The 72,089-nt window shown below is 37.2% G+C and overlaps 1 protein-coding gene across 1 annotated transcript; it reads right to left on the reverse strand.

Annotated features, from left to right (window-relative positions):
- Nucleotides 1-7,153: 7,153 nt before the first annotated feature.
- Nucleotides 7,154-55,328, reverse strand: DNAJC10 (DnaJ heat shock protein family (Hsp40) member C10). The gene is made up of 24 exons (XM_068967625.1): nucleotides 55,008-55,328; nucleotides 54,272-54,326; nucleotides 52,751-53,100; nucleotides 51,046-51,208; nucleotides 49,488-49,538; nucleotides 42,890-42,972; nucleotides 42,526-42,657; nucleotides 41,878-41,971; nucleotides 40,740-40,817; nucleotides 35,637-35,680; nucleotides 34,845-34,982; nucleotides 30,602-30,691; nucleotides 29,707-29,820; nucleotides 28,166-28,280; nucleotides 22,348-22,475; nucleotides 21,927-22,043; nucleotides 18,007-18,108; nucleotides 16,330-16,485; nucleotides 15,256-15,389; nucleotides 14,230-14,283; nucleotides 13,796-13,943; nucleotides 10,378-10,497; nucleotides 8,577-8,681; nucleotides 7,154-7,471 (listed from the first exon to the last, which is right to left on the reverse strand). Exons 3-24 carry the CDS (start codon nucleotides 52,952-52,954, stop codon nucleotides 7,460-7,462), a joined length of 2,382 nt encoding a protein of 793 aa, XP_068823726.1. The 5' UTR covers nucleotides 52,955-53,100; nucleotides 54,272-54,326; nucleotides 55,008-55,328; the 3' UTR covers nucleotides 7,154-7,459.
- Between the last annotated feature and the right edge of the window lie 16,761 nt (nucleotides 55,329-72,089).

Here is a 72,089-nt window from a genome sequence, read left to right on the forward strand (position 1 = left end):
ATAACTTTTCTTCCAAGGAGTAAGCATCTTTTAATTTCATGGCTGCAGTCACCATCTGCAGTGATTTTGGAGCCCCCAAAATAAAGTCTGACATTGTTTCTACTGCTTCCCCATCTATTTCCCATGAAGTGATGGGACCGGATGCCATGATCTTCGTTTTCTGAATGTTGAGCTATAAGCCAACTTTTTCAGTCTCCTCTTTCACTTTCATCAAGAGGCTTTTTAGCTCCTCTTCACTTTCTGCCATAAGGGTGGTGTCATCTGCTATCTGAGGTTATTGATTTCTCCCGGCAATCTTGATTCCAGCTTGTGTTTCTTCCAGTCCAGCGTTTCTCATGATGTACTCTGCATAGAAGTTAAATAAGCAGGGTGACAATATACAGCCTTGACGTACTCCTTTTCCTATTTGGAATCAGTCTGTTGTTCCATGTCCAGTTCTAATTGTTGCTTCCTGACCTGCATACAGATTTCTCAAGAGGCAGGTTAGGTGGTCTGGTATTCCCATCTCTTTCAGAATTTTCCACAGTTTATTGTGATCCACACAGTCAAAGGCTTTGGCATAGTCATTAAAGCAGAAATAGATGTTTTTCTGGAACTCTCTTGGGTTTTCCATGATCCAGCGGCTGTTGGCAATTTGATCTCTGGTTCCTCTGCCTTTTCTAAAATCAGCTTGAACATCAGGGAGTTCACGGTTCATGTATTGCTGAAGCCTGGCTTGGAGAATTTTAAGCATTACTTTACTAGCATGTGAGATGAGTGCAACTGGGGGGTAGTTTGAGCATTCTTTTGCATCGCCTCTTTGGAATTGGAATGAAAACTGACCTTTTCCAGTCCTGTGGCCACTGCTGAGTTTTCCAAATTTGCTGGCATATTGAGTGCAGCACTTTCACAGCATCATCTTTCAGGATTTGAAACAGCTCAATTGGAATTCCATCACCTCCACTAGCTTTGTTCATAGTGATGCTTTCTAAGGCCCACTTGACTTCACATTCCAGGATGTCTGGCTCTAGATTAGTGATCACATCATCATGATTATCAGGGTCGTGAAGATCTTTTTTGTACAGTTCTTCCATCTATTCTTGCCACCTCTTCTTAATATCTTCTGCTTCTGTTAGGTCCATACCATTTCTGTCCTTTATCGAGCCCATCTTTGCATGAAATGTTCCCTTGGTATCTCTAATAATCTTGAAGAGATCTCTAGTCTTTCCCATTCTGTTCTTTTCCTCTATTTCTTTGCATTGATCGCTGAAGAAGACTTTCTTATCTCTTCTTGCTATTCTTTGGAACTCTGCATTCAGATGCTTATCTTTCCTTTTCTCTTCGCTTTTCGCCTCTCTTCTTTTCACAGCTATTTCTAAGGCCTCCCTAGACAGCCATTTTGCCTTTTTGCATTTCTTTTCCATGGGGATGGTCTTGATCCCTGTCTCCTGAACTATGTCACGAACCTCAGTCCATAGTTCATCAGGCACTCTATCAGATCTAGGCCCTTAAATCTATTTCTCACTTCCACTGTATAATCATAAAGGATTTGATTTAGGTCATACCTGAATGGTCTAGTGGTTTTCCCTACTTTCTTTCATTTCAGTCTGAATTTGGTAATAAGGAGTTCATGATCTGAGCCACAGTCAGCTCCTAGTCTTGTTTTTGTTGAATGTATAGAGCTTCTCCATTTTTGCCTCAAAGAATATAATCAATCTGATTTCGGTGTTGACCATCCAGTGATGTCCATGTGTAGAGTCTTCTCGTGTTGTTGGAAGAGGGTGTTTGCTATGACCAGTGCATTTTCTTGGCAAAACTCTTATTAGTCTTTGCCCTGCTTCATTCAGCATTCCAAGGTCAAATTTGCCTATTACTCCAGGTGTTTCTTGACTTCCTACTTCTGCATTCCAGTCCCCTATAACGAAAAGGACATCTTTTTTGGATGTTAGTTCTAAAAGGTCTTGTAGGTCTTCATAAAACCATTCAACTTCAGTTTCTTCAGCGTTACTGGTTGGGGCATAGACTTGGATTATGGTGATATTGAATGGTTTGCATTGGAGATGAACAGAGATCATTCTGTCATTTTTGAGATTGCATCTGCATTTCGGACTCTTTTGTTGACCATGATGGCTACTCCATTTCTTGTGAGAGATTCCTGCCCGCAGTAGTAGATATAATGGTCATCTGAGTTAAATTCACCCATTCCAGTCCATTTTAGTTCGCTGATTCCTAGAATGTCAACGTTCACTCTTGCCATCTCGTTTGACCACTTCCAATTTGCCTTTATTCATGGACCTGACATTCCAGGTTCCTATGCCATATTGCTCTTTACAGCATCAGATCTTGCATCTATCACCAGTCACATCCACAACTGGGTATTGTTTTTGCTTTGGCTCCATCCCTTCATTCTTTCTACAGTTATTTCTCCACTGATCTCCAGTTGCATATTGGGCACCTAATGACCTGGGGAGTTCCTCTTTTGGTATCCTATCATCTTGCCTTTTCATACTGTTCATGGGGTTCTCAAGGCAAGAATACGGAAGTGGTTTGCCATTCCCTTCTCCAGTGGACCACATTCTGTCAGACCTCTTCACCATGACCCGTCCGTCTTGGGTTGCCCTGCAGGCATGGCTTGGTTTCATTGAGTAAGACAAGGCTGTGGTCCTAGTGTGATTAGAATGACTAGTTTCCTGTGAGTATGGTTTCAGTGTGTCTGCCCTTTGATGCCCTCTTGCAACACCTACCATCTTACTTGGGTTTCTCTTACCTTGGGCGTGGGGTATCTCTTCACTACTGCTCCAGCAAAGCACAGCCGCTGCTCCTTACCTTGGACGAGGGGTATCTCCTTACCGCCGCTGTTCCTGACCTTCAACGTGGGATAGCTGCTCTAGGCCCTCCTGCGCCTGCGCAGCCACCGCTCCTGGGGTGGCTCCTCTCAGCTGCCGCCCCTGGCCTCGGGCTCGGGGTGGCTCCTCAGGGTCATCACCCCTGGCCTCGGACGCGGGGTAGTGTCAGGGAGTACCTTTATGGTAATAGTTAGCATTCATTTCATCAAGATCTCTTTCTAAAGTTTTCTTGTGTCCTTTTGTTTGGAACATAGTCCTTTGTTTCATTTTCCTTGACTCTTTTGTTGGTTTCTATAAGGAGTACTTTTGTGTAGATTAATCTTATCGTTTAACCATGCCCTAGCCCTTGGCTCTAATACCTTTGTGATCAAGCAGACTTTTTTTTCTCAGAGGCTCTCAGTAGTGGAAGTGTACCAAGACGTGTCAGTGTCCCAAAGAGGAGGATATTATTCAGCACTTGGATGCAGGCTGATTGGAAACTGTATTCTCAGGCAGTGGACTGTAGAGTACACGAACAGACCACTTTTAGGGGGAGACTGGGAGATCGTCTTTGCTCTTTGCACTGAGGCTTGCAGGGACAGTGCATTATGGACTATTTGCTACTTGCTCTCTTTGCACTGAGGCTTGCAGGGACAGTGCGCTATGGCCTATTTACTACTTGCTCTCTTTGCACTGAGGCTTGCAGGGACAGCGCATTATGGACTATTTGCTACAGTCCTACAGGATCCACAAGCACTGCTGCCACCAGAGCCAGGTGATCAGTCCCACGGGTGGCAACCATAATAGCTGGGGCACCAGACGTTTGCACAAGCTCCTTCCCAGGAAGTTCTGGTGATCTGGAGTGAGGTAGAGGGACAGCACACGCCTGCACACCTCCAGGGTCTCTGGAGAGTAAGGAAGTCTGTTCTTCAGGTTAAAGCATTTAAGATAAGCAAACAGGCCTGTTTTACATTAAGACTGGGCAGCTTCAGGATATTCCCTTTGGGCTAAGCCTTGGGGGATTAGCCACAGTGAGTCCATACAAGCTTGTGAGGAACTGCTTCTCAGATTGCACTAGCTTGCAGGTCTGAGAGATGCAAGCCCTTGCTGGCTTTCAAAGCTACGTTTTAGGGGTCCATCTCTCCGAGTCTTAAAAGCTGCAGCACAAGCTGTGGGGTCCAAACCTTTTGATCCTTAGGAGAAACTTGTAGTCTGAGATTCCCCCCTGGTTGGGTCATTTTGTCAGGTGGGGTTTATGGGGAGACTGTGTCTTCAGCCTCTCCTACCCATTCCAATGTGGGCTTTTTCTCATCCACCTGATGTGTAAAAAGTTACTCAGCTAGATTCTGGATTTCTTTCAGAGAGCACTGTTCTGTATGCAGCTGTTATTTAATTTGTCCATGGGAGGAGGTGAATTTGGGAGTCATCTTGTACTGGAACCTACTATTTTTCCTACTGAGCTATTTTACTTATCCAGTTTTGAATTTTAGGCAAACAAACTAATTTAGAGCAGAATAGAACTTTTCAAATATGATTACAAATTTTCAGAGCAGGCTGCTAAATCATCCACTCCAGTGACAAGATAATGCAACCAAATGATCAAGACACCACATTTTGGGATTTATTATTGAAATGGCCCTGTTTGACATCAGCCTCCATCCATTATTCTGATGAGTTACTGCTCATAAAATATACCCATCAAGGAGACAGCTGTCCCTTGAATAATGTGGGGGTGAGGGGTGCCAACCTCCAGCAGTCAAAAACTCATGTATAACTTCATAGAGTTGGCACTATGTATCTGAAATTCTGCATTTCTGGATTCAGCCAACCATGGATTACGTACTGTAGAACCTATTTATTGAAAAAGATCTGTATGTGACTGAACCTGTGGTTTTGAAAGGTCAATTGTTGTTGAGTCACCCAGTCATGTCTGACTCTTGTGACCTAAATGCAAGTCGAATGTTAAATATATATATAAAAAAGACTCAAGTCAGTAAATCACTAACATTTTTTACATATGATCAATAATTTATACTCAGCATGGTAGCTCACCTACAAGTGTTGTACTGATGTACAAGCACTGAAGTGACTTCGTGCTAAGTCACTTCAGTGGTGCTCGTGTGACCCTACGGACTGTAACAGCCCGCCAGGTTCCTCTTCCACGGGATTCTCCAAGCAAGAATACTGGAGTGGGTTATCATTTCCTTCTCCAGGGGACCTTCCCAACCCGGGCATCGGACCTGTCTCTCTTACATCTCCTGCACTGGCAGGTGGGTTCGTTACCACTAGCGCCACCTGGGAAGCCTGAAAATATGGAACACTTAATGAATTTGCATGTCATTGTTGTGCAGTTGCCATTAAAACCTTTAATTCTCCCTGCTGTCTTTTAATACCCAATGATACTGATATGATTGCAGAAAGTTCTGATGTATGTTACTTTTATGATACATATTACTTAGTATGTCTCCCAAGTAGCCCTGGTTTTTGAGCTAATTCCACAGGCACTTACTTAGACCTAATTATAAGATAGATAATATTTACTATTTCATTTACTCCAGTACTCTTGCCTGGAAAATCCCATGGACAGAGGAGCCAGGTAGGCTGCAGTCCATGGGGTCGCTAAGAGTTGGACACGACTGAGCGTCTTCACTTTCACTTTTCACTTTCATGCATTGGAGAGGGAAATGGCAACCCACTCCAGTATTCTTGCCTGGAGAATCCCAGGGACGGGGGAGCCTGGTGGGCTGCCGTCTACGGGGCCGCACAGAGTTGGACATGACTGAAGCGACTTAGCAGTAGCAGTTACTGCCTGTAAGATGTTTCTCAACAAGTAAGTCTGTAATTCTTTATACAGATAATGGTATAGGTGCCTATAAGCTTGTTTATGGATTCTGTCAGAACTGTGAACGGACAGACAGTAAGGAGACACGGCTAAGTCTTGTGTTTAGTTTACTTTTGCACACTCCTCAGTGTCCAGCATGGTACTTGTACAAGTTCAGTAAATATTAACAAAACCTCTCTAGGCATTCCACTTTGGAATTCTTGTAGAAACAAGTCAATTTTGGAAAATCTTCTAGTGTTTGTAAATTTAATAAATGAAATGCACTTGCCATTACTAATCATAAGTTAAAAAAAAAAAGCTAAGATTAAGGTTAGAAGTGGTGACTGTCTGGTATGTGCTTACATGTATGAAGTGGAATTCAAAGGGAGTTAAAAGATACACAAGAAATAATATGGGAGAGTATATGAAGAATAAGGTTAGACTTGACAATGAAAAAAAAAAACTGATCACTTTTTGGATAAGTTGCAGTTGTACATTAAACCTTTATGAGGACATTTTGGGGAATGGGGTAAAGTGCTATTAAAAAAAACACCAAAAACTCTCCCAATATAATAAAGCATAATTCAAATAGGTTTATGGGGAAATTTTCAGTTTTTAAATAATTTGTTGACCTCTTGATTAACTGGGATTTTTACCATTTCATATACTCTGCAATATAACTAAATAATTACATGTTACAATGTTTTGTTAACGTGTAAGGAAAAAGTAATTGGATTCTTTGAGTATGAACAACCAAGAAATGAAAAGATCTCATTCTTAGATGTTTATACTTGATGTTCTTATAGAAATAACTTCAGTTATTATGCCAATATTTACCTGAAAATGGCAGCCTCCAACAGTAAATAACTGAAATAACCACAGTATCATTATGAGTTATAGTGAAACAAACAAAATGTTTCCTTCTTGACTAATAAAGTTTGGAAGAGTGAAAAACCACAACTATGAAGGATGTAAATGAAGGACGCACATCAAAGCCCCGGAGCTAAAAATGAATTATTAGAAAGATGCTTCAAAAAATCAGTTACCATCACAAGGAAAAACTATTATGAAAGCAGCTCAAAAAATAAATGGAACACTTATCTTTAAAACATAGAAATACTTAAGATAGTTTACAATGCCCAGTTTATATATATATATATATATATATATATATATATATATTCCCCCTGTCAGGTACTTATGAATACTGTGTAAGTCAATAGGATTTGTTGACTTACTGTTAGAAAACTTTCTCATATGTGAAAAATTACAACCAATTTTATTCAACCTTTAGAAAGATGGTTTCCCCACATTTAGAATGTTTTTTTAAATGAAGTAATACATGGTCAGGGCATCAATATTTTTTAGAACAGGTGACTGAAAACCGAGTTCTCTTTATAGGCCAGCTCCAAAATGTTAAGTGATAAAATACACTTTTAGCACTCAGGCCAGCCAGCCTAAACACCTTTCTGGGAGTCAGCAATCTGTGGCCCACAGGCTGAATGTGGCTTGTGGCCTATTTGTACACAGCCCTGAGCTGAGAATGGTTTTTACATTTTTTAAGGGGTTGTAAACAAAACCAAACCAGAGAATAGGTAACAAAAAACCATAGATGGTCTACAGAGCCTAAAATATTTATATTTATGATCTGGCCATTTATAGAAAAGTCTGCAGACCTTTCATTTACACCAATGTTGTACAGAATTCAGGCAGTGCAATTACAAGTCCAAGATAAGGTTCATTTATTCCCATCATGAATATAAGTAACTTTCTGAAAAGGTATCTTCTGATGTCATCTGTCGATTTCTCTTCAATTTTTTCTCCATTTCCAACATTACAGTTCGTCCTACAATAATAATGTAAAAGTGACTGAATGCCTCTCTCTTAAACATCTAATGTTAAAAGGTAAAAATAATTGACCTAAATTTTACTTTTTCAAAAATAATTACTTAATATTCTTATTTTATAGATCACGTGGAAGTATACCTTGTCTAACAGTGGGAAAAGAGTATCTCACAATTCTCACTTGCCCATGGCATGTAATACAATTATTGTAACTTACCACACTTTCAAAGTCATCCTTTGGCATGCTCTTTAACTTAATTTCAGTTATTCTACTTTTGACTAATAATGTTTGATTTCAAATGTCTAACTTGAGCTAAAAGTCAGAATTCTAAAGATAAAACATTGTGAGAAAACTAACAGCCAAAATGTCAGAAAAAATTTTTGTTCATGAAAATGGAAAAAAATACTTTCATTTCTATCTTTTAGATAGAAAAGATAGAAAAATTTTAGATAAAATAGAATTCTTGAAGTAGGCTGTAAAGCTTCATATGTGAGGGTCTATCATTCTGATATGGCTTTATAAAGGCAGATTCTCTAGCCTTCTAGCAGCCGTGTTATTCTTTTGTCCTTTCACCTTATAGGGGAAAGAATCCAAGAAACCTAATATGTGAATGTATTAAATTCTACTCAGAAAGCATTCTAACATTTGTAAACTTGCTGGTCTGTTTCTAAGTGTGTTTTACAATGATACTGATTTTAAAAAAGAAAAACATGAATAGCCCTCTTTAGAAGAGCAAGAAAGAGGCTGACAGATTAGTAATTCAAGGGGGTGGGGCAGGTCAAGATGAATATGGATTCTAATATATTCTGACTATACCAAGAACAAAACAAAACTTGCTCTCCAAAAGGTGTTTTAAGGCTCAAATCAATGCTTTTACATTTGAACAAAATTTATGACCACAGTTACTGTTTTTCTGTTAAATGGTTTTACTTGTCCAAATTTCTAAGCATTTCAGAAGCTACATTCTGATTGTCATAGTTTCCGAAGAAAAAGTTTCTAACCTTACTGTTTTTTGAAACTTCATTTTACTGTTTGATACACATAATGTACAGTAAGAACACATTTAAATAATGTTGTCAAAGTCGGTTCTAGATTTAGTCCTTACCTTATCTCTTTTTTCATGATTTTGGAGCTTTTCCAATTTTTCATATATTAAGGTAGCAATCTCTTTTGCATCTCTGGAATCTATTTGCTCTCCCCAAGTATTTCTCTAAAATTGAAAATACTCTTCTTATAACCTTTTAAGTATCTAATCAAAACATGACATTTCCACCTAAGAGACTTGATTAAATGTTTAAAACTTAAACTTCTTCAAGGAAATGCTGCTGGCAAAAGCAATCAACCAATAACTTACCAGAAATAAACACTAACAATACTGTTATGGAAACATGTAAATTAACTAATTGGTTAAAATGCATTGCTAACTCCAAATGCCTCAAAACATCTAAACTGTGTAAGAAAAGATGTCCCCAGAGGACTCAAAACATTCTAAAGTCACTGGTTGGCAGACCAAACTTTAACCAACTACAATAATGCAAAGCCATGTATTTCCTGGGTCTCCTTCACCTATGGCAGGAAGGTGGCTGAAAAGCAGGGCAAAGGGTCAGGTCAATACATCCAGGTCTGTTTATTTTGGATCCGGAGCCACAAGTTTCCTTCTTCCTGGTCGAACTTCAAACTGTATGCTAGCATTCTGTTTCTGTGAATAGCTGCTCACCTGGTTGGTACTTTTCACTTTGATCTTTATTCTGCTGTGGCCTTGTCTGCTAGACTTCTGGATTCTACCCCTGCCTTTCCATTTGGACATATGGTGACATCATGTTTTCAAACAGTTCCCTGTATGGCCTGGTTAATTCTGTGACTTCTCATTAATAAGATTCCTATTCACGTATCTAATTCTCAAGGTGTTCTGAGAACTCAGAAGCCAGAGGAATGAAGATTCAGGCTCTGGTGTAAAGTTCCTTTATTCTGAGTTCTGCTTACCCCAGACTGTTGTTAAGAGTCCTTCCTCATAAATCAGAATCCTTTATTGAAACATGTAGGTGTCTGACAAGTCTAGAATTCTGAAATTTATCATCTAGTTTCTTTAGCTCTATTTCAAAATGTATTATAATCACAAATAAATTACACAAGATCTTAATCTTATATACTTTCTCAAAAGGTATGTATCAAAACATTTGAAATTATTTATCTCAATGTTTTACCAGAAAATGTATGCATAACAAATACTTGTCTATCACAGCTTTATTGTCAAAAATGTCTTAGTCTTTTACTTGGGAAGATAGCACAGGTCATGAATCCTTTCGGTTAGCAGTTATACTGGCTGAAAGGTATATACTTTTGTATCAATGACCATAAAGACCCAGGTCTAATGGGTTAAACTGTCTTTAAAAAGAAAGCTAAAAAAACCACAGTATCAGTGGCCCAAAAAAGGAAATTAAGAATGAATCACAAAATCCTAACTTTAATAGTCTAAACCATTAATGCATATTCCTCAAGATAAATTTTCAGGTACTAAGGCTATTTCAGTTAGGACATCACTCTCTTTTTTTTTCTTTCCTGGAAGAACTAATCATAAAGGTAATATATGCTAATTCTATAAAAATAGGAAACACAAAACTTCACAGAAAACAATTACCTTGAATTCTACCACCCACACAAAACCACTATTAGTGTTTTGGTATGTCTATTTAGTAGTTTCCTATTCATGAGTACAGAAACTGTAAGGCACTGGAGACCATCATCTCAATGGTGAGGCAGAAAAAAATTTTAAAATCACTTCGTGTGTATGTGAAAAGCAGCTGTTTCAGTGGCACGCAACACAGTGGGAAACGACAAAAGGAAAGAAACTAGAAAAAAAGTGTTACCTGCTAAAGAAAAGGGACACAGAGGAAGCGTGTACATACCTTTGCCCTTTCATAAGGATACAATCTCACAGTCGGATAGGCTCTGATACCAGCTTTCTGGCAGGTTTGAGCGTAAGCCTGACAGTCTACTTTTCCAGCTTTCACTTTTCCTTTAATCGTCTGAAAAAAGAATAATATGCTTTGCTATTATTCTCTTTGGTATCTACTACTCTGGCAACCACAGAGCAATATGATACTAAAAATTCTAAATATTTATAAATGCAAGGATTTGTTACTTTAAAAACCCAAAACCAAAACAACATAGTTTTAATCTTTTCAATTTAAACAAGACTGCTTCCAAATTCTTACTAGCTCTGAACTCTTATTTACCTAGTATGGCCCCTCCAATAGTAAATAAACTCTCTTTTGCCTTATCAAGAAAATTGAGAAGCTTTACGCTGAAGAACCTCACCTTCTTCCTGTCACCCACAAACGTTTGAGATTCTGTCTTTCTGTTCCTCCTATCTCTGGTCTCATCTGCTGAGGCGGGCAACTTCCTCCCATGGAAGGCTGACTATCTCAACGTTCTCCCTCCCCGTCAGAGCTCTTACTCACTCGTGAGCATATACTGTTGTTGTTCAGCATATATACATATGATTAAAGAATCCCTTCCTTAATGGCACTGATTCCTCTAACTGCCACCGTGCTTTTTTTTTTTTAAATGTATTCCTTGACCACTTCCCCATCATTTACTTATTATCAACACATTTTAGCTAGCTTCTGTTCTCACTGCTCCCTCTGCTGAAACTGCTGTCAGTTCACCAATGACTTCTACTTGACCAAACTCAATGAACACTGTCAGTCTTCTTAGTGAGTGTCTGACACGACTGACCACTCCTTTCTCTCCTCTTTTCTTTCCTGGCACTTATCACTAGTCTCCTGGCTACCCGATTCCTCTGGTTACTGTTCTCCATTTCTAGCAAGGAGCACTCCTCCTACACCTGCCCCTCGAAATGTCCAACCACAGTTCCGTATTTCATCAGCAATTTTTTCCACTGTGAACAATCTCCCAGGGAGATTTTTATATGTCTATATGCTGCTGAACCCCAACGTTCCCTTGACTGCAGTCAACTATGTACTGGCCTGTCTCACCTAAAGCACCTTAAAGATACCGTTTCTAAAATGACTCCTTTCCCCCTTAACCTCCTATCCCTTCTGTCCTACTATTCACTTAATTCAGGCCAGAAACTAGGGCCACGCTAGACTCCTTTTTCTCCTACACTTATCACAAATAAACACTAACTAAATCCTAGTCATTCTTATCTCTCACATTTGTTCCATTCTTTGTATGACCACTGCCATAATCCTGGTTCAGGTTATCACCTCTCACTTCAGGACAATTAAAATATCCCGGCTACCTCTAATTTTGCCCCCAAGGCTGGGGTACTAAAGGCACACTAACTTGTGCTAGGGCACCAGCAAGGTTGCGTGCAGAAGCACGCGTGTGTGCGCACACACACACAGACACACTCAGTGAAGGTCAGAGAAATCTAGCTGGCTTGTACTCAGGTACAGAAGGACACTATACTGTTTTTGGTGCTCTGATCTTTCTCTCGTCTTGACGGCCCAGGTTCAGTCCGTTCAATGTGATCTTTCTACAACATAAAATGGATCCTGACATATCCAACAGTTCTCCTCCCTTGCTGAACAGTATGAGAGCAGTGAGGAAAAGTGTACAGTGTGAAGAGTGCAGGCAAGCTGACCAAACCATCTTCTCCTTGCCTAAGAACCTCAGTTCTGGCCACGCCCCTTTTGTCTTTATTCTCTGGTGACACTGGACCAATAGAAGAAAAGCCTGAACTCGCTCCGCTGTCTGTGTGTCCTGCATCTCTGCAAATTCTGTCTTCTCTGTTTAGAGTACCCTTGAGTCAACCCTTCCAAGTGCCACGGTCCTAGCCATATTGCAATTCTCATCTCAAATACTACCTTTTCTGTGGAGCCTTCTGTCTCCTGGCGTGACTCTGATCTGCTCCCCACACTCTTGTTTTGCTCTAATTTCACTACAGTAAAGATCCTACTGATTTACATACATTTGCATTTTACCTTCCCACTAGATTAAAATCTCATTTAAAAAACATGCAATGTTCATCTTTCCATTTTTTCAGCCCTAATGTTTCACATAGTGTTTTTTACTTGGTGCTCAGGATTTGCTGAATGACCGTTTAAATAATTTTCTGCTATATTCAAGATACATCTGGCATTACAAAATAGCTAAATTAAGTTTCTCAGTACTTAAGAGATAAGGGAATAAAACATTTTTGTTAGGATTATCGGAGAAAAAGAAGCATAAGAGGAAAAAAAGATATGATAAGTAGGAAAAAAAAAAAGAACCTTTTATTTCAAAAACCAGTCAATAACTAAAACAATCTCTTATGATTCCAAAGGATTTTTGAAATCTCTTTGGATGCTCAGCTTTTGTTTCAGACTGGTGGAACTAGTGCTGGCTTTCTTATTCTAATGAACGTTTTGTAGCCAAAGGCAAAATTCCTTGAGAATTCCAAAATTCCCCTTGACTTGGGGAAGCTAACCATTTAGGACTTATGACAGAAACACCAAAATAAACTGCATTTACTTTCATTTTGCAAGTGTTTATCGAGTTTAGACACGGGGGATATACAGATAGGTAAGGCATATACTGCTTTCAAGAAGCTCACAGTTTATGGAGGAGACAGATATAGTTAACATACAATGTATAAGCATACTGAAGGGGATACTAGGAAGGGGAGAGGATACAGAAATCCCACTGGAGCTGGGTTTTGTAGATTAGGAACAAAAAACAATCTTAGAGAGGAAAACGCATCTTAGAGAGGGAATAGCATGTCCGTAAAAGCGCTTGTTCAGAGAACGTGGAGTGCCTTGTTCTGCCTGGAGTATACGGTCAGGGAGAGGGAAAAAGCTAAAGAGGTCAGAAGGGTCAGATTACAGAGCTGTAATCAAGAACGCATGTCAAGAAATGTGGTTAACAGAAAGCTAGAGAAGGCAATATTTCAGAAAGGTCATTAGGGTGGAACTGAAGAAGGAAGACTGGCACTATGAGACTAGTTAAGAGGCGCATATAACAAAGTCTAGATGATGAAGGCATGACCAAAAGGCCAGCAGAGGGATGACAGATTTCAAAGAAGTTTAGGAGACTGAACTAACAGGATCTAGTGACTGCCTTGAGGGCAGCAGGAAGGAAATAAAGAACAAGGGAAGAAGCGAGGTTTCTGGCTAGTTTGGTTGAGCAGATGTTTTCAATCAAGATAGGTAGGTAGTTACAAGCTTGAGTGAAGAAGCAATCTACTGCAAAGATTAAAATCACAGAAATGGAACAGTTTTTAAATTCAGAGGAAACTCTTAAGGAAAAATTATTATTTACAAATTATTATTAAAGCATGAGTGTGACTACAACTTATTTAAGTAGAAAGATAAGACTTACCCTAGCCAAGAGCTCAAACTCTGGAGCAAAGTTCTGGCAAGGTCCACACCAAGGAGCATAGAAATCAACCACCCAATGGTTTTTCCCTTGTAAAACCTTTTCATTGAAAGTCTGAGGTGTTAGATCTATAGATGCTTGAGGTAAAAATCTGTGACAAGGGATCAAAATTATTTATTATACAAGTCAAAGCAAACATCTAGAACAGACTATTGCAAATCTTTATAAGTTAAAAATAGACTTCAAAGAATGACAATATAATAAAGCATAACCTTATCTTGGTAAATTACAGTCTTTCCTAAGTGCTAGAACTTTCCTAAGTAAGTGTTACTTTAAAGTGCTAGAACCTTAACTGAGTAAATTTAGCCACAAACATAAGAGGAAGGTAAAGAGCATTGAATATAATTTATACAATTATACATAATTTAATTACTCACCCTAGACCCCAGATTCTTAGGGAATAAGCATCTCTATTCCAACCATTGTAACTACTGAAAGAAGAAAAATATGTAAGTTGTAAACAGTTATTTCTATTGTTGGGTATGTTCAGAAAACCATCCTTTTGTAGCGATTTAAAAGTTTAGTTGACTGACTTAATCTGGCACCTCTTTTCTCAGATATACCTTAGCCGCAAATACTAAGCTTACAAGGCGTACATGGCTCTCCAAATGTATTTTTCTCTAGTCTCGACGTTTTTGTGTGTGTGCGTGTGCTCAAAACAGACCTAAATGTTTAGATGTCTGCTGGACATCTCCCACAGACCTACAGTAATGGCAAAACTCAAAACCTCCAAGGCTTTGGTTCTGAAACCTTACCTCGGTTACTACAGTCCGTCAAATTCCTATCCACTTTTTAAGACACATGTCGAAAGGGACAGCATAAATGCAGCCTCATGATTTCCTCATGGTTGTAATACCTTTCTCTGAAATCCATGGTTCATTTTTACTTTTTAATAATATTTATTATATTCTGTCTTGTATTTGAGTTTCCTACTTGAAATGTCATATGGTGCTGTCGAAACAGCATGGGTGACACCCATCTGAGCTCAAAGCCCAACCTCAAACCTTCGCAGCTGTGTGACTGGGGAAAGTTATCCCAGGTCTGTGAAACAGTTTACTTTTCTGTAATAGTAGGAAGGGTAATAATTCTTACTTCTCAAGAGTATGCGTGAAGACAAGTGGAAATAATGTGAGCAGAAAGTCTCTAGTACAGTACCTGAAATCCAAACAGGGGCTTAATAAATGTTCCTGCCCTCATCTTCTTTACTAGACTGTCAGCCTCACAATCGGTGGGCCCATTCAGTTAGTTCACTTTGTGCTTTGTAAATTCCTCATTCCCACACTATTTTAAATAAGGTGTGGGCTCTCCTAAAACACTGGGTAGTTTAAAGGATAACTTTAAAATTTTAACTGTATAAAAATAAATGATTATATAAATGCCTTCAAATTTTAGAGAATACTTACTGATATTCATAAGCTTTATTTGATTTTGGGGGAAAAAATCTTATCTCAGGGTATCTCCGAACATTTTCTTGGGCACAAAAAGAATGGTACTGTTGGCAGTCTATACTGCCCACATTGATCAGTCCAATTAATGTCTATAAAAGAAAAAAAATATGACTAGATAAAGTAATTAAATTACTTCATAACAATTTTTTATGTTTACAATAGAGAAGTAGTTACTGTGAGATGGTTATTATATTATTTATCAGTGATTTTTGCCAAATACAAATGGTTAAGGGCTTAAAACATAATAGAACATTTACATTAATGAATTGGAAATCTAATTTTGTAGTCAAAAACTTACTAAAATTATTGTAGACTAAATAATTGATTTCATTCATCTATTACATGGGGAAAATTATGTATATCTAAAATTTGATGTGTCAGAAACCAAGAACTAATGAATTTCTTTGCAACAGTACTTCAAAATTACTTTTTAAAATGGAAATGTGGATTGCAGATAGCATACTGAGTCATGCCCGAATTTGAAAATTTTATTGAAAAGAGCGGAAAATTAGTATGAATTTAAATACTAGAAAGAATGTTAACTCTTAGGTTTATTCATTTTTTACCTTATAGATAAATAAAATAATAATTGCATTTTCCATTCTGGTATTTAAATAATTTGTTTCCAATCTTTCATGATTTATAATGCTCTGTAGGAAATTTAAAAATCTATTTCACTGATCAAGGCCATTTTTTTCTTTATCATAATACTGTGAAGAAACTGTATTTCTAAGCTCTAAAAATGAAGAAGTAGAAAAAATATTAATAGGAAACAAAGAGGATCTTTGTGTTGATGTTGGCAGAAATTTGGTCAAACCCAGTGACACAGAAAAAAGGGTCATTATTGTATACCATTCAGTTCCAGACAGAAGTAGAGTTGAAATCTAATTGTTATCTAAAAAAAATGATCAAAACTCAATTTATTAAGTGACAATCTAGAGGTAGGTTCATTCATTGCAGTTTCAAAGTAATTGTTAAATAAATATTCTTAGTAAATGTTAAAACTTAAAGAAAATTATTTTACTATACCCGGGCCATTCTTTTCCATTCTGGCATTAAGACTTGACATGGATGACACCATGGAGAATAGAAATCAACCATCCAGACTTCATCATGCTTTCTTTGTTTAACCAGTTCGTTGAAAGTGGTAGGTGTCAAAGAGATCACTGAAGGATTCATAAGATCCTAAAGAGAATACACCGTTCATTGTAACAGATATAAAAAAGACTAGTTCACATATTCTTGGGCAAATTGTTGGCATATGTCACTTGGAAAAGTTTCTGCTTTTGAATAATCAAAGGATACATTAGAATATTTAAAGAGAATCTATAGTGGATTATCTTAAAAAAGGAAGAAATGATCCTTCATTTACTTTTTAAGTTTGGATTCTGCTCGTCAGTCTTATTAAATCAAGGAACATTTTCTTATTTCTATGTATCACTAAAACCATCTTAGGCAGAGAAAAGTGGCAACATTAATTAAGGCTGTGGGTAGATGAGCCAAGAGTTTCAAGAGCTGCCCAGATGTCTACATAGGCCACATAATTCTTTTCGGAACCAATAATTGGTTTGGAAAGGACCCTTTAATTATTAATGGAAAGCCTACTATCCTATTTTTCTGACATTCCCACTTGAGATACTGCACAACCTCAGATCACTTGCTCCAAATGTTGTCTTGTTAATAACGAGCTTCACTCTATCATGATTGGGTAATACTAATCATGTTAGCGTCTCTGGGGAGACAACACAAAAAGCTATTATTTTTCAGGAGGAGGAAAAGAAGAGTAGGACAGAGGCTGGGAGGGCAACTGCTTAGATAATAAGCTATAATTGTTCATTTTTTGTTAGGAGTCCGCTGTTAACTATTTTAGTCAATTAAGATTAGTAGTGATTAAAAAAAAAGGGGGATGCTCTAGTAGAATACTTCTGGGCTAATAACACAGCAGGCTTGGCATAAGCTGTTGAGGCGTGCAGAAGCCTTCCACTGGTGGCTGAGGTAAGACTGTCCTTAGCCACATATTTCTTGGAATTATCTAAGAATGGGATTCAATGCTATCTAATCTATATGGGACCAAAAAGAAATAATCTGTGGTAGATTAGAAAAAACAGGGGCGGGGAGAGGGGTGACAAGGCTTTATGTAAAATTTTTAATTTCACGTATTCAATAAATAATTGTGTCCACCAAGTACAAGGCACCATACTAGGTAACAAACAAAACACACACTGGCTAAGAACTCTGAGAATAAGTCTATTAATAATAAGAGTAAAAACTTAAAAAATAATTTTGTCAGAAGATGTTTTTGGCATAAAAATAACAAATCCTATTATTCAGTTCAGTGTCCGACTCTTTGCGACCCCATGAATCGCAGCACGCCAGGCCCCTCTGTCCATCACCAACTCCTGGAGTTCACCCAAACTCATGTGCATCAGGTCAGTGATGCCATCCAGCCATCTCATCCTCTGTCGTCCCCTTCTCCTCCTGCCCCCAACCCCTCCCAGCATCAGAGTCTTTTCCAATGAGCCAACTCTTCGCATGAGGTGGTCAAAGTATTGGAGTTTCAGCCTTAGCATCAGTACTTCCAATGACACCCAGGACTGGTCTCCTTTAGGATGGGCTAGTTGGATCTCCTTGCATTACTAAATACTCATATGAAGTATATACATACATGGAAGGATTTATAACTATATAGGCTGTAAGTTAAAATACCTCTACGAACTCCAAGATCTGTTCAGCAGAGTGATGTCCTTCATATTCATGAATGTTGGACTGGTTGAATACCACTGTTGTTGGATAAGCCTGAATGTTATACTGTTTGGAATGAAAATACAAATTAAACATAAGGTTCTATATATTTTACCTATTTGCTTCAAATTTATATCCAGTTTGCTTTACGTAACAAAACACGATTTTTAAAGACTCAATGCCTAACTGATGACTGAAAAATTTTAGCCTAGCCAAATTTAACAAAGGGAAATAGATTTACTGCTGTATCCTGAGCAGCTGATTCTTATGTATAGTTACTCAATTCGCCATAAAATCCATAGGCACCGAAACACTGAGAAGTGAGCATGGGCATTTGTGAGTGCAGTCCCCTCCTACTCGCCTGAACCAGGGTAGATGGGTGGATGGGGACAAGAGCAGATGGCTCTAGTTTGAGTGTTTTTTTTTTTTAAACCAAAATAAACACTCCAATTTGTTCAGAAGTAGAAGAAAATTAAGGACATAAAAATAGCAAGAATAAGGAAATTAATAATCCATGTGTACACAGCCATTTTTAGATTAGAGAACTATGAATTGTGCTAAAAATGAGGTCACTTTTTATTCTTTGCTCAAAACAGCTTTTATGGTATGTGTGTATATATGTATATATATATAAACCACTATAATTTCCTTCCTCAGAATTAACATGAGCACTAATTCAGGAAGCACTTCTCAAGCTTTTTATTTTTTAGAAGGTTATAAACAGATCCCTATCTCTAAATTTGTTGTAGCTGAACTCTGCATCCTCAATGCTGACAAGCACTCACTAGCAAACTGAACTTCAAAAATAATTTTAGAAAAAGCAATGGAAATATTTACCAAACTTTTGTAAATGAGCACAAATAACCTGTTAGATGGAAAAAAGCATTTATCTAACATTTGACAAGTCCTTACTATGTGTTAAGCACCTTTTTAGCACTGAAATGTAGTTTCTCATCTGTTCCTCACAACAATTCTATTTGGAAGTTAAAATTACTGAATCAACTTTATAGATGAGGAAACAGGTACTGAGAGGCTCAGTGATTTGATGAAGGTTAACCAATCAGTGAGTAAGGAATCCTGGCCTCTATTCCAGGTAAATTTGATACAACAGGTTTAACTATCTACACTCCGCTTAATTATCTACAGACAATTAAAAACTAAGATGAAAAGTAGAAAAACTATAGGAATTCAAATTACTGTTGAACACAATTCTTCATTTTTGCTTAGCAACTTTTCAAAGTCCCATACAAGACATTTAAAACCAAAGGCCTTTATTTATTTCATTTTTTAAACTTATTTTAATGAAATTTCAAACATGATATATAGAGAGATTCATTTAACAAATACATATCTCTACCACTACATTTAAGGATGATTAACTTTTCTGCCGTTCTGGCAGATTTTTGGAGGTTCTCCTTTATGAGTCCATTTCCTTCCCTTCCTGATGCTAGGAGTAACCAATATTCTGAAATACGCATGTCTCCAATCCACTGATGTTTTACACTTTTGCTACAGGCATGTGTATTCCTAAACAGTATTCTGTAATGTCTGAGCACTTATAAACTTTCTATAATTTTATCACACTCTATACTATTCTACAATCTGCTTTTTTCATTATAGTCTTGAGATTTACCAAACATTCTGGTAAAGACAGATCTAGTTTTAAATCCTCTATGATTATTCTATTGTGTGACTGGATAATTTATTTATTTATGTACTTGCTACTACTTGTCAGCTAAAATTTTTAAATTTGATGGAGGGAGGGTATATGACCACTGCAATGGTTTGTACTTTCTTGAGGACCAGTAAAGTTGAACGTTTTTTACATTTATCGAATTTCTGCCTTTATAAAAGGTAGACATTTCTGCCTTTATAATAAACCTCCTCATTCTTTTGTTATTTTAAAAAACTATCTGTAGTCTTTAAACATTCTGGACAGACAGTAAGGCTTTGTCAGCTGTATGTGCTGCAAATACTTCCTCAGTCTGTTTGTTTCGACTTTATAATGTCTTTTTCTTTGGCAACAGTTTTAACATTCAATGAAACTAAAAATCATCCATAACTTTTATCCTCAGTGTGTATGTGCACTGACAGGCATGAGGATCTCTGTGGAATGAAATTATTCTTCACATAGATACATAAAGATTTCACCCTACATTTACTTATATTATGCTTTTAAAACACAGTACTTTCTTGAAAAACTGAAGTATAGTTGATTTACAACACTGGGTAGGCTTCAGTTCTACAGCAAAATGATTTCGTTATATATACATATGTATTTCAGGTTATTTCCCATTATAGGTTATTACCACATATTGAATATAATCCCCTGTGCTGTGCACTGTCTTTGTTGCTTATTTTATGTGTAGTAGTGTGTATCTGTTAATCTCATAATTGTAACTTGTCACCTCAGGCTTTGGTAACAATGTTTTCTTTCTTTGTGAGCATGTCTCTATTTTGTATACAGGCTGATTTGTATAATTTTTAACATTCCACATATAAGTGATATCATTTCATATTTGGCTTTCTCTGTCTGACTGACTTCCCTAAGTATAATATTCTCTGGCCAAGTAATATCCCATTGTGCACACAAACACAACCCCCACATCTTAAGCCAACTGTCTGCTGATAGCCACTTGGGTTGTTTTCATATCATGGCTATTGTAAACAGTGCTTCTATGAACTGTATTTCTTCAAATTAGACTTTGTTGTTTTTGGATATGTACCCAGGGTTAGGACTGCTGGATCATATGGTAGCTCTATTTTTAGTTTTTTAAGGACTCTTCATATGCTCCATAGTGGCTGTACCAATTTATATTCCCATCAACAGTATAGGAAGGCTCATTTTTCTCTATACCGTCTTCAGGGTTTACTGTCTGTAGACGTTTGGGTGACAGCCATTCTAACTAATGTGAGGTGATACTCACTGTCGTAATTTATATTTCTCTAATAACCAGAGCTGAACAACTTTCTATAGGCCTGTTGGCTATCTGTATGCCTTCATAATAATAATTACTGAAAATTATCAGAAATTCAGTGTTCAAGTTTCTCCAATTATCTTTTTTTGAGTTGGTTTGTTTGAATACAAGGCCTGAACACTGTATTTGAACAATCGTCTTTTTAATATCTTTTTTCCTTCTTTCAATGTGTATGTCCAGTAAACTGCCATTTGTCCTGAAAAAGTTCTCTACATGCTGGGATTTGAAGATTGTATGCATGCCCCCATATCACTTAATATGTCCTCTCACTGGATTTCCTATACACTAATATCTGTAGGCTTGATCTGATTTAGGATTCCCCCCAAGAATATTTTATAATTTCTATTTCTTCCTAAACTGAAGAGTAAACTTTTATTAACCTAAGAAAGTATGTTGTGTAAATAAAGGTTTAAAAAACCCTGTTTAATTTCTATTAACTACACTTAGAAGACAAAGAATAAAAACTATAGGTTGCGAAAAAGAAAGCATAGTGTAAGTGTTAGTTGCTTGGTGCTGTCCGACTCTTTGCAACCCCATGGACTATAGTCCGCCAGGCTCCTCTGTCCACAGATAAGAATATTGGAGTGGGTAGCCACTCCCTTCTCTAGGGCATCTTCCCGACCCAGGGTTCAAACTCGGGTCTCCTGTATTGCAGGCAGATTCTTTACCATCTGAGCGACCAGACATGCCCATAGGTTGCAAAAAGGTAATATTAAAAAAAAACCAAAACATCTTAAGTATTTATGTTTAATTCAATCATAATTTTCTATCATTTTGATGAAATTATTTAATATGTTACTACTCTAAATGTTAGATGTACTTTTGAAAGTTATTTTATTGCTTTAATGTGAGGCTGCTGAAACATTTTACAAAAACATTAGAATAAATATTTATACTTTGCCTTACCATGTTACAGAGTCCTTCGTGAACTGTACAATCTAATGTACCAAACTTAAGCTGACCATAAAGATGCTTTGATGCTTTTCGCAGCTCTGGCAATAAAGCTCGACATGGTGGACACCACTATTGAAGAAAAAATATTCATAAGCACCAAGCCAAATGAAACCAAAAAACCACGTATTTTTTGCAACAAGCAATATGCTAAGATAAACAATATTTATTACAGTGACAAATCTTAAGCATTTATACACTCAGTCCTTGGTAGGGCGAGTATGTCAGCCTTCCTTAAAAACAGTATGTGACAGTGGCCAAACTGAGTAACATGACTCTAACACGCATTCTCCAAGGTTACCGAGAAAATGGTTTTTCTTCTGTCACAACAACAGAAAGCCTGAAAATGTGGAAATGACAGATAAACATAACTTACAGGGGCAAAAAAATCAACTAGCCATGGTTCTTTTTCATTGGCAGGAAAATTTTGAGGTCCAAGTGTGGTAACATGAGAATTGACACTTTCCTTGGCAAAGGCAAGTATGTCATATAGAATCTTCTTTCCTTTGAAAACAGAGAAAGAAGAGAAAAGTTAAAATCTACATTTTGTTTTTTTATCCACAGAAACACTTCAAAGCTTTTATACTTGAAATACTGAAGAGAAGATAAACTTATGAACCAGTTGATTTGGTGGAGGTTTTGGTGTTCTGTATACTATGTAAGTTTGCTCTGCCAGAGAGACCTTTGCTCTACACTCTGCTTCTTTCAGGATCAGATATAACGTCGAGACCTCTTCGAAAAGTTCCTTCCTCCTCAGAGGGAGAAGTATTTCCTGCCAACGTTCTTGGAGTGCTTTTTGCTTGCCTAAACTACTGTTATGGCCTAACTCTGAAGTCTGTTTCTTCAACCTAGACTTCTCTTATGAATTCAAGACCTGAGTTACCCAGTGGAAATATTTACCTGGATGTCATATGAACATTTCAAACAAAATATCACAAATCCAAGTTGAGTTATTCTCCCCTAAACTCGCTCCTTTTCTCACCGTTCCTACCTTGACAATAGTGTAATCACCCACTAGGTGCTCAATAAGATTTCCTAGAGTGATTCTTGCCTTCTCTCTTTGCCTGTCTGTCACAGCTCCAACCATTCTCTCTCTTACCATCTCCAACCCTGATTTCGGCTACTGCCTAAATGTAGTCTAGCCTACTGAAATAACCAAGCTGGTCTTTCTATTCTGCCCTCCTTAACTAATTCATTTTCTACATTGCGACCAGAGGCAAGTTACAGAAACATTAATCTGATCGTGTGGTCCCCTTGCTTAAAGGCTATTGCTTAAAGAATATACTCCGTGGCTTCGCAAATACTAGCTTTCTTAGGACCAGGACATAATCCATCTTCCCATGTGCCCTCTGATTTATTCACTCAATAGTTAATATTAAGTAAAGCACCTACTATGTGTCAGGTCCTGTTTTAAATGCCATAGCGCATGAAAAATAAAAGATACACACTTTCTCCTTAGGGAGCTCATAGGCCAACAGAAAAGAAACATTTCATAATATTTAAACAGTGATAAATGATACCACATTGTCCTGCTTTCCCCTCACTCTTTAGCTACTGTTGCTTGAATTGCTTCATAAATTATTCACTTTTGGACAAGGTCATCCTCACCTAAGGCTTCAATTACCAATGAAAGAGTTTTAGCCCAGACTCTTCTCCTGAGACCAGGCCTATATTCAACTGTGAACCAGGGGTGTGCACTTCATGTCACCTCCTCCCCCAGTGTTCTCTTTCTTACAGAATGGTGCAATCAGTCACTCAGTCGCCAAGTCAGAAACTTGAGTTTCCTTTTCTTATCTCCCTACATTTAAACACAATCATCAAGTTATACTGATTTTGCATTCATTTAAAAACTGGCTACTTCTCTTCATCTACATTACCAATCTTGTCTTGGTAATGACTACATCAGACTTCCACTTGCTTTCTCTCCCTCCAATTCTAGGCAGCCAGTTAACTTTCTAAAACGTAGAACCGTTAAGTCACATCTCTGCTTAAATCCATGAAAGCCTTTGCTCTGTCTCCAGGACAGAATCCAAACTACTTTATTACCTGACAGATCAAACACACAGTTGGGACCCCAGTGCCATTTCCAGCCTTAAGTCTCATTCCTTTTCACACTCCACATTCCAGTTATCCTAAAAATTCTTGCCTTCTAAGAATAAATAAGGCTCTCTCTTATTTCAGAGTCTAAGAATACACTTACCAGTTCCTGTGCTTGGAACATATTTAACACCTCTTTGTATAACCATTACTTCTACTTAGATCTCGATGAAGAGACTACTTTCTCTAACTTCAGAAAATTATTCCATCTATGTATTCTTCCTAAGTATAACCCATACTCATCTTAGGGTAGGTATCTCCAAGATCGCCTTCAATGACCCATACCACTGTTGTACCAGAGTTGGTGTATATAATCAATAGAATATGGTGAGTGTGGTTTATACTCTCTGAGATCAGATTATAAGAGATATCATTGCTTTTGTGTATGTGTGTCTCTCTGATCATTCATTCTGGGATAAGTAAGCAGCCCCTCAGAGAGGTCCACTTGGTGGGGAGCCGAGGCCTCCTGGCTATGCCATGAGTCAGTTTGGAGCCAAATATGCCAGCCACAGTCCAATCTTCAGATGACTAAAGTCCTTACCCACTGGGACTGCAACCTCATGAGAAAACCCAAGCCAGAACCACTCAGCTAAGCTGTTCTCAGCTTCCTGAACACTAGAAACTGTGTTAATAAATGTTCATTGTTTTAAACTGCTAAGTTTATCAATGGAGAAAAGACAATCTCTTTAACAAGTGGTGTTGGGAAAACTGGTCAACCACTTGTAAAAGAATGAAAGTGTTAGAAACACTTTCTAACACCATACACAAAAATAAACTCAAAATGGATTAAAGATCTAAACATAAGACCAGAAACTATAAAACTCCTAGAGAACATAAACAAAACACTCTGACATAAATCACAGCAGGACCTTCTATGACCCACCTCCCAGAGTAATGGAAATAAAAGCAAAAATAAACAAAAGGACCTAATTAAACTTAAAAGCTTCTGCACAACAAAGGAAACTATAAGCAAGGTGAAAAGACAGCCTTCAGAATGGGAGAAGATAATAGCAAACGAAGCAACTGACAAAGAATTAATCTCAAAAATACACAAGCAGCTCCTGCAGTTCAATTCCAGAAAAATAAACAACCCAATCAAAAAATGGGCCAAAGAACTAAATAGATATTTCTCCAAAGAAGACATACAGATGGCTAACAAACATGAAAAGATGGTCAACATCACTCATTATCAGAGAAATGCAAATCAAAACCACAATGAGGTACTATCTCATGCTGGTCAGAATGGCTGCGATCCAAAAGTCTATAAGCAATAAATGCTGGAGAGGGTGTGGAGAAAAGGAAACCCTCTTACACTGTTGGTGGGAATGCAAACTAGTACAGCCACTATGGAGAACAGTGTGGAGATTCCTGAAAAAACTGGAAATAGAATTGCCTTATAACCCAGTAATCCCACTGCTGGGCATACACACTGAGGAAACCAGAATTGAAAGAGACGTGTACCCCAATGTTCATCGCAGCACTGTTTATAACAGCCAGGACATGGAAACAACCTAGATGTCCATCAGCAGACGAATGGATAAGAAAGCTGTGGTACATATACACAATGCAGTATTACTCAGCCATTAAAAAGAATACATGTGAATCAGTTCTAATGAGGTGGATGAAACTGGAGCCTATTACACAGAGTGAAGTAAGCCAGAAAGAAAAACACCAATACAGTATACTAACACATACATATGGAATTTAATAAGATAGTTAATGATGGCCCTATATGCGAGACAGCAAAAGGGACACAGATGTATAGAACAGTCTTTTGGACTCTGTGGGAGAGGGCGAGGGTGGGATGATTTGAGAGGGTAGCATTGAAATGTGTATATTATCCTATGTGAAGTGGATTGCTGGTCCAGGTTCAAGGCATGAAACAGGGTGCTCAGGGCTGGTGCACTGGGATGACCCTGAGGGATGGGATGGGATGAGGAGGGAGGTGGGAGGGGGCTTCTGGATGGGGAACACATGTGTGCTCGTGGCTGATTCATGTTGATGTATGGCAAAAACCAACACAATATTGTAAAGTAATTAGCCTCCAATTAAAATAAATAATTAAAAATGTTTTGCATTTTCTAGTATGAACAAAGAAATAAGTAAATCAACTGCTAAGTTTTGGGGGTAATTTACTACTCGGAAGTAGATTAATGCTCCTCATGTCAGACATTTAAAAAGTTGCCCAGCTACTTGTCTGTTTTCTCTACCTCATAATGTTCTTTAAGAGAGAGATTAAGGTTAGTACCTATTCTTTGCCTACTCTCTAATATTGTACCTGGCACATAAATCCAAAGAAATAATACAAGTAATGCTGTGAAGTTAGTGACAACACACAAAAGGAAGCACTTGGGTATTCATGGTATATTCCATGGGAGGAAATGCTTTAAGTGAAGTTTCGAAGGGTGACTCGGAGTTTGCTAAATATCTTGAGGGTCAAGAAGTAATGATTACAATGCAAGAGGAAGAAAAATCTGTGTAAGGCACAGGAGTGAAAGAACATGGTATTTTCAATGATTCACAAGTAGCTAGAGCTAAAATTATTTGCAGGGGCAGAGGTGGGAGATGAGGCTGGAAAACCAGGCAGAGGCAGGTTAACTTTTACCTTAACAACTATTTACTGAATAACTGTTATGCACCGCCATTCTAGGTGCTGGAAATACAGTGGGGACCAAGACAAAGTCCCTGCTCCTATGCTAGGGCATCTGAAGTTTATTCCTAACGAGATCAGCAGACTCAAGGCAGAAAAGAGACATACGAAGGCTCCACGTATTCTATGGTAATAAATCTGCAAAGAAAACAGTTAATTGCAAAGAAAAAATGCTACGAGGCAGATAATTATACTGGAGGATATTAGACAAGATGGAGATGATGGACCTGGAATAAGGCAGTAAGCACAGACTAGAGAAGGAATCTGAGAAATATGTCAGAGGCAGAAAAGAACAGAACAGTAAGAAACCTTAGGTCATTCCCAGCACTTTCACGAGGTGGCATAGTTTAGTGCAGCTCTAAGTCTAGGCTTCGGAGTCAGACATATTTGGATACAAAATCTACCTTCGCCAGTTATTTTATCTTTCTGAGCCTAAGTTTTCTGCCTTGTTGTGAAGATATACATGGATATGCACAATATGCAAATACCTTTAGGAAAACATCTCATTTATAAAAAACACTGAGTAAACAGTAGTTACTGTTAAATTTATCTTGTCGTCTTTGTTCACATAGTTCCTTCAGTCTAGGGAACCTCACTTGTTTTCTTGTATTTGCCTGGGGAAACTGAGTATTCAAATGTCACCTTAATTCAAATATCACCTCCTGATGCAAAAGTCTCTTTATTTGATCTTCTATTTATAACGACTATTACAATGTCCTTCATATTTTCTTAAAAATCTCCCTTTTCTCACTATCCCCGCACTAGATATTTTAAACTTCCTGAGAGCAGAGTCCATATCTTACCATTTTGCATTCCTAACACCTATAAGAATGCTTGTCACGTTACAGGCATAATCTCAGTATCTGTTATTTACTAACTGTTAGTAGTTTGTGTCTATCTTTTGCTACACTTGACCTTTTTTAGGACAGAGACAGTGCTGTATACCAAACTTCAGGAACTGGAACTACATGATGCAGGGCTAACGTCCTGAACAAGCTGACATGCAGAAATACAAATTCAAAATTCAAGAATACTAACAATGCAGTTAACGGAGATGTCTGGTCATCAAGTGTTGGAAAAACATCTAATAGACTATCTAGAAATTGCCCATAATGGTTGAGATGCTATATTAGGTACACTGAAATGGAAATGACAGGTATTGCTTATTTTTGTCAACCAGCAAGACCCTTAAATTCTTTACTAGCCTGACAAGTCACTAGAGTTCCTACTGAAACACTGATCAAAATATTAGGTAGAAAAAAGGGATTTATTTTAAAAAGAATAAAGAAGATAAAATAACTATATATAATTCAAAATATCTTTCCCTTTAAGCAACACTAATAAATGAAAGCAAAGTTATTTAAAAATAATCATGTCCATATAAAACAAGGTAAAAAGTAAAATTAAAAAATGAAGAAATTTTTAAATAATTTTTTCCCCTTCTTACCATGATGAATTTCAAATTCTTTGGTTCCCTGTCCTTTAAATACCGCTAGACATGGCTGAAAAACATAGAAGTTACTACAGACGTCTGGTGCAGAGGAACAGTCAAACTTGCCAACCTAAAGGAAAGAGAAAGTTCAATATGTAGAAAATAAAATCTTATCCATTCAATTAAATATTCATAAGGATAATCCGAAAATGACATTTCTATAAAAACAACACAGCTTCTAAACAAGTTAATGGACCATGAAAATAAGAAACAGGAATCATTAGTTTACATTTAACACTGAAACTACATTTAGGATAAATAATGCCTCTTGGAGATCTCAAAAACCTGACAGGAAATTACGAAGAAAATATTAAGTTGTTTATGAAGCCCATCCTTCTAAAAACTTAGAGGATATTTATATTATCTTGACAAGGGGGAGAGAAAGAACGTCTTAAGACCACAGAAGCGAAATATTTCATACAATGTGGGAACAAACCTAGTATGCAAATGATAAACTAAGAAAAATATTTGTAGCATTTAAGATAGAGGATTTCTATTAAGAAATAAAGGATAAACATCCCATCAGGAGAAATAAAATGGGGCAGAGACATACATAGAAAATAAAATAGCAAGCAAATATATAACAATGAATATCACTTTTGGCCTATCCAAACAGTGCTGATTATGAAGAATGGTAATACCAGGGCTGGCTCTGGTGCAGAGAAGAAATGGGTCACTCCCATGCTGTCAGTAAGAAGGAAGGCTCTGATACTGAGGATAAAAAACTTTTAAGAAAATATAACCTTGGTTCAAAAAATTCCTCACAGTGCATTTTTCCAGTGCATCTTTTTTGATATAAAAATGGAAGCAACTTAAAAGTCACTAGTAAGAGAGACTAGGTTAAACAGTCATAGTGTAGCCATACAGTGAGATGATAACTGATACATATACCTACACAAAAATATACATATCAATATATATTACACTGGTATGTAGAAAAGTTTTTAATCACTAGACGGAAAATTTTACAGAAGAGAATAAGAGCATACATATAAATTTACATGTCTATGTCTATTACCATGGCCATTATAATATGCACAGAGGTGCACATGTACACATATGTGCTAACACATACCCATGTTTAAAAAGCCTCAACAGTTGTAACAGTAAATTCTTAACAATGGTGAAAATACAGATAATTTTTAGAAATCTCTAACTCATTTTTGCACTTATTTATAATATAATTTAAAATAATGAACATGAATTACTTATATAAAGAAACAAGTACTTAAAAAAAGCTATAGTTTTCTGCATTCCAGAAAAACTATATCATATAGATTTATCAGATAACAACTGCTCAAGAATAATGAAGGTTAAACTTTTTCAGATTTCATTTTAATTTTCAGTAGGAAAAAAATAGAAGAACAAAAGCATTTAGGGATTTCTAAATTTAGAATTCAACTAAACATCTTAATGTTATTTAAAACATAACTTTATGTACTAAATTAAGAAGACAGCACAAAAGCAGAAGGGTAGGCAGAAAACATTTTTCTTACTTGAATATGTTCATTTTTAAGTAGAGTTTTTAGTTTCTTCAACTCAGGATCATTTGAATTTTCATTTTGTCCAAAGTGAAAAAATAAGAGCCACCGATGATGAGCTAAACGATCCTTAGAAGTGATTAAAAAAGAAAGTGATAAAGGGAAAGAAACATCAGAGACGAGAAATCCTAAGAGTTCTAATCTTCATTTCTTTGACTTAATTTCAACTATCTTAACCATTACTTCAAAATACTGTCTAAAATTCAGACCCAGTCATATTCTTACATTGCAGTTTATCTGGAATAATGCTATATAAACCAAACATACAGTATTACAGAAAGAAAAGAGCCGCTAAATCATGGAATCTTAAGGTGGATGACTGTGCTAAGAAAAAACGCAGTTTTAACGACACAGAACTAAAAAGCTGAAAGGTAGGGAAGCCAGCAGATTGTTTTCAGGTTTAACATGAAGTTTCGTAGGGATATAGACTTAGAAAACTCTGGGATCAATAAGTAGAAGAAATCAATTGATTCTTCTACAAACTGAATGTTTCTAAAGCTGGTCTGTAATTCTCACTGAACAACATAATCTGTTCTGTAGGGAGGAACACAGAGCTCCAGATCAGATTCAAAGTTGCTTTGTGATCAGTATCTTGCCTTTCCTGGTGCTCTTCCTGAACTTGCCTATAGGACTAGTTACACAAAGCTATAGATCCACCCTCAAGTTCCAATCCCAGCAAACCTGGCATTAGAGTTTAACCTGGAATCAACTGATAAAATATATATAAATAAGATCCTCTGAAATGGCTACTTTTCCTCTGAAATGAATAAAACAAATGCTGACTTTTAAAATGTTCAGATCTGAAATGTTATCAATATCTGTTATTATTTATTATTAAAGAAAAAATTACCTGTAGTGTATTTGCTGAAAGGAGTTCAAAATCTGGAAGATTATGCATTATTTCCAAATAAATTTCTTTAGCATCCAATGAATTAAGAAACTAAAACAGAATCATATTGTTATTTTTTAAAATCAACATTTGAGTATTTCAGTGTCTTAGTTTTTCAGTTTTCAGAGAAAGAAATTTTAAGAAAAAAACACAGAAGTAACATAGTTTTCAAGCTATATTTATCCTAAATGTTTTCCTTTTCAAAAAAAGACAGTATATCATATTTTGACAATTATTAAACAGTTATATAACTGGGTTGTTTCTTTAAAAATAGTGATGCAAAATAAATTTCATTATGAGGTGTTTTATTAACTGGAATTTTCTGTTAACTGTGTTGGGTATTCTACAATAATCCTCAAAATAACCTTGAGTGACCTCTGGCTCACTGGCGGGAAAAGCTGCATCATATTCAATCTAATCTTAATGCTAACCATGTTTATAGGATGCCAGTGCTTTACAGATTGTCTAAACATTGTTAAAACAGTAGAATATTTGATGATCTAACAAGATGCTTTATGGGCTTCCCTGGTGGCTCAGTGGTAAAGAATCTGCCTGCAATGCAGGAGACCAGGGTTTGATCCCTGGGTTGGGAAGATCCCCTGGAGGAGGGCAAAGCAACCCACTCCAGTACTCTTGCCCGGAGAATTGCATGGACAGAGGAGGCTGCCAGGCTACAGTCTATAGGGTTGCACAGAGTTGGACATGACTGCAGCAAGAAAGCAGCAGCAGTAGCAGTAAGGTGCTTCATATCCCAATTAATAATGGCAGAAAGTGCAGAAGAACTAAAGAGCCTCTTGATGAAAGTGAAAGAGGAGAGTGAAAAAGTTGGCTTAAGGCTCAACATTCAGAAAACTAAGATCATGGCATCCAATCCCATCACTTCATGGCAAATAGATGGGGAAACAGTGGCTGACTTTTTCTGGGCTCTGAAATCACTGCAGATGGTGACTGTAGCCATGAAATTAAAAGACGCTTACTTCTTGGAAGGAAACTTATGACCAACCTAGACAGCATATTCAAAAGCAGAGACATTACTTTGCCAACAAAGGTCCATCTAATCAAGGCTATGGTTTTTCCAGTAGTCATGCATGGATGTGAGAGTTGGACTATAAAGAAAGCTGAGCACCAAAGAATTGATGTTTTTGAACTGCGGTGTTGGAGAAGACTCTTAAGAGTCCCTTGGTCTGCAAGGAGATCCAACCAGTCCATCCTTAAGGAGATCAGTACTGAGTGTTCATTGGAAGGAATGATGTTGAAGCTGAAACTCCAATACTTTGGCCACCTGATGAGAAGAGCTGACTCATTAGAAAAGACCCGGATGCTGGGAAAGATTGAGGGCAGGAGAAGGGGACAACAGAGGATGAGATGGTTGGATGGCATCACCGACTTGATGGACATGGGTTTGGGTGGACTCCGGGAGTTGGTGATAGATAGGGAGGCCTGGTGTGCTGTGGTCCATGGGGTTGCAAAGAATCGGACAGGACTGGTGACAACTGAACTGAATGGAAGGAATTAAGAAAAACTTACGGGAAAACTGGAATGGACCTTGTTTATTATAGAGGTTTTTAAAAAATAACATCTCTGAATCAAACTCCAATGAGGAGTTTTGCAGGGTAAAATGTATATATGTAAAATATGTATTTTGAATTAAATACACTTTAGATCTAGGTCTCTTATTTAAAACACAAACAACTGAAATAGACACATCTCAATTCTAACAACTGTCTATTTCTGTCCATATTTTATTCTCAGCATATTTTTTTCATGGAACTCTCTTTGCTAGTCTAATTCTCATTGAAGCAGCTGCTATTACCAAAAGTGTAGCAATAGTTACACCAAGAAAATGTATACAGGGGTTGATCAGTTTACTGTCTATATTTAAACTATTTTCTTGACAATTCAAATATGACCTCAAAGATATAAAACTCTATTAAAAACCTGTAGAAACTATTACTGTATTCAGTTTAACTATGTTCAACATGAGAACACAATCAAATGGATAGAAACAATGTCTCTAAGAATAGAAAACTTGGTTTTTCTGCTTAAAAATAAAAATCTGTAGCATACTCTCAAAAACCTATGAAATAATTTGTTACCAAAGGGCTTAACAGGTCAAAACAGAAAGCTTTCATGTTTCAGTACTATAAAGCTCATTCACTTTACTCACATTCATCAAAAATTTTACATAATTTATAAATTTTTAAATTTATAAATTATAAATCGGTTTTAGAGTAAAATTTGGTAGTTTTATTTACAAGGGTATTGTGCAGCCTCTAAATTCCACCTGCCAAACATATTTAGCTAGCATAGAGTTTTACATTTTTTAAAAACTTGAATGCTTTTAGGAGGGACAAGGACTTTAATTCATCAGCCTGTGTTATCACACTTCTAATATCACTTATTTGTTTCCTGAGATCATATCTGAGCTTGCTGTTTTAACCAAAAAGTCCCAAGATCTCACTAAAAAATGGGATTGTTGCACTGAAGGCAAGAGCCTACGTTTAGCGTTAACCAGAGTCCAGGTAATCTTCATGAGCTAACGGCACAGTGTAAAGTACACCCAGGTTTTCTGGGGAATCTGGCAACATGAATTGAACCTGCAATTGCTACAGCCATCTCATTCTAAATAGATAATGGAAGAACTGCACAAAGGTGAGCAAGACAGCATATTATAACACTGCTTGTGATCATGAAAAAGTAGAAATTTAAGTATCTATCCAGAGAGGACTGGTTAAACTCATAATGTTACATTTAGTCAATGAATTAGTTTCTAGGAATTGTTGATGCACGTATTCACAGGAATTATTGTATATACTACTATTCAGGGACACACACACACACACACACAGTATAAAGCACTTAAGCAGGCACTAAATGGGCTTCCCTTGTGGCTCAGCTGGTAAAGAATCCGCCTGCAATGTGGGAGACCCAGATTCAATCCCTGGGTTGGGAAGATCCCTGGGAGAATGGAATGGCTACTCGCTCTAGGATTCTGGCACTATATACAGTACTTACTTATGTGCCAGATATTCTTCTAGGCCCTTAGGATATGTCAGTGAAAAATTCAAACTTAAAATTTACTGCAAGAGAAAAATAATGAAAGAAAAAATATAGTATATAAGGTGATAAGTACAATGAGGTGGATAATGAAAGATTTTAAAGAGATCCAACGATTTTCCTGATGAATAGAGTATAGGTTACAAGATATGAGAAAAAGAGGGGTCAAGAATGACTCCAAGGTATTTGGCCTTAATCATAAAAGATGAAGCTTTCATTAACTGAGATGGGGAAAAAACTAGGTAGAACAGACGTATGGGGAAATATCAGGAGTATAGTTACAGACATCTAAGTTTGGAACATCAATTAATATCCCAGGGGAGACAATAAACAGGCTAGAGAAAAACCATGTCTGTAGTGGAGGGCAGAGGTCTAGGCCAAAGGCAAAACTAGTGAGTTGCCTGCATGAAATCATAATTTCACACACATATAAGCAGAGAGCTGGAAGGGTATGTCCCAAGACTTGATGGTGCTTGCCTATGGGTGATTTAGTTTTAATGAATTTCAAATCTTTCTTTACACATTTATATATCAAATATGAATTTCTATAATGAATGCATGTAATCTGTATTAATATCAAAAAAAGAAAAGTAAAAACAGAAAACTACAGGTAGTTTGTCTTACATTAGAATCTTTTTTTGTGGATGGGTTATCTAGAGACCTATCTGATATCCCAGTATTTGTTTCAGCTCCTTGACAGCTATCTTGAACCTCAGCTTCTTCATTCATAAAATTAGGAAGGTGAACCAGACCAATAGATCATCAAACTAAGTTTATATCAGAGTCAAACAGGAGGCTTAAAAAAAAAAACAGATACCAGCTAAACCTACCAATAATCTATATTTTAACATGAGAACATATGGAAGTAGATGGAAACCAGTAAATATTCATTTAACCTAAGAATATATTCTTTACCTTTGGGATTGTTAAAAGTGCAGTTTAGAAATAATCCTTACAGTTTAACTTTTTAAACTGAAGTATTAAACAGAATCCCAAATATTAAGTATTTGTTCTAAATAAATTAAGTGTTCCATAATCAGATGATATAAACTGGTCCATTTTTTTTTTTTGCTCATTGTTTATAAAATGATATATTTGAATACATGTGTTATGTATTTATATGTAAAGAAATTAAAGGGATTCATACCAAAATACCGTTTTTCTCTTTGTTATTTAAAGTGGCTCCAGGAGGAAAATAGGCAGTCATACTTGTTGTAATATCCAAACTTTTACAAAGGTTATCCTGGGTGGCACAGTCCACCCATCCCACATTAACAAGACCATCCTAAAATGAAAAGAAAAAAATAATATTGTAAGTTGAAAAAAAAAGTTAAAAAAGGATTTATAGTTCACAAAAATACAACTGCACTATCATAAAAATTAAACTTTTAAAAAGAACACAAAAAATGAGGCAGATCTGAATAACATGATTAATAAATTTGATCAAATAGAAATAAAAATTACACCTCACATAGGAAACATTTTAAAGCATATATAGAACACTAACAATCTTTGTAAAACAAACAAACAAAATCTTGGCAAATGCCCAACCCACAAGGACAGTTTTAATAGTGTTAAAGTTTCAACACACAGACTGTACTCCCTGACCATAATGATGAGAGGTAAGTAAGTAAAATAACAAAACAACAAAAAATTAAGGTTTAGAAATGACAAGAACACTAACTCTCTGGTTACAGAGGAACTCATAATTAAATTATGGAATATTTAGGAGTGAATAAAAGCACTACATGTTAAAATATATTGAACACAGCCAATCAGAAAGACGCTTATAACTGTGAATATATTGATCAGAAAACAAGGAAGATTACAAACAAGGGAGTTAAATGTTCAAGAAACCAGCAAAGAAAATACCTGGAATCAGTTTTTAAATGTGTTTCTTAACATAGTGATAGAGTTTTGCAAAATAATTGATGCTTACCAACATACCACTTAACCTGAGACGTGTCTGTGAGGTCAAACAATCTGAGGGGGGGAAAAGAAACTTATGAGGAACTTTCAGCTATTAAGTATGAAATCTATACTTTCATTTGCTGCAAACCATGATGTTGATTCGAAGGCAATTAATTGGGCTGTGCTGGTAAATACTGAGACCTTTATTTACTAGGTAGACACAGGGGTCAATGCCTCATTCTCCCTCCTGACCTTTTCTCCCTCTCTTTCTTTCCCCTCCCTTTCCTCCCTCTCCTCTTCTCTCCCCTTAGTTTCTCAGGATTTCTAGGCAAGGAAGAAAGAAGGCACTCCCTCTCAAGCACCTCCTTAAGATCTTATTCTAAAATAGCTCCTGCTATCAACAGTCCCCTTGAACCAAGGGATCTCATAATTTGGGGTAATAAAATGTAATGGACCTATCTGATTAACATATACAGCAAATTCTTAAAATACAGTACACTCTTGAATAGCTTCTTCACTCTTTCTTCACCCTTATGGCAGAAAGCAAAGAGGAACTGAAGAGCCTTCTTGATAAAAGTGAAAGAGGAGAGTGAAAAAGCTGGCTTAAAACTCAACATTCAGAAAACTAAGATCATGGCATCCAATCCCATCACTTCATGGCAAACAGATGGGGAAACAACTGCAACAGTGAGAGACTTTATTTTTTTGACCTCCAAAATCACTGCAGATGGTGACTGCAGCCACAAAATTAAAAGACGCTTGCTCCTTGGAAGAAAAGCTATGACCAACCTAGACAGTATATTAAAAAGCAGAGACATTACTTTGCCAACAAAGGTCCGTCTAGTCAAAGCTATGGTTTTTCCAAGTCATTAATGGATGTGAGAGTTGGACTATAAAGAAAGCTGAGTGCTGAAGAATTGATGCTTTTGAACTGTGGTGTTGGAGAAGACTCTTGAGAGTCCCTTGGACTGCAAGGAGATCCAACCAGTCCATCCCAAAGGAGATCAGTCCTGGGTGTTGTTTGGAAGGACTGATGTTGAAGCTGAAACTCCAGTACTTTGGCCACCGAAGAGTTGACTCATTAGAAAAGACTCTGATGCTGGGAGGGATTGGGGGCAGGAGGAGAAGGGGACGACTGAGGATGAGATGGTTGGATGGCATCACCGACTCAATGGACATGAGTTTGAGTGAACTCCAGGAGTTGGTGATGGACAGGGAGGCCTGGCGTGCTATGGTTCATGGGGTTGCAAAGAGCTGGACACGGCTGAGCAACTGAACTGAACTGAACTAATCTTTGCTGAATATAGGTGCAAAAACCCTCAACAAAAGATTAGCAAACTGAATCCAACAATACTGAAAAAACATCATATACCATGATCAAGTTGGATTCATTTCAGGGTCACAAGAATGTTTTCACATATGCAAATCAATCAATATTATATTAACAAAAAAGACAAAAACCACATGATCATCTCAATAGATGCAGAAAAATCATTTCACAAAATTCAACAGCCATTCATGATAAAAACTTTCATAAAAGTGGGTGTACAGGGAACATATTACAACATAACAAAGGTCATTTACCACAAAGCCACAGGCAAAAACATAATACTCAACAGTGAAAAACTGAAAGCCTTCCCTCTAAATTTGGGAACAAGATGAAGATGCCCACTCTCATTGCTTCTATTCAAGTATTGGAGGTCCTAGCCACAGCTACCAGACAAGGAATTGTTCAGAGCAATCCTAAAGAAAAATAAAGCAGGAGGCATCATTCTACCAAACTTCAGACAATGCTACAAAGCTACAGTAATCCAGAGTGTGGTATTGGCACAAAAACAGATATATGGATCAATGGGACAAAATAGAGAGCTCAGAAATAAACTCAAACACCTATGGTCAATTAACTTTCAACAAAGGAGGCAAGAATATACAATGGGGAAAACATGATCTCTTCAGCAAGTGGTGTTGGAAATGCTGGAGAGCCACAGGTAAATCAATGAAGCTGGAACACAGCCTGTCACCATATACGGAAATAAACTCAAAATGGCTTCAAGACTTAAATAGAAGATGTAACACCATAAAACTCCTAGAAGAAATCACAGGCAAAACATTTTCTGACATAAATCATACCAATGTTTTCTTAGGTCAGTCTCCCAAGACAATAAGAATAAAAACAACAGTAAACAAATAGGACTTAATCAAACTTAAAAGCTTTTGTACAGCAAAAGAAACTACAAACAAAACAAAAAGACAACCTACAGAATGGGAGAAAATATCCCCAAACAGCGCAGCCAACCAGGGCTTAATTTCCAAAATGTACAAATAGTTCATAAAATCCAACAGGAAAAGTCAACCCAATCAAGAAATGACCAGAAGACAGAAAATAGACATTTCTTCAAAGAAGAAATACCGATGGCCAATAGACACCTGAGAAGATGCTCCAAAAAAAAAAAAAAAAAAAAAAAAGATGCTCAATATTGTTAACTATTAGAGAAATGGAAATGATAACTACAGTGAGGTAGCACTTCCAGTCAGAATGACCGTCATTAAAAAGTCTACAAATAGCAAATGCTGGAAAGGGTGTGGATTAAAGGGAACGTCTGCCATTACTGGTGGAGCGTCAGTTGGTACTGCCATTATGGAGAACATTATGGAGCTTCCTCAGAAAACGAGAACTAGTATTACCATACGATCCAGTAATCCCATCCCTAGGCATATATCCAGACAAAACTCCAATCCCAAAAGATACACGCAGCCCTATGTTCAGAGCAGCACTAGTCACAATAGCCAAGAAATGGAATCAATCGAAACGCCCATGAGCAGATGAACGGATAAAGATGCACATATACACAATGGAATACCATTCAGCCATAAAAAAGGGTGACATAATGCCATGTGAAGTGACATGGATGCAATCAGATCATCATCCCAAGTGAAGACAGTCAGAAGAAAGAGGAAGACAGCATACAATATGGCTTTTACGTGAAATCTAAGATATGACACAAATGAGCCTATCTGTGAAATGGGATCACGGATACTGGTGGTCGCCAAGGAGGAGAGGGTTTGGAGGAGGGACAGAGGAGGAGGCTGGGGTTCCACAGAATGAACAAACAGCAAGGTGCTACTGTACAGCACACAGAACTATATTCAGTATCCTATGATAAACCATAATGGAAAGGAATAGAGAAAAAGAATGCATACACACGTATAACTCAGTCACTTAATTACAGCAGTAGTTTACACAACAGTGTAAAACAACTATACTTCAATTAAGAAAAAGCTTTAAAGACCTAAATATAAGACATGACATCATAAAACTCCTAGAAGAAAACACAGGCAAAACATTCTCAGACATAAACTGTAGCAATATTTTCTTAGATCAGTCTCCCAGGGCAAATACAATAAAAAAGCAGAAGTAAAGAACTGGGACCTAACCAAACTTACAAGCTTGGTTTTATAAGTATGCACAGCAAAGAAGTCATCAATAAAATGAAAAGACAACTTAAGAAACAGAAGAAAATATCTGCAAATGATGTGACCGAAAGGGGTTAATAACTAAAACAGTCAATAGCTCACATGACAGAAATAATGAAAAAACAAACAACCCAATCAAAGAATGGGCAGGGACTTCCCTGACTGTCTAGTGATTAAGAATCCACACTTAGAATGCAGGGGTCACGAGTTCGATCCCTGGTTGAGGAACTAAGATCCCACATGTTGTGTCATGTAGCCAAAACAAAGAAAAAAAGGCATAAGACCTAAACAGACATTTCTCCAAAGAAGACATATACAGATAGCCAACAAGCCACATGAAAAGATGCTCATACTTATTACAGAAATGCAAATCAAAACCACAATGAGGTATCATCTGACACCAGTAAGTATGGCTATTATCAAAAAGTCTACAAATAAATGCTGGAAAGCGTGGAGAAAAGGAACCCCACCAAACTGTTGGTGGGAATATAAACTGGTACAGCCACAGTGGAAAACAGTATGGCAGTTCCTCAAAAAAACAAAAAACAGATCTACTGTATGATCCAGCAATTCCACTCCTGGGTATATCCAGAAACAAAAAACACTCTCAATTTGAAAAGATATATGCACCTGTGTGTTCAAGCAGAGCTATTTACCATAGCCAAGACACGGAAATAACCCAAGCGTCCATCAACAGACAACCAGCTTAAGAAGATGTGGTATGGATACAAGGAGTAGTACTTGGCCATAAAAAGAATGAAATGTTGCCATCTGCAGAAACACGAATGGACCTAGAGAATATTATACTTTGTGAAGTCAGACAAATATATGATATTTATATGTGAAATCTAAAAAATAATACAAATCAATCTATACACAAAACAGAGCCAAACTTAGACATAGAAAACAAACTAATGGTCACCAGAAGGGAGAGAGATGAGGGAAGGGACAAATTAGGAATGTGGGATTAACAGATACAAACTACTATACATAAAGTTGATACAAAGGATGTACTGTATAGTACAGGGAATTTTACCCAGTATCTTGTAATAACCTATAATGGAAAGTATCCCACAAAAAATCAAACTGAATGCTGTATACCTGAAACCAACACAATACTGTAAATATATACTTCAACTTAAAAAAAGCAATTAATAATTTTATAGCCTTATGTGTAAAATAATAAAAAGATAATTATTCATTAAATAAAAATTATAATATTAAAAAGTATAAACTGTACTTTGAAAATAGACAATAATCAATTATAGTAGCATACTTAAGATTTTCACCTAGTCTAAGAGTACATACTTCTAGTTATAAGACTAGTAGCTTCTGGGGACCTAATATACAGCATATAGTGATTATATCTAATAATACTGTATTAAATCCTTGAAACTTGTTCAAAGAGCAGATCCTAAATGTCCTCATGACAAGACAGAAGTGGTAATTATGTGACAGGATAGAGGTGTTAGCTAATATTATGGTGGTCATCATCTTCTAACATATAAGTGTTTCAGATCAACAAATTGTACACCTTAAAGTTACACAATGTTCTATGTCAATTATATCTCAATAAAGCTATGGGGGAAAAAAGGCTGTCACCTAAAAATCAAATGTCATGGTCTCTTCATCATAACAAAATAACAAATAGTATTACCGCTTCCTTCGGAACAAAAAGTGATCAGCCAGCCAATACCAGCAGCAAATGCAGTTTGTATGGAGTTAACAAAATTTCCTTAAGAGAAAAATAAAGAAAATTTCTGATCACTTACTACTCCACAATGGAAACCATTTTCTAAATGGGATTTCCCATCTAATCTCACCCATTTCCAATCTACTCGAGTAGTTTTCAGGATTCCTAAACATCCTCTTGAGCATGTCAAATTCCTACCCTTTTTTTTTTCCAATCATATAAAATCTAAATTCATTATTAAGAAAGAAACTCCAATTGGCAAGTTAGGCCCCTTGTGATCTGAGCTTTGTCTACCCATTCAGTTGGTCATTCCTTCCCCAAACCACTCTACTTTTTACCCATCTTTTGTCAGATTCATGAAATATTGCCAGCTTCCAAATACAGTGACCTTTTAACAATTCCTCTTCACTTTCAAGACAGATTGGATCTGATTTCATTCAGGAAGAATTTCCTAACCCTTCCTCCTTTCCCCACCTGAATTCTTTCATATCCTTTATGCTTCCCTAAGCTTACCTCTATCATAATAGTGACTATTCTGTATTTTAATGGTTAATAATGGGGTCCCGAAGGCAAAGATTATACAGTTTATGGCTGCAGCCCTCGTACTTAACAGCTTTGGAGACATAACTGGATTCACTGAATGATATGAGCATCCCTTCAGAAGTAAATACGATTTCATGGGTAGTACAGAGTAATAACATTAACTCCTCTAAAGCCACTTAATGAATTAAATGCCTGAGATTAGAAGAGTTCTTAAACTTCAAAATTAAATTGAATAGGCATAAATTTACACTTGATATAGTATACTTACGAAAGCAATGCAACACTTGTTTCACTAAATATTCAGCTGCACTTTCAAAGTTGCCTTTTCACCTAGCCCCATCTCATATTCATATCCTACATCAAACTTGTTTTTGTTTCTGTATAAATTAAATTTATGAAAGGCCTATTATCTAGCAGAGCTCAGAACAAATGACATAATTCCTTTCTAAGAAGCATGGAAAAGATAATATGATCAGAACATTAATATTACTACTGAAAAATCTGAAATACCAATTCAAAGTATCCTTGAAAATTAAGCAAATTATGAAGACAAAATTACCTGTCCATAATTCTGTCACTGTGCTTCTAACATGCTGCATGGCAAAATTCATTAAACTTTCCTTTGATCTGTCACCATGGTATTTCACTGCAGCCTACATTTTCATTTATAAAAAGAGAAACATCTTTTACTTTTTAAGACTCAAACAAATACCTTGATTCTCCATTATTCTGAATAAGTAAGATATGTCTTTCAATGGTAAAGTGTTTTTCTAAATGACAAGCTAAGAATCTTGATTGCACAGATTCCCTATCAGATATTTGGATAGTATTATTTATAATTGTTTTAGTTTCAGATTTATCACTTAACATTGGGGAAAGAAAGGGAAATTAGAACTTTATATTCAATGAGAGAAAACACCTGTAAAATACTTTGTAAATTATAAAGTACAACATGCATATCGGTTATCACTACATTCCTTAAGATGGAAACTGAAATTGGCAAACATTTCATTTTGTTAGAGTAATGGCATCTAAAAGTATTCATAGTATAATCAAAAATGTTTATTATGACTAGAGCATAGTTAGATAGCACCTAATATAAGAAAAACCAAATGATTCTACAAATTCACATATTGTGTTTTCTCTAGTATTTCTTTTGTTATAATGTTCCATCAAATAAAAAACAGAAATGTCAATTTTATCTTACCATTCCAGACCTAAAAATGAAAAGGCTGGGATAACTGTTGACTCCTTTCATTCGGCAAAGCATTCTATCATCGCCACAGTTAACTGCTCCAATTCGAAGCAATCCATCTACTTCTTTTGCAAAGTCTCTCCACTATGAGGGGAAAAAAAGTAGTTCTCTGATAAAATAATTTACATTTCCTTGAACATTCTTCAAACTATACTTCCTTAAAGGAGAATATATTCATGAAATAAAACCATAAACGTGAAAAAATATGATAGCTATTTCTGATTGTTAAATCCTAACATATTTTTAAAAACACTCAAATAATAGATACACTGTAAAATAGTAAAACTTTAATAATCAGGACGTAAAAAATACTTACTGTGGGAGCTAAATCATGGCAATGTGAACACCCTGGGGAGTAAAAGTTCACAAACCACAGTTCTCCAGAATTAACAGCAGCATCTAAAAATACATAAACCAAACAACTTATGATTATTTACTAAAGGTTTGAACATGTTTTAGTTCAAAATTTTCCTTGAGATCAAAATGAAAAAAAAAGTCATATATCTTTCATATTGCCTTTATCATTTTCTATACATTTTTTTTCTATTAGAAGAAAACATACTATTTCAACTGTCAAACAATACCTTTAAACAAAAAAACAACAAAAAACCTCTTCCAAGCTCTACTTCAGTAAGATGCAGTCTTGAACTGCATGACCTATGTCACCAAGAAGCTGTAAAGATAAAGGGAGCGACATAAGGAAACAACAGTCAAACCGCATGTGAGCGGCTGTGTGGATAACAGAAACGGAGAATCGACCACAGAGCCTGGGGTGTAAGGCTCTTCTACTATCTGCAGCACCGGCTAAGCACACAGTCAAATTCTGACAGCTACTCCAATTACGAAAGAATGTGGTAAGGGACCTACATGACAGTAAGGACCGTGGAGATTAACCTTTGCTCTTAATAGGGGCTTCCCTTGTGACTCAGCTGATAAAGAATCAGCCTGCAATGCAGGAGACCTGGGTTCAATCTCTGGGTTGGGAAGATCCCCTGGAGAAGTGAAAGGCTACCCACTCCAGTATTCTGGCCTGGAGAATTCCATGGACTGTATAGTCCATGGGGTTGCAAAGAGTCAGATATGACTCAGCAACCTTCACTCTCACTTTTTGCTCTTAATAGGACATTTTCCTAGGAAAACTGCGATATCTGAAGTATTAGATCAAGGTTTTTAACAATTCAAAACATGAATACATATTTACTAAAATAAAAGACCAAACACTACATAATATCTACTCCACAATTACATTACACGTTATACAAACAAAATCCATTCATTTAAAAATTTTATGATTGTAAGGATGTGCTCTAACATTCAAGACAAAAAGTTTAAGACAATTTGCTTTTGGATAAAGAGTTTCTATATAATTCCACACTAAAATCAGGAATTTTAAAAGATAATTCGAAAAGTCATAATAAATTATACTAAAACATCAAAATACGCACACTATTCGAAATACATATAACTGATCCAGTTTAATTAGTAATGAGTGCAGTAATGTTCACCTACATTTCAATGCCAAGACACATGGATCTGTGGAAAAATTACAGGCAAAGTGTGTACATTAGGATTTTATTGGCTGTTCTTTGGCAAAGTGTAGAAAGTCTGATGAATAGACCACTCTATCTAGGTTGTCAAAATAACAGCCATGCTGCCTTGGACCACCAACTGGTAGGAACAGAGGTAAAATCGTACATCTTCTCGGCCCCATTCTTCTGGGATCTCTATAATGCGAGTGTTAGTATGGACGATGACGTCCCAGAGGTTTCTTACACTGTCCTCATTTCTATTCTGTGTTCATTTTCCTGTTCCGTTTCAGTGATTTCCACTGTCTTCCTCTGAATCATATAATCTGTTAACTTCTTCCAGTGTGTTTTTTACTTATTGCATTCCTTACCTCTGTTTAGTTGCTCTTTTTCTAACTCTGTATTCAAAAACTTCTAACTTCTCACTCTGTTCATTCAATCTTCTAAGTTCTTTGAACATCTCTAAAGTGATGAAAAGGAAAACCTACAGCTAAGAGTACCCAGCAAGGCTGTCATTAAGATTTGAAGGACAGATTGAATAAAGAAAAGACCCCAACTACAAACATGAAAATTATGGAAGGAAAAAATCTCATGGTTAAAGCCAAACATACAATAAAAGCAGTACATCTGTCATGTATAAAGCTAGTAGGAAGGTTAAAGGACAAAACAGAAAAATCATCTCTATCCACAGTAAGTAATTAAGAAACATACAGAAATACATAGAATATGATGTTAGAATCTGTGAATGTGGTGGTGGGGGGAGTAAAATGCAGGGCTGTTATGGTGAGTTTGAACCTATGAGATCAGAAACTTACTATAATCCTACACACATATACAGACTGCTATGCAGTGTGAGGAGTATCCTCAGTAACTATACAGTTTCTGTGTGTGGTGACATATTGCAATTAGACTTACTGTAGCGATCATTTTTGAAATGCATAGAAATGACAAATCTCTGTGCTGTGTAACAGGAGCTAATATAGTGTTGTAGGGCATTACACCTCAAAAACAACCTCACAGAAAGAGAGATCAGATTTGTGGTTAGCAGAGGCAGAGGTGGGGGAAAGGGGTTAACTGGATGAAGGTGGGCAAAAGAAACAAACTTTTAGTTACAAGACATATAACTACTTGGGATATAATGTACAACATTATAATCAACAATGCTGTATATTATATATAAAAGTTGTTAAAAGAAAATCCTGAGACTTCTCATTACAAGAAAATTGTTTTCCACCTTGGTACTCCGTTTTCATAGAGTACTTCTAGTTTGCCCAGTTCCCACTACTGTTGACAATATTTGTAAAACTTAATTATCAAAGCTCAATGCGATGTTTTTGTACAACTCTGTGACCCAGAAAAGAACAAGTATATTTCAAAATGTGATTTTCAATTTCTAAACTATACAGCTAATGTTTGTTAATATTTATACAATTATAGCTAACAGCTTCTGTTAGCCCCAGAAAAATGTTTTTTAAAAAAGCTGAAGTGCTTTGAGTTCCTCTTTCATTTCTTGAGTTTGTCTTCAAAAGAATGCATGTATTGTGTGGGTAATGACTAGTGTTAAGTGCAGGATGTTCTCTGTTTTCGCAGATACTATCTAGAACTTGTTTTTAGTATGATGTAATACTTTTCTGTGACTTATAAAAAGATATACAAATCATGTTTAATGGGAAGGATAAGAACTTCAAAGTGAAGTGTATTAATCACATTTTCTCTTCTGTATTACAGTTGAATTTTACTCCTGATAAAAGTGAACTACGTAATTCAAAGAATTGATGCTTTTGAACTGCGGTGTTGGAGAAGACTCTTGAGAGTCCCTTGGACTGCAAGGAGATCCAACCAGTCCATCCTAAAGGAAATCAGTCCTGAATATTCATTGAAAGGACTGAAGCTGAAACTCTAATACTTTGGCCACCTGATGTAAAGAACTGACTCATTTGAAAAGACCCTGATGCTGGGAAAGATGGAAGGCGGGAGGAGAAGGGGACAACAGAGGATGAGATGGTTGGACGGCATTACCAACTCAATGGACATGAGTTTGAGTAAACTCCAGGAGTTGGTGATGGACAGGGAGGCCTGGTATGCTGCAGTCCATGGGGTCGCAAAGAGTTAGACATGACTGAGCAACTGAACTGAACTGACGTAATCTGGATTAACTCTCCCACAATTGCAAAATTGGACAAAATACAGAAGAGTTCTGTTGAAAGCATCAGAGTTACCAATGCAGCTGAAGAATTACAGGACCCTGAGGAACGGGAGGAGGTAGAAATCAGGGGGCCAATGCTTGCCACCTCTTGATAGGCAAGAAACTAAGCGGAGCTTTCAATAGATTCGTGAGACAAGAGACAGAAAAATGAAGTTCAGGGCACACGCAGAGAGGGTTCTATATATAAAGGTGAACTGAAAAGAGACTGGTCTTGTATAAGTCTAAAGCTCAGCTTTTCAATCATTTCAATCCCTGGAAAAAAACCGATCTAAGGTTGTTAGTGACTCTAGTCAAAAGAAAACATAATTTCTCTCTAGAGCAAAAGAACATAAAATACCTTAAAAATAACTTCATAATTACTTATTAGTTACACAAAAGACAAATTAAGTAATCCAAAGCAATAGAAACTACTGGTAATAGGAAGAGACCCACACCAAGTAGGCTACTGTGCTATTTACTTAAGCACAAACTGATAAGGACTATCCATCCTTATCCTCCTCCCTTGGCTTCTTCAACTGGAACGCTGGGATCACCCTGTCAGGCTAGTCACACACAGGGTAGCATTAGAGTTCAAAGAGAATACTGGCCACTGCACTGAACCTGTCGACGTCATTTAATTATTTCTGAATAACCGTCTCTAAAATTTTGTGACTGTAATCTATTTTTAACTACTATTTGGAGTTCTACATGAACTATTAGCAATTCTTAATTTAACCTTTTCTCTGTAATGACTAATCTGAAAAGTCTGAACCCACGTGCAATACAGCCATCAATAAGTCTTTCATTCTGGGTAGATTCATGGATTAATCAGCTTGCAGGTTTTGTTCAGTTCCTCTAATTCCAAAATTTTCTGCCCCATAGAATCACAAAATACTGATAGACTAGCAGATGAGACAATAACGACATAAGATGCAATAGGTTCATACAACTACCTGCCAGTAAGTTATGATTCTGCCAGCCTGTGACATGAGTATCGATTTTGTCTACCAATAATACAAACAAATAAAAATTTCTTCCTTTTTTTATAGTTCAGTTCAGTTCAGTTCAGTCGCTCAGTTGTGTCTGACTCTTTGTAACCCCATGAATCGCAGCACGCCAGGCCTCCCTGTCCATCACCAACTCCCGGAGTTCACTCAGACTCACGTCCATCGAGTCCGTGATGCCATCCAGCCATCTCATCCTCAGTCGTCCCCTTCTCCTCCTGCCCCCAATCCCTCCCAGCATCAGAGTCTTTTCCAATGAGTCAACTCTTCTCATGAGGTGTCCAAAGTACTGGAGCTTCAGCTTTAGCATCATTCCTTCCAAAGAAATCCCAGAGTTGATCTCCTTCAGAATGGACTGGTTGGACCTCCTTGCAGTCCAAGGGACTCTCAAGAGTCTTCTCCAACACCACAGTTCAAAAGCATCAATTCTTTGGCGCTCAGCCTTCTTCACAGTCCAACTCTCACATCCATACATGACCACAGGAAAAACCATAGCCTTGACTAGGCGGACCTTAGTCGGCAAAGTAATGTCTCTGCTTTTGAATATACTATCTAGGTTGGTCATAACTTTTCTTCCAAGGAGTAAGCGTCTTTTAATTTCATGGCTGCAGTCACCATCTGCAGTGATTTTGGAGCCCCCCAAAATAAAGTCTGACACTGTTTCCACTGTTTCCCCATCTATTTCCCATGAAGTGATGGGACCAGATGCCATGATCTTCATTTTCTGAATGTTGAGCTTTAAGCCAACTTTTTCACTCTCCTCTTTCACTTTCATCAAGAGGCTTTTTAGTTCCTCTTCACTTTCTGCCATAAGGGTGGTGTCATCTGCATATCTGAGGTTATTGATATTTCTCCTGGCAATCTTGATTCCAGCTTGTGCTTCTTCCAGTCCAGCGTTTCTCATGATGTACTCTGCATAGAAGTTAAATAAGCAGGGTGACAATATACAGCCTTGACGTACTCCTTTTCCTATTTGGAACCAGTCTGTTGTTCCATGTCCAGTTCTAACTGTTGCTTCCTGACCTGCATACAGATTTCTCAAGAGGCAAGTTAGGTGGTCTGGTATTCCCATCTCTTTCAGAATTTTCCACAGTTTATTGTGATCCACACAGTCAAAGGCTTTGGCATAGTCAATAAAGCAGAAATAGATGTTTTTCTGGAACTCTCTTGCTTTTTCCATGATCCGGCAGCTGTTGGCAATTTGATCTCTGGTTCCTTTGCCTTTTCTAAAACCAGCTTGAACATCAGGGAGTTCACGGTTCACGTATTGCTGAAGTCTGGCTTGGAGAATTTTAAGCATTACTTTACTAGCATGTGAGATGAGTGCAACTGTGCGGTAGTTTGAGCATTCTTTTGCATTGTGTTCCTTAGAACTTATTCAGGTATTCACTACCAGACTTTAAACAAAATAATGTACTGAAAACATTATTCAGGTCTACCTTGTAGACCTGAACTCACTATGTTGTAGAAAATACGAATATGATGCAACTTTTGCTTAGAAGGAACTGTACAAAACTCACTGGTTTTAACACATTATTAAAATGAGAAATTATATATACATTTTGCACCTAGTAAGTTAATATAGTTTTAAAGTAGAATATTTAAAGTGTACTAGTTTGAAAGTGTAAGAATACTGAACGTTTGCTAAAGTACGCTGCAAAGTACAGAAGTATATTTTTATATCCATTTTCACACAAATCACAGATCAAAGTAAATCTACTTGCAAAAATGACCACATACTTAGTTAAAACTCTGAAACACAAAACCAGAAGTACTTCTACAAGTTTTTTTAATAATGTGAAAAAATATAGAATACTGGAATAGATATTGGTTCATTATCTCAAATATGTCAATTATATACAAACACAAATGTAGAATGTTCAGGATGTTGCTAGCACTTCTATGGTTTCCTCAACTGCCAAATAAGAGGAATAATAGTAGCTAATACACAGGAATGTTCGAAACGTTCATTAACATAACAGAAGGAAAGTTGATGATATGCTAAAATCTACAATAAAAGAAACTATGTTAAAATCTCGATGATGATTATAAAACATTATTTAAAATACAATATATACCATTTACCTTGCTAAAATTAGAAAAATTTCTAAATTCTAAATACATTTGTCTTTGAGGGAATTTTAGTTAAAGAGACTGGTCTTAAACTAGTTTTGGAAAATCATAAATGCACAAACTTACCAAATTCTCTTCTATCCAATGTTATGATTTCAGGATCATCATCATAAATACCTAATTTCAGAAGTAAATAATATTATAAAATTAAAACATCATAAAAATAAGCACATTAAAAATGTTACTTTCTAAAAAAAAAGTCACTTTCTTTCAGTCATCAAAAATCAATTACTCTAAATCTCAAGTTGAAGAATATGGAACACTAATAATCTATTCTATTTTCCTAGGAGTAAAGCAAAGAATATATAGTAACAGTGGCGATACATTTATTAGAGAGTGATCAACAGACATTTCCTGATAGGTACTATCACAATCTGTGTGTTGGGGGTGTGGCTCCTAACAGTCACACAATTTCACCTCCACAGAAAATTTTTATTATGTGTTTTTGAAAAAGCTTTTATTTGAAAATAATTATAGACTTTTATTAAGTTGTAAAAACAGTTCAGACTCCCATTTACCCAGCTTCGCCTAATGGTGACATACCATATAATTTCAGTACAATATCCAAGCCAGGAAACTGGCAGTAGTATATTACTTTCAGACCTCATTCACCTTCTGATTGCATTTTTTTCTTTTTAATGTGCTATCATTTAAAAATGTTTTATATCACTAAATGTCTTATATAATTAGAGTATTTGCAGAGGTAGAAGCAAATATAAATTTATTATAATAACACCAAGTTTCTCATTACTATATAAAATATCAATGAATAAATATTAAGTGATGGATATATACAAAGGTTAGTATTTGATTTTCTGAGACATATGATTTCTGTCACAACTCTGCAACTCTGCCCTGAAGTGTGAAAAATAATAGGTACATAGATGAGCAAAACTGCATTCCAATAAAACTTTACAAAACCAGGTGGCAGGCCAGACTTAGCCTGTGAAACACTGACTACCAACACTTTGTTATAGACTATCAAACGGTAGTGAATATACCTGAAAATACTATGTTGAAAAGTCAGTCTCGAGAAATAAATACTCCGGATGTAAACTGGAACTATTTTATTGAGTCTAAAATAAAAGCATACTTCAGTTCTCAGCCTGCACTTGAAGCCAATAAACGACCATTGCGTATCAGAACACTCCCTCTTCGCTTGACCCGTGTTTACTTTCCCCGCCCTCCCTCTTCTACTTGTTTACTCTCTCTGCTCTTGCCTTCTCATTCCTGTCACACCTCAAGCCATTATTCATTACCAATTAAGGATGGTATTTCTACTGACGTGACCTCTATTAAAGGAAATTTCAATCTTTCCTGGAAAATATGATGCTCTAAAAATACTAGAAGGCTTCAATATTTAACTTCTAATAGAAATACTTTAAAAAATTAAATACAATCGTTATAAGTATTTAACAATATTATGACCAAAACACCTCCATATTTACTCAGGTATCTACACACTACTTGACTTTCCTCTTGAATTCCACTCCCATGTTGCATTAAAAAGAGGGTCTAGGGGATGCATATTTATTACATAAATAAGCTAACTGGTGAAACAAAATTAATTTTCTAAATTTACTTGAATAAACAATAACTTCATAAGGAATATCTCTCATCTTACCAAAATCATAACGGTAGTAATTCCAGCTTTCATACTGGCCTCCTTGATTATCTGCAAGTCCCTTTTCTCCGTATTTGTCGTATTTTTTCCGCAGATCTTCATCTTTGAGTACTTCATATGCTCTATTTATTTTCAAAAAATCACTATGTGCATTTGGGTTATTCTATTAAAAATATTAGATATATTTGTTTCAGATACACAATTAACTGATTTAATTCTGAGAATTCTTTGAGCGTCGATATCAAGATAAGGAGGAGTAGTACAATATGAAATGGGCATCACACATTGAAATAAAAAAGTAAGAAAGTATTGGAAACAATATTGTAAATATGATGTGTGACCTCTAAATCAATCAGAAAAGAAAATTTTAGGTTACCTATTGAGGCAAAATCTAAAAAAGAGTATGTAACCCAATCTATCATATAATGACATAAGAACTAATACCAGAGTAATAACTCTAAACTGGATTGATAGGTTTCATTTGTCAGTGTTTCATAGAATTGCTTTTTGAAGAATGCTTTCATTTAAATCAGCAAGCCCCAACCATTTTGGCACCAGGGACCCTTCTCAAGGAAGACAATTTTTCCACGGATGGGGTGGGGCATGGGGTGTGGTTTCATAATGACTTATGCACATTACATTTATTGTGTATTTATTTCTATTATTATTACATCAGCTCCACTTTAAATTTTCAGGCATTGGGAACTGGGAGATTGGGAACTGCTGAATTAAACACTTAGGTGGGTCTACCATCTTTCACACAGAAACTTAAAAGAAATGACATTTGAAAATTTTTTAAAAAATTTGAAAAAATGAAAATCCTCAACACAACAGAATGTTGATCTCAGGAAAAGATTACCAATTAACAAGAGTTTTAGAGAAATACCAATTCTATTGCTTGGCTTTATGTGATGGAAATAAAATAATGCTACTTAAAATTCTATCTAGGGACTTCCCTTGTGGCCTAGCGGCTAGGATTCCTTTGTTAGGATTCCTTTCATTGTGGTGGTCTGGGTTCAATCCCTGGTCAGGGAATATCCTGCAAGCAGAGTGGTGTGGCCAAAAATAAAAATAAATAATTTAAAAAATAGTTACTGAAGTTAACAATAAAAACTATCTAGAAAATTATAATTAAATCTTTCTTGATGAATATCAAATCTCCTTAAGAAAAAATGAAATGAGATAAATTATAAAAATATCTTAAGAATTAAAAGTTTTGAAAGATTACATTATGGAATACATAACCAAATATTTATGATTGGCATTAACTGGATTTGGCTGCCAAGTTTTAATTTGTAATACTTTCCGACTCTGGTTTTAGATTTGTACATAGGAGAAAAAAGTGGAAGCATGCTATTAATAGCTATTGCTGCTGTTTTTAGCAAGCCATACCCTCTATATGTTCTAAGCAAATAATTTTTCTTACTGTTCTAAAATACTTGATTTTAACCTGCTTTGCAAAGAAAACTACTTCTGCTTTGTGATTAACATCTGTAATAGAACTGCTGGAAATTAGTTTTCAAATTGAGAGAACTGCATTTTGATATCGACATTCCTTTAACTCTAAACTTAGAATATTTAGCTTCCTCTGTTTTTAGTACAGATGCTGAATTATGATTCTTGACTAGTAGTGGTTGCTCTTAAGAATTCTGAGCACTAATTTAAAACATTAATCAGATATGTTTAAAAAGAAATTTTTACCTACCGGGTTTTTATCAGGATGTAGCTTCAATGCCAATTTCTTGAAAGCTTGTCTTATTTCTCTACTGCTTGCAGTTTTGGATACTCCAAGTAAACTGTAAAAGTCCTGATCTGTACCCACTAAAATGGCCATATACATTATTAGAAAAAAGAGCATGACCCTTTTCAAGTCTCTGACATAGTCATCTTTATTTAACCAGACTCCCATTGCTTTTCTTGTACAAGTTCTGATTTAAATAAACATTAAGATAATGCCACTGGTTCCAGTTGATGTAATATGCAAATTTGAGAACTTCTGTCCACATTACTCCAAAAGTGAAACAGCCATCATAAATTGTCTCCCCAAATGTTAATCTAAAGAGAAAAAAATCAGGTAAAATACATTAAAAACAAACAAAAAACCAGTAATATAATCTCCAGTAAATGGCAAATCAGGGTGAGTGCCTCAGGCTCTACTCTTTGGGGGCCCCGCTACCTTCCTTCCATTTCTAGGTAGCCAGATTCATGCAATCATTCCTGTCAAGAGAGTAGATAAAGGTTAAAAAAAAAAGGGAGCTAGTGTGGCTGCAGCCATCTAGAACGTTTTACAAACAAATGCAGCAGTTCGCTCTCTCAGCATCACAACAGGGGAGGGGGGTGGTGAACAGGAGGTGAGGAGCTACTTCCTTCCTTCTTCTACCCAGCTTAAGACTGGCCCTTTTGATCTGCTTCCTTTTGGGTTATTTCTCCACCCATTTACGCCTATCCAGTTTTCATTTCAATCAAATTTCACTTGTAGGAAACATTCTTTGGGGGTACAAGAAAGCAGCACCAGATCCTTCCAAACAGTCTATATTTTTCATAAAACGATGCAAGAACGGCAGTGAATGTCTATCACTGTAACAGACAACGTACAAAGTCGCCCGTTTTTTCTTCTGAATTTTCTCTGAAGGTGCTTTTGTTCTACTTGCTGCTGCTGCTAAGTCGCTTCAGTCGTGTCCGACTCTGTGCGACCCCATAGACAGCAGCCCACCAGGCTCCCCTGTCCCTGGGATTCTCCAGGCAAGAACACTGGAGTGGGTTGCCATTTCCTTCTCCAATGCAGGAAAGTGAAAAGTGAAAGTGAAGTTGCTCAGTCGTGTCCGACTCTTTGCGACCCCATGGACTGCAGCCCACCAGGCTCCTCCGTCCATGGGATTTTCCAGGCAAGAGCACTGGAGTGGGTTGCCATCACCTTCTCTGTTCTATCTAAGCAGTTACTATTTTATATAACCAGCAGAATAATAACGGCAAGTTAAGTGTAATTTCATTACAAAGTTTACATTTGGCATAAATAAAAAAAGAAAACAAGAAAAGAAGCAGAGCAATCAGTCATTCAGACACGCTAACCTGGGCAAGATAAAGATAAAATCAAATCACATGCAAATTTGTATATATTTTAGTTCCAAAAATCTCATAATGTTTCGAAAAACCTAACTTTCCTAAACATTCTCAGTTCCTCCTTTCGTCATTTAATTCTAAATGCCTATTTTAACTTTTTTCTCACCTGTGAACGGTTTTCGATTCATTTCTAATCCTTCCTTCTCATGTCACCAAAAAACCTTTGTAAAATAGAGCGATGTAGATTAATAAACATCCAGACTAGAAAACAACATTTAGAATAAAACAGATCATATTAGCAAAGACCACTTGGTAAGTCCTATTTGTTCCCTGCCCAGCGGTGTTTCTCAAAGTCGGCGTGGGCGTGCCTGACTTGCTACGCGCCGAGGTGCGGGGACAGGTGGAAGCTGCAGGTAAATGCAACACGAACTCCTTGCTGCCACCACTCCAGAATGGGTTGCGGCGAGTGAGAAAAGATGGAGACATTGGGAGTCAAGGGTTGCTGGTGTGTGAGACCTCAGACCGGGTTAGTGAGACAGGAATCTGGATAACTGAAGCTAAAGGGAGAAACTGGAGCAAAAAACCGGCAACAGCTGAGCAGGAACCGCTGAAGAAAGGATGGTGTAGCTAGCAAGGGGAAAGACGACTGGGAGAGACTGAACACAAAAATCCAGCCACAAGAGCGAGGAGCGTAGCGGAGGATTCCAGCGCACAGGCCATTTCACCTCTCCCTTTCCGGAGAGCCCAGGCCGCCACCAGCTCCAGCCAAGCCCCGGCCCCGGATCCAAGCCCACCTCGGTGTTGCGGGGTCGTCTCCTGCAACTACTTCCCCATCCTCAATCCCCGGGGTTAGACCCCACACCGCCAATCACAACCTATGCGTTCCGGGGGGAAGCACGTACTCTCTGACCGCTGGGCCGCCGCGCCTGTGATGGGGTTGGACCAGCAACACCGGCAGCTACCAGCGCGGCCGGCTCCAGTCTGCTCCTCGCGCGGCGGTCTCCTAGGCGAGGCGGGGCGGGGCCTGGCGCGGGGCATTGTGGGAAAGGCGTGGAGGCCGCTGCCTGGGAGGATTCGCCTAAGGAAGGACCTGCGGGCCGAACAGGGTGGGGAGGGCGGTGTAGGTTTAGGTTGACGTGGCCCTCGGCGCGGAATCCGGCTCCGGCTCCGGCTCCGGCATCAACCCGGAGCTGAAGAACACGCTGTAACCACGAAGCCCCCGCACCCGCACCATTGCGGCTGACGCGCGCCGCGGGCCGGACGCAGGACGACGTACCCCGCCCCTTCCTGCTCCCGTTGCTGTGGTTACGGCAACTATTCGGAGGGCTGGTTTAAGCGTGCAGTTTCTCGCTGACCCTGTTCTTAAAGGGAAAGGCAGACCCATTACAGTACTTTTCTGTTTGGTGGGTGAGTGGGGCAGAAAGGTGAAATTTTGAAGGAAAAGGGAAACTTAACTGAAGTGACATTGATAGCAACCAGTGTCAGTCTAGAGTGAAGAGACAGTAGGAAATTTGGAAGAAATAAAAATATTTATGAATGTGTGTGTAGGCGACAAACGTGAGTGTTCGACTGTTTTGCCCGACTTCCTGGTCATTCAAGCTGGAAACTGGGGAGTTGTGCATACTTCTGTCCCACATTTACATCTAAATGATATGGTATAGAAACTGCATTTTGATCTACAGCATTATACCTAGGCTTCCCGTAGTGGTAAATCAGCCTGCCAGTGCAGGAGAGGTAACAGACACAGGTTCAATCCCTGGGTGGGGAAGACTCACTCCAGTATTCTTGAGTGGTGAATCGCATGGACAGGGGAGCCTGGCGAGCTAGTCCATGGGGTCACAAAGAATTGGACATGACTGAGAACACTGGTTTTTCCAGTAGTCATGTATGGATGTGAGAGTTGGACTGTGAAGAAGGCTGAGCACCGAAGAATTGATGTTTTTGAACTGCGGTGTTGGAGAAGACTCTTGAGAGTCCCTTGGACTGCAAGGAGATCCAACCAGTCCATTCTGAAGGAGATCAGCCCTGGGATTTCTTTGGAAGGAATGATGCTAAAGCTGAAACTCCAGTACTTTGGCCACCTCATGCGGAGAGTTGACTCATTGGAAAAGACTCTGATGCTGGGAGGGATTGGGGGCAGGAGGAGAAGGGGACGACAGAGGATGAGATGGCTGGATGGCATCACTGACTCGATGGACGTGAATCTGAGTGACCTCCGTGAGTTGGTGATGGACAGGGAGGCCTGGCGTGCTTTGATTCATGCGGTTGCAGAGAGTCGGACACGACTGAGCAACTGAACTGAACTGAACTGAACTGAGAACACTGAGCGCACACACAATATGACTAGAACAGTTGAAGTAGATGCATTTGCAACCATCAAAAGAAAAAACATCCTAATGAAAAGAATGCCTTACTTATGACAGCAACCTTAATATGTGCGTGTGTGTGTGTGTGTGTGTGTGTGTGAGTCGCTCAGTCGTGTCCGACTTTTTGCGACCCCATGGACAGTAGCCCGCCAGGCTCCTCTATCCATGGGATTCTCCAGGCAAGAATACTGGAGTGGGTTGCCATTTCCTTCTCCAGGGGATCTTCCTGACCCAGGGATTGAACCTGGGTCTCCTGAATTGCAGGCAGTTTCTTTACCATCTGAGCTACCAGGGAAGCTCTTTGAAAGTGATTACTTAATATAAGTAACTTAATATAAGATTAAGTACTTATATTACTTAAGATAAGTAATTAATATAAATAATCTTATTATATTAAGTATATTACTTAATAAATTAATACAGTATATTAAGTATATTAATTAGTTAATATAAGTAATCTTAATATAAGATTACTTAATATAAGTAACCCTAATATAAGTGGTAATAATTTCATGTGTAGTAAATCAAATGTCAGCTTGTTAAAAAATGATGGGCATGTAGGATCCATAGCTAAACTAATACCTGACTGGAAAGAAGAGAAAGTAGCAAAGGCGGAAATATTAAAAGTAACCTCATGTAACCCACTCCAGGGTTCTTGCCTGGAGAATCCCAGGGACAGCAGAGCCTGGTGGGCTGCGGTCCATGGGGTCGCACAGAGTTGGACACGACTGAAGCGACTTAGCAGCAGCAGCAGCAGCATGTAATATTAGCTAATGAGTGCCATGAACTGGTCTAAGAACACATGTAATTCAGTCCTCCAAGTTCTCTGATATGATAGGGACTATTATTATATCCATTTCACAGTTGAGGAAAACAAGGTAAATATATGATAGAGCTGGGGTTCATACCTGAGCAGCCTTGCTCCAGAGACTGTAATGTTAATCATTATGCCACACTGTGAGCCACCAAAATCTTTAGAGTAAATTGAAAAGCAAAAAGGAAAACTGGAGAATCAAGCAGGGACCGCATTACAGTGGGTTTTATGCCATGGTGAAGACATAGACTACCTTTCAGGTAATAAGAAAGCTACTTAAAGCTTTTAAGAAAGGGAGTGAGATTGTATTTTAGATCATTCTGGTAGCTACTGGAGAGTGAATACAAAGGGGCCGTGACTGGAGAAATGGAAAACAGAAAAGTAAATTTGGCAAGAAATGGTAATAGTTGGACGTGGGAGATAAAGAAAGGATCTAAGGTTAACTTCTGGTTTCGGTGGATGAGTACCACTAACTGAATGAAGATCTATTTAGGGAAAAGATAAAGGTTTCTGATGTGGACATATCTATTTCACATTTTGTAGATCATGTCCAAATAAAAACACAAGAGTATAAAAATTCATGTTAAGTGTCTAGACTAGAGAAGAAAACAGGAGATTATCAACTAATCTGTGGTAGTTGGACACATGAGCATGAATAAGATTACTCAGAAAAAGTATGCAGAATAAGAAAAGTTGTGGACCAAGGATAAAATCTTGGTAAACTCTAACATCAAGAATGTCTTGCAGTCAATGAAACATCAACAAAATGATAAGGCAATCCATGGAATGAGAGAAAATGTTTGAAAATCATGTATTTGATAAAACATTTATATTCAAAATATATGAAAAACTCATACCACTGAATAGCAAAAAAACTCACAAAACAAATTTTAAAAATATCCAATTAAAAGATGGGCAGAGGATCTGAACAGATATTTTTTCCTAAGTACAGATGTCCAACAGGTACATGAAAAGATGCTCAGACTCACTAATTGTTATTGAGTCTAGGGTCATACTTACTGCTTCCTGCACAGCATGCCAATAAATTGAGACACCAGCTTTTTAGCAACTTTATTCAGAAAACCATCAGACTAAGAAGATGGCAGATTTGTGTACTAAAAAGCCATTTTGCCTGAGTTAGAATTTAGGCTTCTTTTATACTAAAAGCGGAAGGAGTAAAGTCAAATGTTTCCTGGTTCAGGTCAACCTCCAGAGGGGTTGTGTTAATTTTGTCCTGCCTGTAGACTTTCACAGGTGGGCCTGGTCAGGATGTTACCTGTGAGCTATACAAAGGAATTGTAGCTTAATGCTCATTACTTGGGAGGCAGGGTTCCCAGAGATGGATATTATGAATAATTTAAGCTTATCGGGACCATCCCTTTAGTGATTAACTTGTAATAGAATACAAAGTTTCTTCCCTATTACATAATCATCAGGGAAATGCAAATCAAAACCACAATGAGATACCACTTCACACCTGTTAGAATTGCTCTTGTTATAGAGATAAATGCTGGAGTGGACATGGAGAAAAGGGAGCCCTCGCGCACTGTTGGTGAGAATCTGGACTGGCGTAGCCACTGTGGAAATCAGTATGGAGGTGCCTCAAAAAGCTAAAAATAGAACTATTACAAATCTAGCAAGTCTGCCTCTGAGTATTTATCAGAAGAAGATGAAAACACTAATTATAAATAAAATATGCATCAATATGTTCACTACAACATTGTTTACCATAGCAAAGATATGGAGACAGCCTAAATGTTCACTGAAGGGTGAATAGACAAGAAAAAAAAAAATATATATATATATATGTAGTGGAATATTATTCAGCCATAAAAAGAATGAGATATTGCCACTTGAGACAAATGAATGATCTTTGAGGGTATTATGCTAAGAGTGGAGAAGGCAATGGCACCCCACTCCAGTACTCTTGCCTGGAAAATCCCATGGATGGAGAAGCCTGGTAGGCTGCAGTCCATGGGGTTGCAAAGAGTCGGACACGACTGAGCAGCTTCACTTTCACTTTTCACTTTCCTGCATTGGAGAAGGAAATGGCAACCCACTCCAGTGTTCTTGTCTGGAGAATCCCAGGGACAGGGGAGCCTGGTGGGCTGCCATCAATGGGGTCGCACAGAGTCAGACACGGCTGAAGCGACTTAGCAGCAGCAGCAGCAGAACGCTAAGAGTAATGAGCTTGCAGAGGGTGATTTCACTTATATGTGCATTCTAAAAAAACCCCAAAGCAAAAGACCAAGCTCATAGATATAGAGAATAAATGTGTGGTTGCCTGAGGCTGAGGGGAGGAGGGTGAAATGGGGGAAAGGGACAAAAGGTTACAAACCTCCAGTTATGAAATAAGTTCTAGGGATGTTAAACACAGCAGGGTGACTATAGTGAATAACACTGTTTTGCATATTTGAAAGTTGCTAAAAGAGTAGATCTTAAAAGTTCTTATCACAAGGATCAAATTCTATAAAATTCTTATTATGGTGATAATTTCACAATATATACAAATATCAAATGTTATGTGGCACAGGTGTGTGTGCTCAGCTGCACCTGATGCTTTGCCACCCCATGGTCTACAGCTCGCTAGGCTCCTCTGTCCATGGGATTTTTCTGGCAAGAATAGTGGAGTGGGTTGCCATTTTCTCCTCCAGGGGATATCCTTGACCCAGTGTACGAACCCACATCTGTGTCGCCTGCATGAGCAGGTGGTTTTCTTTCTTTCTTTTTTTTTTTTACCACTGTGCCATCTGGGAAGTCCCTATGTTGTACACCCGAAGCTAATATAATATTGCAAGTGAATTCTACCTTAATTAAAAAAACAGAAGAATGTAGTTCCACAAAGAAACGAATTTTTGTTTAATTACTATTGTATCCCCAGTTGTTCCTGGCCTATGGTAGTTATTAAAATAAATATATTTTTGAATAAACAAATTAATTTGCAGAGTAATCTGAAAAAGAAGAGCTCATCAAAGAGTCAAAAATGAGATAATTAGAGATATTCAAAATGAACTAAACATCAAGGAAGTTAGTGAGAAAAATTAAGGTAAGATAGTGACTAAAATCTGTTAGTTGGGTCTAGTAGTTTGGAGGTTATAGCCACCACAGGAAGCACAACTTTAGTGGGTGAGAGGGTGGAATTCAGGTTGCAGTGGGCTGGAGATTGGATGGGAGCTGAAGAAATGGAAATTTAAGTCTACAGGAATCTACTGAAAGTTTGAGTGAAGAGAGAAACAGGTAAACTTACTGCAGTTCAAGGAGGATGTGGATTCAACAGAGGAAATGCTGTAGGTTTGAAAAGACTTAAACATGTTTAAATCTGATTAGGAGCCAAAAAAAGAGAGGAAGGCTGAGACATAGGAGAGATTCAAGGGCCCAAATGAATGGATCTATCTTAAACAGCTCATTTATCCACTAGTATTGTTTATTGTCTTCTGGGCTAGGTCCCTGGGATAACATGGTGAGCAAAGGTATAACTCTACTCCAGAGAGGTAAGATAACGGAGGACACATTAATCTTTTATTCAAGGAAATCTGTAATTATGAAGGGAAAATACACAGCACCGTGAGAATAAATAACGGAAAACTGACCTTGGAGAAGCAAAAGTTTTGTAAGGGTATTACCAAAATAAATAAGATAAAAATGAAATTTAATGTATATGGGCAATGAATTAGAGAATGTTTTAGGTAGAGGAAAGACAAGAACATGAACTTGTACGTCAAAAGTCCATGGGTTGTTTGAGGAACAAAAAGAAGAGAATGCAGTGAGCCTAATGAAGAGTCAACAGGTGACAGGATGATTATGCAAAGTCTTATAGCTAGTTCACTTTAAGGATTCTTATCTTTTTTCCTAACAGCAATAAAAAGTCAGATAAGTTTTAGACTGTAGAATACCATCATAATCATCATTGTTATTGTTATTATTTTACTTAAAAAAATTTCAGAACAAGCTCAAGTTTCCAAAACAATTCAAAGTGAAAGTGAAATTGCTCAATCGCGTCCAACTATTTGCCACCCCATGGACAGCAGCCTACCAGGCTCCTCTGTCTATGGGATTTTCCAGGCAAGAATACTGGAGCGGGTTGCCATTTCCTTCTCCAGGAGATCTTCCCAACCCAGTGATTGAACCCCAGTCTCCTGCATTGTAAGCAGACGTTTTACCATCTGAGCCACCAGGGAAATAAAAATATAATGTAAATAGCTTTGTTTTCTTCAACCATTTGAGATTAAGTTGCTGATGTTTTCCCGTTATTTCCCAAAACTGTGGTATGTATTTTTTACACACAAGGGCAATGTTCTATATACCCACAATGCAGTCATCAAAGTCAGAGAACTAACACCGGCACTGGTTATCCCCATCTAATCTGCTGCCTAATCCTCATATCCTTGTAGGCTTTGCCAGTTGTTCCAATAGTGACTTTGCAGGATCCAGCACAGAACCGCTTGTTTAACTGAGTTGTCATAACTCCTTAGACTCCTTCAGTTTGGAATAGTTCTTCAGTTTTTCCTTGCCTTTCAATACTTTGATACGTGTGAAGAATACAAGCCAGTTATTTTATAGATGTCTCCCTTTTTTGGCTTGTCTGATGTTTCCTCATGACTAGCTTTAGGCTATACATCTTTATCGGAATACAATAGAAGTAACATTATGTTGTTTTCACTTCATGCTATCATTTGGTCTGAAATCTTAATTTGTTTCATCTCTGGTAGGTTAAACTGGACCATTTGATAAAAGAGGTGTCTGTGAAGACTTTCCTTTCCAGTGTAAAGTTACATTTTTCCTTTTTGTAATTAAGTTGTGCCACTCTCTGAATCTTTTTTTTTTTTCAGTCACTAAGTCATGTCTGACTCTGAGTCCCATGGACTGCAGCATGCCAGGCTTCCCTGTCCTTCACTATCTCCCAGAGTTTGCTTAAACTCATGTCCATTGAGTTGGTGATGCCATCCAACCGTCTCATCCTTCTCCTCCTGCTCCCAATCTTTCCCAGCATCAGGGTCTTCTCCCATGAGTCAGCTCTTTGCATCAGGTAGCCAAAGTATTGGAGCTTCAGCTTCAGCATCAGTCCTTCCAGTGAATATTCAGGGTTGATTTCCTTTAGGATTGATTGGTTTGATCTCCCTGCAGTCCAAGGGACTCTCAAGAGTCTTCTCCAGCACCAAAATTTGAAAGCATCAATTCTTTGGCATTCAGCTTTCTTTATGGTTCTATGCCCCTATTCCTCATTAAACTTTCAGTTTATTCATTAATTTATATTATGGATTCATATTTTGTTTAAAGGGTTAAAATATATTACTATGGATTTTAATGCCTGATAAATTATTTAGATGCCTAAGTTGTTCTGGATTTGACTATTTGGAATTCTTTCAAGCTGACTTTCATGTTTCTTTGTTAATCTCCATTATTTTTTGAGTTTGCTTATTTTAGTGCACATTCTAGACTTATCCAGTACTTTTCCTGCCTTAGCCCCGATACCAGACATTTCTACAAAGTCCTGATTCTTTAGGAGAGTGGTAATTAGATAGCAAGATCTTGGTGCTAACTATGATACATGCTTTTGATGAATTGGTCATAGTGGGAAAGAAAAAGATATCTGAAGACAGATCTCTACTTCAGATAACTGATGCCCACTTGCTTCAGGGAAACCAAAGCTTTGCCAGCTTCAGTATAATACTACATCAAAATTTGATACAATAACTCTATCATATATGCATGAAATATATTATAATGGGATTGTTTTATTTAATTTTAAGTTCCATCTAAGGAACAGTTATTTATCTTTTAAGATCCAGTTCACATGTCTTTTAGACACTAATTTTTTGTGAGCCATTCAAGCATATTTGATTACTCCATCCTTTATTCCATTTATCACACCATATTGTAATTACATTTCATTGGTTAGTCTATCATAATGAATTCTTTGAGATGAAGAATCAGATAATATTTACTTTTTCCCTCAATGTCTAGCTGAAACAGTTCTTGGCACTTACTCAATTCATGCATTACGATGGAATGCAGAATCAATATTTATCGTGTGCAAAGAGGAAAGAATGGCCCATTGTCTCCAGTTATTATTGTCTGTCCTGGGAGGACAGTATGAAGAACACACACTTACTTGTAGAAATATAGTAAAGGCTGGACGAATGATATAAACAATGTATTCCATAGGGACTCAGTTTGGGGCTCAAGTGAACAGAGTAGAGTGAGAGGACATTCCCAGGCTTTCCAGGTGGCGCTAGTGGTAAAGAACCTGCCTGCCAATGCAGGAGACATAAGAGACTCAAGTTCGATCCCTCGGTCGGGAAGATTACCTGGAGGAGGACATGCAACCCACTCCAGTATTCTTGCCTGGAGAATCCCGTGGACAGAGGAGCCTGGAGGGATACAGTCCATAGGGTCACAAAGAATCCAACATGACTGAAGTGACTTAGAACACACATACATGTACAGAGTAGAATGAAAGGACAGTATGGGTGTTTCCAAATTAAAAAGAAAAATTCTTTAATAAATTTGGAATTTTAGAACCAGGTTGAATCTTTGAAGTTGTGAAGTTTATTCCTCAGATTCATAGGGGAGGAAACAGAGGCCCAGGAAGGTTGATGAGTGACTTGCATAAAGACTCAAATGAGTCAAAAGACCCATTATTCAAGCATGAATGAATGAAATAGGACTATAATCTGTGTTTCCTGATTTCCTAGCCAGTATGAAATGATAAACATAATCATAATAACTGAAACTTAATATACATCTTATGTCCCAGGCACTATATCAAGCACTTTATTTACAGTAACACATTTAATTGTCCTAATAACTCTCTGAGGTAAGTGCAATCATTATGTCAGTTTTATAGATAAGCACACTGAGGCTAAAAGAGGTTAAGCTACTTGCCCAGTGTTGCACAGAGTGATGCAACCCTGCCCAGTGTTGTCCAGTGAGTGATAGAAGTTGGATTCCAACTTGGGCAGACTTGATTTGGAGTCCATAATCAGTTAATTAATTGAAATATTTTTGACAGCATTTATTTAATAAGGTGTTATTTTCTGTCATGATAACCTATCTAAGTGGTTGATTTTGGGGGTATTGTAATACTCTATTAGATCAGACTTAATTTGTAAAGGCCAATTGGTTGACATCTTAAAATCATTTATAGAACCTACTGATAGAATTGACATTCATTCAGTTCAGTTCAATTCAGTCACTCAGTCGTGTCTGACTCTTTGCAACCCCATGAACCACAGCACGCCAGGCCTCCCTGTCCATCACCAACTCCTGGAGTCCACGCAAACCTATGTCCATCGAGTTGGTGATGCCATCCAACCATCTCATCCTCTGTCATTCCCTTCTCCTCTTGCCCTCAATCTTTCCCAGCATCAGGGCCTTTTCAAATGAGTCAGTTCTTCGCATCAGGTGGCCAAAGTATTGGAGTTTCAGCTTCAACATCAGTCCTTCCAATGAACACCCAGGACTGATCTCCTTTAGAACAGACTGGTTGGATCTCCTTGCAGGCCAAGGGACTCTCAAGAGTCTTCTCCAACACCACAGTTCAAAAGCATCAGTTCTTAGGCGCTCAACTTTCTTCATAGTCCAACTCTCACATCCATACATGACCACAGGAAAAACCATAGCCTTGACTAGACGGACCTTAGTCGGCAAAGTAATGTCTCTGCTTTTGAATATGCTATCTAGGTTGGTCATAACTTTCCTTCCAAGGAGTAAGTGTCTTTTAATTTCATGACTGCAGTCACCATCTGCAGTGATTTTGGAGCGCCAAAAAATAAAGTCTGACACTGTTTCCACTGTTTCCCCATCTATTTCCCGTGAAGTGATGGGACCGGATGCCATGATCTTCGTTTTCTGAATGTTGAGCTTTAAGCCAACTTTTTCACTCTCCTCTTTCACTTTCATCAAGAGGCTTTTTAGTTTCTCTTCACTTTCTGCCATAAGGGTGGTGTCATCTGCATATCTGAGGTGATTGATATTTCTCCCGGCAATCTTGATTCCAGCTTGTGCTTCTTCTAGCCCAGCGCTTCTCATGATGTACTCTACATAGAAGTTAAATAAGCAGGGTGACAGTATACAGCCTTGACATACTCCTTTTCCTATTTGGAACCAGTCTGTTGTTCCATGTCCAGTTCTAACTGTTGCTTCCTGACCTGCATACAGGTTTCTCAAGAAGCAGTTCATTATATGTGTTGAATTAAGTTGAATTTGCATGTGCTTATATTTCTATGGTAATTATAATTTCACATTTTAATCTCCAATAAACAGGTGTACTTTTAGCTATAACTGATCTTTCTTTTATACTTATTTTCCTATACCCCCCCCTTTTTTTTTTTTTTACAGTTTTTAGTGGTAAAGATTCTACCTATAATGCAGGAGATGCAGGTTTGATCCCTGGTTTGGGAAGATCCCCTGGAGAAGGAAGTAGTTACTCACTCCAGTATTCTCTTCTGGAGAATTCTATGGACAGGGAAGCCTGGTGGGCTACAGTCTATGGGCTATGGGGTCAGAAAGACTCAAACATGACTGAGTGACTAACACTAGTGTTAAAAAAGTTATGTGGTAATGAAATAAAAAAGTTACAATAAAGCATACATAAAATGTATAATACATAAATATACATGTGCATATATACACATTACTATATATATATATTTTGTATTAATATTTCTTGGCACTAATTCCTCAGCACAATAATTGCTAAGTTGAATTGAAAGCACATCCCAAATATTTAGAGATGATAGAGAAGTTTTTTTTTTTTTAATCCAAATCATGTTGCAAAACAACAAGTGCTCTCACTGGACCAGAAAGTTTTTCCTTTTTTTTTTTTGTTTTAAACTTAGAAATTTTTTATTTTTCTTAATTTTTTTTTTTGAGAATTGACTTTTTTCCTGTTTCTTTATTTTAAAATTTATATATTTTTTAATTGAAGGATACTTGCTTTAGAGAATTTTGTTGTTTTCTGTCAAACCTCAACATGAATCACCCATAGGTACACATATACCCCCCCTTTTGAAACTCCTTCCCATCTCCTGCCCCATCTCACCCTCTAGATTAATATGGAGCCTGTGTTTGAGTTTCCTGAGCCATGCAGCAAATTCCAGTTGGCTATCAATTCTACATATGGCAATGTAAGTTTCCATGTTACTCTCTCCATACATCTCACCCTCTCCTCCCCTCTCCCCATGTCCATAAGTCTATTTCTCCACTGATGCCCTGTAGATAAATTCTTCAGTACCAGTTTTCTAGATTCTGTATATATGCATTAGAATTCGATACTTATCTTTCTCTTTCTGACTTACTTCACTCTGTATAATAGGATCTAGTTTCATCCACCTCATAAGAACTGACTTGAATGTATTCCTTTTTATGGCTGAGTAATATTCCATGGTGTATATATACCACAACTTTATCCATTCATCTGTCAATGGACATCTAGGTTGCTTCCATATTCTATCTGTTGTAAATAGTGCTGTTATGAACAGTGGGATACATGTGTCTTTTTCAATTTTGGTTTCCTTGGGGTACACGACTAGGAGTGGGATTGCTGAGTTATATGGTGATTATATTCCTAGATTTTTAAGGAATCTCCATACCATCTTCCATAGTGGTTGTATCAATTTACATTCCCACCAACAGTGCAAGAGCGTTCTCTTTTCTCCACATCCTCTCCAGCATTTATTGTTTGCAGACTTTTTGATGATGGCCATTCTGACCAGTGGGAGGTGATATCTCACTGTAGTTTTGATTTGCATTTCTCTGATAATGAGCAATGTTGAGCATCTTTTCATGTGTTTGTTAGCCATCTGTATGTCTTCTTTGGAGAAATATCTGTTTAGGTCTTTCTCCCACTGTTTGATTGGGTTGTTTGTTTTTCTGATATTGAGCTGTATGAGCTGCTTGTATATTTTGGAATTAATTCTTTGTCATTTGTTTCATTTGCTATTATTTTCTCCCATTCTAAGGGTTGTCTTTTCACCTTGCTTATAGTTTCCTTTGCTGTGCAAAAGCATTTACGTTTAATCAGGTCCCACTTGTTTACTTTTGTTTTTATTTCCGTTACTCTAGGAGATGGGTTATAGAGGATCTTGCTTTAATTTCTGTCATCAAGTGTTCTGCCTATGTTTTCCTCTAGGAGTTTGATAGTTTCTGGTCTTATATTTAGGTCTTTAATCCATTTTGAGTTTATCTTTGTGTACAGTGTTAGGAAGTGTTCTAATTTCATTCTTTTACATATAGCTGTCAGTTTTCCCAGCACTACTTACTGAAAAGGCTGTCATTGCCCCATTGTATATTCTTGCCTCTTTTGTCAAAAATAAGGTACCCATAGGTGCATGGGTTTATTTCTGGGTTTTCTGTCTTGTTCTATTGGTCTATATTTCTGTTTTTGTGCCTGTACCATACTGTCTTGATGACTGTAGCTTTGTAGTATAATCTGAAGTCAGGAAGGTTGATTCCTCAACCTCCATCTTCTTTTTCAAGATTGTTTTGGCTATTTGAGTTCTTTTGTGTTTCCATATGAATTGTGAAATTTTTTATTCTAGCTCTGTGAAAAATGCCATTGGTAATTTGATAGGGATCTCATTGAATCTGTAGATTGCATTTGGTAGTATAGTCATTTTCACAATATTGACTCTTCCTACCCAAGAACATGGAATATCTCTCCATCTGTTTATGTCATCTTTGATTTCTTTCATCAGTGTATTATAATTTTCTGTGTACAATTCTTTTTTCTCCTTTGGAAAGTTTATTCATAGATACTTTATTCTTTTTGTTGCAATGTTGGAAGCGACTACTTCTTTAATTTCTTTTTCTAATTTTTCATTGTTAGTATATAGAAATGCAAATGATTTCTGTTTGTTGATTTTGGATCCTGCAACTTTGCTAAATTCATGGATTAGCGCTAGTAATTTTCTGATAGTATCTTGAGGGATTTCTATGTACAGGATCATGTCATCTGCAAACAGTGAGAGCTTTACTTCCTTTCCAATCTGGATTCCTTTTATTTCTTTTCCCTCTGCAACTGCTATGGCTAGGACTTCCAGAACTATGTTGAATAATAGTGGTGAAAGTGGGCGCCCTTGTCCTGTTCCTGAGCTTAGAGGGAATGCTTTCAGGTTTTCACCATCAAGAATAATGTTTGCTGTAGGCTTATCATATATGGCCTTTACTATGTTGAGATAGGTTCCTTCTATGCCCATCTTTTGAAGACTTTTAATCATAAATGGGTGCTGAATTTTGTCAAAGACTTTTTCTGCATTTATTGAGATCATCACATGGTTTTTATCTTTCAATTTGTTAATATGGTATATCACATTGATTTATTTGCATATATTAAAGAATCCTTGCATCCCTGGAATAAGCCCAACTTGATGATGGTGTATGAGCTTTTTAATGTGTTGTTCAATTCTGTTTGTTAAAATTTTGGTGAAGATTTTTGCATCCATGTTCATCAATGATATTGGCCTGTAGTTTTCTTTTTTGTGTGTTGTCTTTGTCCAGTTTTGGTATCACGGTGATGGTGGCCTCATAGAATGAGTTTGGAAGTGTTCCTTCCTCAGCAAATTTTTTAAAGAGTTTTAGAAGGATAGGCATTAGCTCTTCTCTAAATGTTTGATAGAATTATTCTGTGAAGCATCTGGTCCTGGGCTTTTGTTTTCTGAAGATTTTTGATCACAGCTTTGATTTCAGTGCTTGTAATTGTGTTGTTCATAATTTCTAATTCTTCTTGGTTCAGTCTTGGAAGATTGAACTTTTCTAATAATCTGTCCATTTCTTCCAGGCTATCCATTTTATTGCCATACAGTTGTTCATCATAGTGTCTTATAATCCTCTGTATTTCTGCACTGTCTGTTGTAGTCTCTCTTTTTTCATTTCTAATTTTGTTGATTTGATTCTTTTCTCTTTTTTTCTTGATGAGTCTGGCTAAAGGCTTGTCCATTTTGTTTATCCTCTCAAAGAACCAGATTTTAGTTTTACTAATCTTCTTTCATTTCTTTTTCATTTATTTCTGCCCAGATCTTTATGATTTCTTTTATTCTGCTAATTTTTTGTTCTTCTTTTTCCAGTTGTTTTAGGTGTAAAGTTAGGTTGTCCATTCGATATTTTTCTTATTTCTAGAGGTAGGACTGTATGGCTATAAACGTCCTTCTTAGAACTGCTTTTGCTGCATCCCATAGGTTTTGAGTTGTCATTTTTTTCATTGTCACTTGTTTCTAGAAATTTTTTTATTTCCCTTTTGATTTCTTCAGTAACCTGTTGGTTATTTAGAAATGTACTGTTTAATCTCCATGTGTTTGGGTTTTTTACAGGTTTTTTCTTGTAGTTGATATCTAGTCTCATAGCATTATGGTCAGAAAAGATACTTGATATGATTTAGATGTTCTTAACTTTACTGCAGTTTGATTTGTGATCCAAGATGGGGGTCTATCCTGGAGAATGTTCCATGTGCACTTGAGAAGGTGTATTCTTCTGCATTTGGATGGCATGTCCTGAAGACAACAATGAGATCCATTTCATCTAATGTATCATTTAACACTTGTGTTTCCTTATTAATTTTCTGTTGTGATGATCTGTCCATTGGTGTGAGTGGGGTGTTAAAGTCTCCTGCTATTATTGTGTTACTGTCAATTTCTCCTTTTATGTCTGTTAGTGTCTGTCTTATGTATTGAGGTGCTCCTATGTTGGGTGCATAAATAGTTACAGTTGTTATGTCTTCCTCTTGGATTGATCCCTTGATCATTATGTAGTGTCCTTCCTTATCTCTTGTAACATTCTTTAAGGTCTATTTTGTCTGATATGAGGATTGCTACTCCAGCTTTCTTTTGCTTTCCATTTGCATGGAATATATTTTTCCATTCTCTTGCTTTCAGTCTATATGTGTCTTTAGGTCTGAAGTGGGTTTCTTGTAGACAGCTTATATATGGGTCTTGTTTTTTGTATCCATTAAGCCAATCTGTGTCTTTTGGTTGGAACATTTAATGTGCTTACATTTAGAGTAATTATTGATATTTATGTCTCTATTGCCGTTGTCTTAATTGTTTGGGGTTGATTTTGTAGATCTTTTTCTTCTCTTGTATTTCTTGCCTATGTAATTCCCTTTAACTTTTGTTGTAAAGCTGGTTTGGTGGTACTGAATTCTCTTAACTTTTGCTTGTCTGAAAAGCTTTTGATTTCTCCATCAATTCTGAATGAAACCCTTGGTAGGTAGAGAGATCTTGGTTGTAGATTTTTCCCTTTCAGGTCTTTATATCCTGCTATTCCCTTCTGGCCTGCAGAGTTTCTGCTGAAAGATTGGTTGTTAAACATATGAGGTTTCCCTAGTATGTCACTAGTTGCTTTTCCCTTGCTGCTTTGAATATTCTTTCTTTGCATGTAATCTTTGTTGTTTGATTAGTAGGTGTCTTTGTGTGTTTCTCCTTGGGTTTATCTGGTGTGGGACTCTTTCTGCCTCTTGGACTTGATTGACTATTCCCTTTTCCATGTTGGGGAAATTTTCAACTATAATCTATTCAAAAATTTTCTCATACCCTTTCTTTTACTCTTCTTCTTCTTTGAATTATAGCGAACCCTATAATTCAAATGTTGCTGCATTTGATATTTTCCTAGAGGCCTCTGAGACTATCCTCAGTTATTTTCTTTCTTTTTACTTTATTCTGCTCTTCCAAAGTTATTTCCACCATTTTATCTTCCAGCTCACTGATTCCTTCTTCTTCAGAGATTCTACTATTGAGCCCTTCTAGAGTATTTTCAATTTCAGTAATTGTGTTTTTTGTCTCCATATGTTTATTCTTTAATTTTTCTAGGTCTTTGTTAATTGAATCTTGCATTTTCTCCATTTTGTTTTCAAGATTTTTGATCATCTTTACTATCATTATTCTGAATTCTTTTACAGGTAGTTTACTTATTTCCTCTTCATTTATTTGGACTTCTGTGTTTCTAGTTTGTTCCCTCATTTGTGCAGTGTTTCTCTGCCTTTTCATTATTTGTTTTTAAACTTACTGTGTTTGAGGTCTCCTTTTCCCAGGCTTCAAGGCTGAATTCTTTCTTTCTTTTCATTTCTGTCCCCCAAGGCTGGTGCAGTGGTTTGTGTAAGCTTTGTATAGGGTGAGACTTATGCTGAGTTTTTTTGTTTGTTTGTTTGTTTTTCCTCTGATGGGCAAGGCTGAGTGAGGTGGTAGTCCTGTCTGTTGATGACTGGGTTTGTATTTTTGTTGTTTGTTGTTTGGATGAGGTGTCCTGCAAAGGGTGCTACTGGTGGTTGGGTGATGCCTGATCTTGTATTCAAGTGATTTCCTTCATGGGAGTTCTCACTGTTTGATTCTCCTTAGGGTTAATTCTCTGGTGGTCTAGGGTCTTGGAGTCAGTGCTTCCACTCCAAAGGCTCAGGGCTTGATCTCCAGTCAGGAACAAAAGACTCCACAGGTGGTTTGTTTTGGTGTTAAATGAGATTAAAACACATATCCAAAAATGAGAAACCAAAGGTGAACCCCAGACAAATGGCAGTCACAAAATCAGGCAAATAATAATTAAAATAATGGCATATATACCTATACATCTATAATCAAAATCAAAACAGTCCAACAAAAATAATATACAGTATACTGACCCAGTGAACAAAGGAAACCAAAAATTATATCTACCAGTTAAGAACAAAACTAAAGAAAGCAAAAACTAGAAAACAAAATTCAAGCAAGCTGCCAAGCAGGGAATAAAGCAATGAAAACTAAACTAACAAATATGTTGAGAGGGAAAAAAAGAATGAAAAGAAAGAAAGAATAGATATGCAAAGTCAAATGGGGTAGATA

The sequence above is a fragment of the Capricornis sumatraensis genome, chromosome 3, assembly GCF_032405125.1.
Source record: "Capricornis sumatraensis isolate serow.1 chromosome 3, serow.2, whole genome shotgun sequence".
Lineage (NCBI taxonomy): Eukaryota > Metazoa > Chordata > Mammalia > Artiodactyla > Bovidae > Capricornis > Capricornis sumatraensis.

What these genes read in the sequence shown, in the direction of transcription:
- DNAJC10 (XM_068967625.1), bottom strand. Translation starts at nt 52,954, where the DNA reads ATGGGAGTCTGGTTAAATAAAGATGACTATGTCAGAGACTTGAAAAGG. An exon ending in TTACTACCGTTATGATTTTG is followed by an intron (nt 49,539 to 51,045) that starts GTAAGATGAGAG and finishes TTCTGAAATTAG; the next exon opens with GTATTTATGATGATGATCCT. An exon ending in TTTTTGTTCCGAAGGAAGCG is followed by an intron (nt 35,681 to 40,739) that starts GTAATACTATTT and finishes TCCCCCCCTCAG; the next exon opens with ATTGTTTGACCTCACAGACA.